Below are 72,089 nucleotides of genomic sequence, written 5' to 3'. Positions count from 1 at the left end.
GCCATGTCTGTTTGCAGTCTATGGTCTGTTTAACAGATTGGAGTCAGCACTAGAACACTGTCTATCATGATCACAACACACACACACACACACACACACACACACACACACACACACACACACACACCCGCACACGCACACACACACACACTGTCCTTGCATACTCTTAAATCAGAGGCACGCCTAGACTACTTTGTCATGCTAGGAGTTCAGGCCTTGACTTAAGGACCTTGCGGCCAGAGATCCTCAGAGTCTGTTGGAAATGAGGCTGAAAACGTGATTTGGGAGCATTGCACAAACATGTAAACTCATGGTGAGGTCAGAGAGAGTTACAACCCCTTGGAGCCTTCTCATATGCCCTCTGTCCCTCTGGGGAGTTAACCCTACACATTGGGTTACACACACACACACACACACACACACACACACACACACACACACACACACACACACACACACACACACACACACACACATACAGGCACGCTCTGCATATCCAGACGTGCACACAACGTACACACATACCTCAGTTGGGTTTCCAGAATGTTCTGTTTACCTTCACAGCAATCAAACCCTAACTCTCTTCAGTGGAACATACCTGTATATGTGGCGGTAGTGGCCTCAGCTGCAACCTTAACTCTCTGTAGGCGAATAGATCTGTGTATACAGAGTTATGGTGATGTTATGGACTCATATACAACTGTGTCCTCTGTCCTCTTTCTGTGACTAGGGCTGCAGCACGACTCTGCAGCACGACAGGATGCAGTGTCTGACTGCTTCCACAGATGGTACATAACACAATCAATACCACAGACTTTCTGTCGTCAATATTTTATAACCGCAATGAGCTCATAGTGAGTGTGTGTGATAGAGAGAAAGAGAGGGGAAATATGAAACAGAGCAATAGAAAGAGAGAGGGTGAAGAACAAGACATTGGCACAGAGCGAATGAGAAACAGATATGGAGGTTGTGTCGGAGAAAGAGAGAGAAAGAGAGGTACATTAATAGACAGGAAGAAATAGAGAAAGAGAGGTACATTAACACACAGGAAGAAATAGAGAAAGAGAGAGAAAGAGAGGTACATTAACACACAGGAAGAAATAGAGAAAGAGAGGTACATTAATACACAGGAAGAAATAGAGAAAGAGAGGTACATTAATACACAGGAAGAAATAGAGAAAGAGAGGTACATTAACACACAGGAAGAAATAGAGAAAGAGAGGTACATTAATAGACAGGAAGAAATAGAGAAAGAGAGAGAAAGAGAGGTACATTAACACACAGGAAGAAATAGAGAAAGAGAGGTACATTAATACACAGGAAGAAATAGAGAAAGAGAGGTACATTAACACACAGGAAGAAATAGAGAAAGAGAGGTACATTAACACACAGGAAGAAATAGAGAAAGAGAGAGAAAGAGAGGTACATTAATACACAGGAAGAAATAGAGAAAGAGAGAGAAAGAGAGGTACATTAACACACAGGAAGAAATAGAGAAAGAGAGGTACATTAATACACAGGAAGAAATAGAGAAAGAGAGGTACATTAACACACAGGAAGAAATAGAGAAAGAGAGGTACATTAACAAACAGGAAGAAATAGAGAACGAGAGAGAAAGAGAGGTACATTAATACACAGGAAGAAATAGAGAAAGAGAGAGAAAGAGAGGTACATTAACACACAGGAAGAAATAGAGAAAGAGAGAGAAAGAGAGGTACATTAAAACCTCTTACTTCTACCCCCTCCTTTTTCGAACATTCTGTTAAAAATCGTGCAACTTTTCAGCGTCCTGCTACTCATGCCAGGAATATAGTATATGCATATGATTAGTATGTGTGGATAGAAAACACTCTGAAGTTTCTAAAACTGGTTAAATCACGGCTGTGACTATAACAGATCGTGTGTTTCATTGAAAAACGCAAGAAAAACTGCTCTCTGAAAGCTAAAAATAATTTCCATAAGTCACTTCCACGAGTTGTTAAAAGAGGACAAAATTTAATATCGACCTGCATGCAATTCATACAAATTCCACACGATGTCGCCATTGTCGTCATTTTCAATTGAATTAATTGTTGGAAAATCCATCTATCTGGCATCCGTTTCTTCCAGTCTTCACCCGGATGTTGTTAATGAAGACATTGGCAGCCATTGATTTGCAAACGAGGAGCTATTGAATATACATCGCCCTGTAATCATTTTGATAGATTATAAACGTTTACTAATACCTAAAGTTGGATTACAAAAGGATTTCGAAGTGTTTTGTGAAAGTTTATCGTCGACTTTTTTAATTTAAAAAAATTACGCAGCGTTTAAAAACGATGTTTTTTTCTGAATGACACAGCTTCCATACAAAGCTATTTTGGGTATATATGGACCGATTTAAACGAAAAAAAGACCCAATAGTGATGTTTATGGGGCATATAGGAGTGCCAAGAAAGAAGCTCGTCAAAGGTAATGAATGTTTTATATTTTATTTCTGCGTTTTGGGTAGCGCCGGCTACCGCAAAATCTGTTGTTTACGTGTCGTGCTGGTATTTTGGGGGTGCATGCTATCAGATAATAGCTTCTCATGCTTTCGCCGAAAAGCATTTTTAAAATCTGACTTGCTGGCTAGGTTCACAACGAGTGTAGCTTTAATTCAATACCCTGCTTGTGAATTTTGATCAAGGTTTGAGTTGTAATGAGTACATTTAGCATTTAGCGTAGCGCATTTGCATTTCCAGGTGCCTACTTGAGACGTCTGCGTCTCAAGTAGGATCAAGAAGTTAATACACAGGAAGAAATAGAGAAAGAGAGAGAAAGAGAGGTACATTAACACACAGAAAGAAATTGAGAAAGAGAGAGAAAGAGAGGTACATTAACACACAGGAAGAAATAGAGAAAGAGAGAGAAAGAGAGGTACATTAACACACAGGAAGAAATAGAGAAAGAGGTACATTAATACACAGGAAGAAATAGAGAAAGAGAGGTACATTAATAGACAGGAAGAAATAGAGAAAGAGAGAGAAAGAGAGGTACATTAACACACAGGAAGAAATAGAGAAAGAGAGGTACATTAATACACAGGAAGAAATAGAGAAAGAGAGGTACATTAACACACAGGAAGAAATAGAGAAAGAGAGGTACATTAACACACAGGAAGAAATAGAGAAAGAGAGGTACATTAATACACAGGAAGAAATAGAGAAAGAGAGAAAGAGAGGTACATTAACACACAGGAAGAAATAGAGAAAGAGAGGTACATTAACACACAGGAAGAAATAGAGAAAGAGAGGTACATTAACACACAGGAAGAAATAGAGAAATTGAGAGAAAAAAAGAAAGAGGGATAGAGTGAACTCCATAGGATAACAGGAATGAGGATAAGGAGTAGAAATTAATCCAATGACGCAAGTCTCAATACTCAATCATTCAATCACCAGCTACCAAAACCACACTCATGAATAAATCAATTGATGCTCTTAATGTGTCAATTTGCATGCACTTAGACGCAGGCATCTGTTGGTTGTTTTTGCTGTGTTGTGTGGGAGGGGAGAACCTCGCACAATGATCTGAGAGTTCTAAAAGTAGCTTGTATTTTTTCTCTGTTGTTTTTCTACTGCCTTTGAGCTAATGTCTTTGAGCACTAGAAAATGATATGTGATATAGCGTTCTGGGTGGAGAGAGACATAGAGGCAGAGGGAGAGAGGAAAAGTGGAAGGGAAGCATGTTTGTAGGAGAGCGATAGAGAGAGAGGCAGAGGGTGCAGGGATGGAGAAATGAAATCCTAGGCTTTTTCCCTGGGTTTTCCTCTGAAGTGAGTGAGTGATGTGGAGAGAGAGAGAGAGAGACAGAGAGAGAGAGTGAGTGATAGAGAGAGAGACAGAGAGACAGAGAGACAGAGAGAGAGAGTGAGTGATGTGGAGAGAGACAGAGAGACAGAGAGAGAGAGTGCGTGATGTGGAGAGAGACAGAGAGACAGAGAGAGTGATAGAGAGAGAGACAGAGAGAGAGAGTGCTAAAGTATGGAGAAAGATGGAGAAGTAGGAAAGAGCAGGGGAGAGAGGGAGGAAGGGGAGGGTGAAAGCCTCTAGCAGTAAGAACATAAAACAACAGGATACTGTATTGTTTTATTGTAGTAATTCTTCATATTCATGGTCATCGTTATAGTCCTCATTCATTTTGGCAATGGACATATAATTGAATTGAACTGAGACGGATAGACAAAGATAGAGAGAGAGAGAGAGAGAGAGAGAGAGAGAGAGAGAGAGAGAGAGAGAGAGAGAGAGAGAGAGAGAGAGAGAGAGAGAGAGAGAGAGGCAGAGAGAGAGAGAGAGAGAGAGAGAGACAGAGAGAGAGAGAGAGAGAGAGAGAGAGAGAAATATAGATATAGAGTGTGTTTGGAAGTCAAGTGGACGAGCCAGTCATGAACATGCTACGATGCGTGCCTGGCCTGCTACACCAGTGGGCCAGCAGCTAGTACACCTCAATCCAGAGAAAGTGTTGCTGACTGGGGCCTGGTAGTATCTGGCTGGGGGAACAGGCAGCAGATGGCCAGAGCGTGTGATAGAATGGCTGTCGGGGATGACGATTTGAGCTGGGAAGAGAAAAGAGGGAGGAAGGGATGGAGAGAGCGAGAGGGAGGACAGTGAGACGAGACAGGAGAGACTGCCAGGTTGAGTGAGGGATTCACCGAATTGGAAAACTGAGAGAGAGGGAGAGGGAGAGGGAGAGGGAGAGGGAGAGGAAGAGGGAGAGGGAGAGGGAGAGAATGGAAAGACTGAAAGATAGAGACAAGGGACAGTTTAGAGAGATAGATATGAGAGAGGAAGATCATGCCCAGAAAGGAGAGAGAGAATAGCCTGAAGAGGAGAGAGAGAGGGAGAGAGTGAAATGCATGAGCGGAAGAGAGGAGAAGAGTGTAAGGGGAGAGAGGAGTGGTGCTTGGAGCATGAAAAAGAGGAAACAAAGGGTATTAGAGATGAAGAGACAGAGGTGAAATGCATGAGTGTTACATAGATGGGAATTAATTTGATGTGTCAAACAACATCCAGAGGCTTTGACCTGGGGCGAAACCACAAAAAAATACACCTAACAAAACACATGCATCTTACACAGGCATAAGTATACCGGCTATCTGTCCAGGCTAAATTACACTACATTCAACATGTCCTGCAGTCACCACCAGCACCCTGGGGGTAACACTGTCAATACAACAAACAACCATACGTGGCAGTAGATCATTCTGACAAGTTCAACTGCAGGGGACCAGAGAATGCAGTAGAAGCTTCTACCTGGGTAAGACTACAGTATGGACTCTGATACAAGCAAACTACATTCTGAGACAACAGCATAGTGCTCTTATCTGTTCTGTCCCTGTCCTGACCTTCTGGGTGTCAAATTAAATGTTTTAGGGGTAATTGGGCCTGGAAGAAAGCATGTCATTCTCTAATAGTGGGCCGTTGTTGGTTAGCTGTTGAGAAACAAGTGTTTAAAATAAACTTTCTTCATCTAGGCCCACTCCATCTTGTTTCCCTCTTTCTCCTTTAGAACCCATCTCAGGTACAGTTCCTCGCCTCGCGACTTGGCGGTTTCCCTCTTTCTCCTTTAGAACCCATCTCAGGTACAGTTCCTCACTTCAGGACTTGGCGGTTTCCCTCTTTCTCCTTTAGAACCCATCTCAGGTACAGTTCCTCACTTCAGGACTTGGCGGTTTCCCTCTTTCTCCTTTAGAACCCATCTCAGGTACAGTTCCTCGCCTCGCGACTTGGCGGTTTCCCTCTTTCTCCTTTAGAACCCATCTCAGGTACAGTTCCTCACTTCAGGACTTCGCAGTTTCCCTCTTTCTCCTTTAGAACCCATCTCAGGTACAGTTCCTCGCCTCGCGACTTGGCGGTTTCCCTCTTTCTCCTTTAGAACCCATCTCAGGTACAGTTCCTCACTTCGGGACTTGGCAGTTTCCCTCTTTCTCCTTTAGAACCCATCTCAGGTACAGTTCCTCACCTCGCGACTTGGCGGTTTCCCTCTTTCTCCTTTAGAACCCATCTCAGGTACAGTTCCTCGCCTCGCGACTTGGCGGTTTCCCTCCTTCTCCTTTAGAACCCATCTCAGGTACAGTTCCTCGCCTCGCGACTTGGCGGTTTCCCTCCTTCTCCTTTAGAACCCATCTCAGGTACAGTTCCTCGCTTCGCGACTTGGCGGTTTCCCTCTTTCTCCTTTAGAACCCATCTCAGGTACAGTTCCTCACTTCAGGACTTGGCGGTTTCCCTCTTTCTCCTTTAGAACCCATCTCAGGTACAGTTCCTCGCCTCGCGACTTGGCGGTTTCCCTCTTTCTCCTTTAGAACCCATCTCAGGTACAGTTCCTCGCCTCGCGACTTGGCGGTTTCCCTCTTTCTCCTTTAGAACCCATCTCAGGTACAGTTCCTCGCCTCGCGACTTGGCGGTTTCCCTCTTTCTCCTTTAGAACCCATCTCAGGTACAGTTCCTCGCCTCGCGACTTGGCGGTTTCCCTCCTTCTCCTTTAGAACCCATCTCAGGTACAGTTCCTCGCTTCGCGACTTGGCGGTTTCCCTCCTTCTCCTTTAGAACCCATCTCAGGTACAGTTCCTCGCCTCGTGACTTGGCGGTTTCCCTCCTTCTCCTTTAGAACCCATCTCAGGTACAGTTCCTCGCCTCGCGACTTGGCGGTTTCCCTCCTTCTCCTTTAGAACCCATCTCAGGTACAGTTCCTCACCTCGCGACTTGGCGGTTTCTCTCTTATTTCTTATTCAATAAATCTGAAGGCATTATAATTTTCCATTTCTGGAGCATTAGCTCTCTGAACACAGGGGAACAGACGAGGCAATCCCGCTCCACTATGCGCTGATGGCAGCCATGGTTACACTGGAATAGTATCAATCACAGTGAATGAGAGCAGGGCCTGATTCTCAGCACCGTGCATTTTCACAGTTTCTTTGTGCGTTTGCTTTGTCCTCATTGTTGTTGTTGGTGTGTTTGTTGGCAGTTTTGGGTTTATAAAAATGCTAGTTTTTGAGGACACTGGCAAAAAACGGGTTCTTCATTAACAGTTTGTGGGGTGTATTGAATATTATTTATTTCAATTTTATTTCACCTTTATTTAACCAGGTAGGCTAGTAGAGAACACCTTTATTTAACCAGGTAGGCAAGTTGAGAACACCTTTATTTAACCAGGTAGGCTAGTAGAGAACACCTTTATTTAACCAGGTAGGCAAGTTGAGAACACCTTTATTTAACCAGGTAGGCAAGTTGAGAACACCTTTATTTAACCAGGTAGGCAAGTTGAGAACAAGTTCTCATTTACAACTGCGACCTGGCCAAGATAAAGCAAAGCAGTTCGACACAAACAACAACACAGAGTTACACATGGAGTAAACAAACATACTGTCAATAATACAGTTGAAGAATGACATCGCTGTACTGCCATCCAATTTCAGACAAATGCAGAAGTTCCTGATTCGATATGGAATCAAATGCTTGGGGACAAGCTCTGTGACTCTCCTAGTTCCCAAGGTAACGGCTGCTACTGGAGTTTCAGTTGGTGTTCATTATATAATTCACTGCAGTTCAGAATGTCTCCCCAGCAATGGAGTCTATTGTCTCTTCATTCTGGGGACAATATGAGGCCAACCCCACGGTGTCACAATGACAATAAACACATCTGAATGCCACAATTTCATTTCTATCCCACTGTGGTTAACAGTAATATCCATTCTATCTTGTTTGTCTTTTTTTTCCACCGAGGGGGGGGAGCTGGCCCTTGCTTCCGCCACGCTATCGCAAAGTAATCACGTTTCGGTAACAACAACCGACGACCACACAATCTCCTCACAACACCCCCAGAGCTAACCTCCCATAGAGGGGTGTTGGCTCTTTTCCTGCTCCTCTAAATGATTCAGGGGCCGGTTGGGTCCAGTCAGTGCTAGGAGTTAGCGCTGCGGCGCATGGAGAAAATCAATCACCTTGATGGGGAAGCGTGTCGGCCACGCTAAAAGGGACTGGCCAGGCCGGGGAGGAGTGTTGCTCGACTGAGAGCTTTACTCAGACCCTGTCCACCGGCCTCACCAAGCGTTCACCACCAGCCCATCCAATTAATAAACAGATAAAGAGAGGGATGATAGAGCGAGGGATGATAGAGAGTGGGATGGAGGGATAGAGGGATGATAGAAAGAGGGATGGAGGGATAGAGGGATGATATAAAGAGGGATGGAGGGATAGAGGGATGATAGAGAGAGGGATGGAGGGATAGAGGGATGATAGAAAGAGGGATGAGGGATAGAGGGATTATAGAGAGAGGGATGGAGGGATAGATGGATGATAGAGAGAGGGATGGAGGGATAGAGGGATGATAGAGAGAGAGAGGGTTGGAGGGATAGAGGGATGATAGAGAGAGGGATGATAAAGATAGGGTTGGAGGGATAGAGGGATGATAGAGAGAGGAATGATAGAGAGAGGGATGGTAGAGAGAGGGTTAGAGGGATGATAGAGAGAGGAATGATAGAGAGAGGGATGGAAGAGAGAGGGATAGAGGGATGATAGAGAGAGAGGAATGATAGGGAGAGGGATGGAGGGATAGAGGGATGATAGAGAGAGGAATGATAAAGAGAGGAATGATAGAGAGAGGGTTAGAGGGATGATAGAGAGAGGGATGATAGGGAGAGGGATGGAGGGATAGAGGGAATGATGGATGGCTCTCCCAGGCAACCTTGGGAAGGGTTGTCACCCCAGCCAAAAGCAGCTCTCTCCATCATTGTATAGACAAGACACTGCGGGAGGCTGGGAGGCTGAGAACGGTGCTCTGCTTTACTGCTATAAACACAAAGTGGGGTTGACATGGAACAAGAGGGCCAGACACCACAGCAAGAAACACACAGCACACGTTATTAAGTCATCAATGGTGATTGATGGGGAGATTTAATTTGGTTTCCCCAACGGGCAAAGATGGAAACCTCAGTGGTGAGGCAATGTGTGTGGGCTGTGTGTGTGAAGGGAGTGTGTGTGTTTGTGTGAAGGGAGTGTGTGTGTGTTTACAGTAGATAGAAAGGGAGAGGCTCAGATTGGAAATGAATTAAGACATGACAACACAGAGCAGCGTTGATATAATTGTCTGAATTGTGATCCAGTCCTATCTTCCAGACAGCATCCTATGTATGGAATTACTGCTGCTACATCAATTCAATTCATTTAAAATGGCTGACAATTTTCATAAAGGCTATACATTAATCAACAATGCAATGTATACGCTCTCTCCATTCACCCCACCACACACACACACAGACACACACACACACACACACACACACACACACACACACACACACACACACACACACACACACACACACACACACACACACACACACACACACACACACAGAGAGAGAGACCACTCTGGGGCTGCTTGGTGCTGCCAAGAGGGGAGGAGGAGGGGAGGAGCAGAAGAGGGGAGGAGGAAGGGAGGAGGGGAGGAGCAGAAGAGGGGAGGAGGAAGGGAGGAGCAGAAGAGGGGAGGAGGAGGGGAGGAGCAGAGGAGGGGTGGAGGAGGAGGGGAGGGGAGGAGGAGGAGGAGGGGAGGAGCAGAAGAGGGGAGGAGGAGGGGAGGAGCAGAAGAGGGGAGGAGGAGGAGGGGAGGAGCAGAAGAGGGGAGGAGGAGGGGAGGAGCAGAGGAGGGGGGGAGGGAGGAGGGGAGGAGCAGAGGAGGGGAGGAGGGGATGAGCAGCGGAGGGGAGGGGAGGAGCAGAGGAGGGGAGGAGGGGATGAGCAGAGGAGGGGAGGAGGGGATGAGCAGTGGAGGGGAGGGGAGGGGAGGAGCAGAGGAGGGAATGAGGGGATGAGCAGAGGAGGGGAGGAGGGGATGAGCAGAGGAGGGGAGGGGAGGGGAGGAGCAGAGGAGGGGATGAGGGGATGAGCAGAGGAGGGGAGGAGGGGATGAGCAGCAGAGGGGAGGGGATGAGCAGAGGAGGGGATGAGGGGAGGAGCAGAGGAGGGGATGAGGGGATGAGCAGAGGAGGGGAGGAGGGGATGAGCAGCGGAGGGGAGGGGAGGGGAGGAGCAGAGGAGGGGATGAGGGGAGGAGCAGAGGAGGGGAGGAGGGGATGAGCAGAGGAGGGGATGAGGGGAGAAGCAGAGGAGGGGATGAGGGGAGGAGCAGAGGAGGGGAGGAGAGGTGGTGACAGAATTCCTGTCAACGGTGTCAGTTACGTTATGACGGTAAAAGTAAAGCTTCCCTCCTCCTTCCCCCCTCTGCTCCTCCCCTCCTCTGCTCTCCTCTCTCCCTCCTCTGCTCCTCCCCTCTGCTTCTCTCCTCCTCTGCTCTCCTCTCTCCCTCCTCCTCCCCTCCTCTGCTCCTCCCCTCTGCTCCTCTCCTTCTCTGCTCTCCTCTCTCCCTCCTCCTTCCCTCCTCTGCTCCTCACCTCTGCTCCTCTCCTCCTCTGCTCTCCTCTCTCCCTCCTCCTCCCCTCCTCTGCTCCTCCCCTCTGCTCCTCTCCTCCTCTGCTCTCCTCTCTCCCTCCTCCTTCCCTCCTCTGCTCCTCCCCTCTGCTCCTCTCCTCCTCTGCTCTCCTCTCTCCCTCCTCCTCCCCTCCTCTGCTCCTCCCCTCTGCTCCTCTCCTCCTCTGCTCTCCTCTCTCCCTCCTCCTTCCCTCCTCTGCTCCTCCCCTCTGCTCCTCTCCTCCTCTGCTCTCCTCTCTCCCTCCTCCTCCCCTCCTCTGCTCCTCCCCTCCTCTGCTCTCCTCTCTCCCTCCTCCTCCCCTCCTCTGCTCTCCTCTCTCCCTCCTCCTCCCCTCCTCTGCTCCTCCCCTCCTCTGCTCTCCTCTCTCCCTCCTCTGCGCTCCTCTCTCCCTCCTCTGCTCCTCTGCTCGTCCCCTCCTCTGCTCTCCTCTCTCCCTCCTCTGCTCTCCTCTCTCCCTCTGCTCTCCCCTCTCCCTCCTTTGCTCTCCTCTCTCCCTCCTCTGCTCTCCTCTGCTCTCCTCTCTCCCTCCTCTGCTCTCCTCTCTCCCTCTGCTCTCCTCTCTCCCTCCTTTGCTCTCCTCTCTCCCTCCTCTGCTCTCCTCTGCTCTCCTCTCTCCCTCCTCTGCTCTCCTCTCTCCCTCTGCTCTCCTCTCTCCCTCCTTTGCTCTCCTCTCTCCCTCCTTTGCTCTCCTCTCTCCCTCCTCTGCTCCTCTGTTCGTCCCCTCCTCTGCTCTCCTCTCTCCCTCCTCTGCTCTCCTCTCTCCCTCTGCTCTCCCCTCTCCCTCCTTTGCTCTCCTCTCTCCCTCCTCTGCTCTCCTCTGCTCTCCTCTCTCCCTCCTCTGCTCTCCTCTCTCCCTCTGCTCTCCTCTCTCCCTCCTCTGCTCTCCTCTCTCCCTCCTTTGCTCTCCTCTCTCCCTCCTCTGCTCTCCTCTGCTCTCCTCTCTCCCTCCTCTGCTCTCCTCTCTCCCTCCTTTGCTCTCCTCTCTCCCTCCTCTGCTCTCCTCTGCTCTCCTCTGCTCTCCTCTCTCCCTCTGCTCTCCTCTATCCCTCCTCTGCTCTCCTCTCTCCCTCTGCTCTCCTCTCTCCCTCTGCTCTCCTCTCTCCCTCCTCTGCTCTCCTCTCTCCCTCTGCTCTCCTCTCTCCCTCTGCTCTCCTCTCTCCCTCCTCTGCTCTCCTCTCTCCCTCTGCTCTCCTCTCTCCCTCCTCTGCTCTCCTCTCTCCCTCTGCTCTCCTCTCTCCCTCTTTTGCTCTCCTCTCTCCCTCCTCTGCTCTCCTCTGCTCTCCTCTCTTTCCTCACCACAACTCTCTTCCTCTTTTCATCCCTGGTCTATAGCCACACAGAGAGGGAGAGCCAGGGAAGGAGAGAAGAGAAGGAGAGGAAGAGAGGAGGAGGGGAGAGGAGAAAGGAGCTGAGGAGGGTGTGACTCTGAGTAAAGAGTAACAGAGAGACATGGGCTTTTCTACAGACTAAAGCCTTGCTTTTCCTCTCTGTTGTTTACCATCTATCATCAGAGGCTCCTTTCTAAGTCTGCTGGTTTAGATAAATTGTGCTTGGAGTAGATTATTGGACTGTTTGCTATAGTGTCAATGGTTGTTGATACCTTGCTGTGTTTATAATGTAGGGTCAGGGTTCTAATGAGGACCAGCAGGCAGAAAGACAGAAACATTATTTGCCCAATTCGAGCGAGCACAGGTTATTATATTGCTTTCGTCCTGTTATGGTGAAGAGTTTTGTCACTTTGTTATTCTGTTATGGTGATTAGCTTTTGGTCAGTTCTGTTACTCTGTTATGGTTAAGAGTTTGGTCAGATCTGTTACTCTGTTATGGTTAAGAGTTTGGTCAGTTCTGTTACTCTGTTATGGTTAAGAGTTTGGTCAGATCTGTTACTCTGTTATGGTTAAGAGTTTGGTCAGTTCTGTTACTCTGTTATGGTTAAGAGTTTGGTCAGTTCTGTTACTCTGTTATGGTTAAGAGTTTGGTCAGAGTTCTGTTACTCTGTTATGGTTAAGAGTTTGGTCAGTTCTGTTACTCTGTTATGGTTAAGAGTTTGGTCAGATCTGTTACTCTGTTATGGTTAAGAGTTTGGTCAGTTCTGTTACTCTGTTATGGTTAAGAGTTTGGTCAGATCTGTTACTCTGTTATGGTTAAGAGTTTGGTCAGTTCTGTTACTCTGTTATGGTTAAGAGTTTGGTCAGTTCTGTTACTCTGTTATGGTTAAGAGTTTGGTCAGATCTGTTACTCTGTTATGGTTAAGAGTTTGGTCAGATCTGTTACTCTGTTATGGTTAAGAGTTTGGTCAGATCTGTTACTCTGTTATGGTTAAGAGTTTGGTCAGATCTGTTACTCTGTTATGGTTAAGAGTTTGGTCAGATCTGTTACTCTGTTATGGTTAAGAGTTTGGTCAGTTCTGTTACTCTGTTATGGTTAAGAGTTTGGTCAGTTCTGTTACTCTGTTATGGTTAAGAGTTTGGTCAGATCTGTTACTCTGTTATGGTTAAGAGTTTGGTCAGTTCTGTTACTCTGTTATGGTTAAGAGTTTGGTCAGATCTGTTACTCTGTTATGGTTAAGAGTTTGGTCAGTTCTGTTACTCTGTTATGGTTAAGAGTTTGGTCAGATCTGTTACTCTGTTATGGTTAAGAGTTTGGTCAGATCTGTTACTCTGTTATGGTTAAGAGTTTGGTCAGATCTGTTACTCTGTTATGGTTAAGAGTTTGGTCAGTTCTGTTACTCTGTTATGGTTAAGAGTTTGGTCAGATCTGTTACTCTGTTATGGTTTAGAGTTTGGTCAGTTCTGTTACTCTGTTATGGTTAAGAGTTTGGTCAGATCTGTTACTCTGTTATGGTTAAGAGTTTGGTCAGTTCTGTTACTCTGTTATGGTTAAGAGTTTGGTCAGATCTGTTACTCTGTTATGGTTAAGAGTTTGGTCAGATCTGTTACTCTGTTATGGTTAAGAGTTTGGTCAGATCTGTTACTCTGTTGTGGTTAAGAGTTTGGTCAGTTCTGTTACTCTGTTATGGTTAAGAGTTTGGTCAGTTCTGTTACTCTGTTATGGTTAAGAGTTTGGTCAGTTCTGTTACTCTGTTATGGTTAAGAGTTTGGTCAGATCTGCTACTCTGTTATGGTTAAGAGTTTGGTGAGATCTGTTACTCTGTTATGTTCAAGAGTTTGGTCAGATCTGTTACTCTGTTATGTTTAAGAGTTTGGTCAGATCTGTTACTCTGTTATGGTTAAGAGTTTGGTCAGTTCTGTTACTCTGTTATGGTTAAGAGTTTGGTCAGATCTGTTACTCTGTTATGGTTAAGAGTTTGGTCAGTTCTGTTACTCTGTTATGGTTAAGATTTTGGTCAGTTCTGTTAAACTGTTATGGTTAAGAGTTTGGTCACCTCTCTTACGGTGTAGAGATGGCAATTCTGATGGTTTTATATTGACACTGGGCCATGTGAAGGTTAGTCTGGCTGAGTGATCTGTTTAAAATCAGTTCAGTCCAGACAATGATCTGTGCGTGTCTAATAATATTTGTATGAGTCAATGGTGTGTGTGTTACATGTTATGAGCTGAGAGGGTGTGTGTCTCCATGCACGCGTGTGTGGAAGTATAGAAATCTCATCTCTGTGAGGACACAGGCAAGAGAACCCCTTTAAATTTGTGTGTGTCTGTGTGTATAGAGGCCTTGTGTGGACTCTCCCCATCCTTGACCTAGAGAAATAATATACGTTTCTCTATTCTTCTGCCGCTGGGGCGACTCATAAATCACAGCACGCCTCAGTCTCGGCTCCAGTTCAGAAGACTGAAGGCTGCTTCACGAAGTCCAAGTGGAGAAACGATTAATATTTAATAGGGGGTTATTTTTCACCCGGGGAGAAAACGTAATTCTCAATCAGCACCCAGCCAAGCTGCTTATTAGATTGAGACAGGTCTTTTTTATATCTCAACTGACAAATTGGACAACAAAGGTTACTGCAGTCTGAAGGAGAACACAGGGAAAGAATACAAAGTTACCCCCCCCCCCCGTGAGGCTGTAGATGAGTTTAGGCGGACGACGCCGGTGGGAGTGTGTATGTGAGTGTGGAGGGGGTATAGCGTGTGAGAGTGGGTGTAGGTGTGGTAGTGTGTGTGGGGGGGCGTGTGTGTACATATGAGTAGGAGGGGGATGGGATCATCTTAAAACATATTTTGATGTATGTCAGGGGCACTGATTTCTATCTGGTAATTTCACACTTGGATGGGAACTCAATATGCTATAACAGAAAGAGAATACTCTCCCGCTCCTCCCTTCACCTCTCTCATCCCTTCAATCTCTGCAATGTCCCTCTTCTTCTCTCCCTCCTCTTTCTCTCTATATCTGTATGACCCTTTTCCTCCTGTCTTTATAATTCTTTGTCCTCCCTTTTCTTTCTCCCTCTCCATGACTCCTCCCTTCTCTTCCCTCCCATCTGCCCCTCCCTCTCTCTCTCTCTCTCTCTCTCTCTCTCTCTCTCTCTCTCTCTCTCTCTCTCTCTCTCTCTCTCTCTCTCTCTCTCTCTCTCTCTCCTCCCTCCCTCCCCCTCCCTCCCTCCCTCCCTCCCTCCCTCCCTCCCTCCCTCCCTCCCTCCCTCTCTCCATTACTGTGCCCTTGAGAGTCTAGTCCTTACAAAGTCAGCAGCCTGGAGAGCGCCGAAGAAAGAGAAGAAGAAAGAGGTGAAAAGGAGTGAAAAGGAGGGGAAAAAGGGAGCGAGGGGAAGGAGAAAACCTGTTGCAGTTCCCCCATTGTGTCCAGTCGGTGCCTGGGGCCTGATCTATACGGCAGGTGTCACATAAAGGACTGTGCTAGGGATTTATAGGTCAGGGCTTCAGTCAATCCATGTGCTTTAGTGATCTGTAAAGCACCTTACTGTTCTTCTACCGTTTCACTGTCTATTTTTGATTTACTTTTCCTTTTCTAAAAGTGGAAATATCGCTATACTTCATGTTTGTATTACTACTTACTGCCTGTTGAAGGGGCCAAAGGAGTATTTCAATTAAACTGTTCAATTAGTAACTGCATTGTACCAAATGTCACTTAGTGCTACTTCCCTCTGGGCACAGACGTCAATTTAACGTCTATTCCACGTTGGCTCAGAATAATATAATTGAAATGAAGTGGAATCGACGTTGAATCAACCAGTGTGTGCCCAGTGGGTTGTTTTAATTGCGAAGACAGGTCATTATTATGTGGTTAAAAGGTCATTTAGCTGCCTTCATTTTGATTTTTAAGTGAACATGAAAGCAACGGACTGAAGCATGAAGTGTAATCACAATATTATCACTAGTAATATTACCCAGTGTGCCACAGTGGAAAGACTTGGGATCAAACCATTGAAGAAAGGTGGACGGTAGAACGTTTGATAGAAAGAACTTATTACTCCTGCATGAGGTAGAACTTCTAGTGGACGACGGGGTGAGTTCCATGTTTAAACATTGATCAGATTCACACTCATTATCAAGAGGGTGTGAGAATAAATCAGTGTGTGTGTGTGTGTGTGTGTGTGTGTGTGTGTGTTAAAAGTGACAGAACAATCGGGAAAGCATCCGAGATAGAGAGAGGGAACAGTTTAGAAAAACAGAGGAGATACGTGATAGGAGCCAAAAAGATAGAACCAGACAATCATGAAATGACTGTCTGCTTCAGTTCAAAGCACAGTGGCTGGGTGTGTGTGTGTTTACACTGCACTGGGTTTAGTATCGAGCCAGATGAGCTTTTGATAAAACAGATCTCTGTCATATCGTGGGGAGAGACTGTTGTGCTGAGAGGAGGGATACACACACACACACACACACACACACACACACACACACACACACACACACACACACACACACACACACACACACACACACACACACACACACACACACACACACACACACACACACAAACATTAACACACACATTAACACAGCAGATATGATGTGGACAAACACATTTCCTTCCTGATGAACACACAAACACCACAGAGTTCAGTGCTTGTTCAAGCTTATTACGCTAATAAAATCAAATAAATTAAATTAGGATGGTCACCAAGCCTCTGGCTGTCAAAGTCACAGTAACTTTCATCAGAGAGAGTGGGAGAGACAGGGAGAAAGAGAGAGAGAATGATATGGAGGGAGAGAAAGCAACAGAGAGAGAGAAGGAGAAGGAGAGAGAGAGAGAGAGAGAGAGAGAGAGAAAGAGAGAGAGAGAGAGGGTGGCCACAGCACTCAAGGGAGTGATTGAAAAAGCTACTTCCACTTTCCCTAACACACAAGTGGTCATCTCCACCCTGCTACCATGCCACTATACAGAGGGTGAATGCAAGCATTTCCCGGATTTGGACAGCCTCTACGACCAAGTATGCCTCTACAAGGCAGAGGTGCCTGTAGAATGTTCTAGTTAGTGCTGTTCTAGTGCCCTCACCTAGTACCCTGAGCTAAGGTTTTCTGGGTCTGTGTTTTTTGTTGGATAAGTTTCTCAATTTCTATCTTGGGTTTTTGCATTCTTCATCAAACATTTTATCTTTCTTGTTAGTTGTCTTAGGTTTTCGGGCTGGAATTAGCATTAGGTCAATAGGTCAATATACTGTTCAGGCTTCCAATGCTAAGTTTACACCTTCACTATTGCAGGGAAGCATTTTGTCCGGGAAGTTTTCTAGGATGGATTTTATTTGTTGTTGGCCAATTGTTTCGTGGTAGGTTTCTTCAAAACCTTTGTTCCATCTATAGCATTTCTTAAAAGCATGCAGTTTGTTTGGATTCGAAGCCTCATGGTTGAGTATTGCTCTGTTCAAGTAGATTGTGATTTTGCTGTGCTCTGAGACTCTTGGTTGAGGTCGGTGATAAAGAAGTCTACAGTACTGCTGCCAAGAGATGAGCTATAGGTGTACCTACTGTGGGAGTCTCTTCGAAGCCTTCCATTGACTATGTACATACCCAGGATGTAACAGAGCTATAGGTGTACCTACTGTGGGAGTCTCTTCGAAGCCTTCCATTAACTATGTACATACCCAGGATGTAACAGAGCTATAGGTGTACCTACTGTGGGAGTCTCTTCGAAGCCTACCATTGACTATGTACATACCCAGGATGTAACAGAGCTATAGGTGTACCTACTGTGGGAGTCTCTTCGAAGCCTTCCATTAACTATGTACATACCCAGGATGTAACAGAGCTATAGGTGTACCTACTGTGGGAGTCTCCTCGAAGCCTACCATTGACTATGTACATACCCAGGATGTAACAGAGCTATAGGTGTACCTACTGTGGGAGTCTCTTCGAAGCCTTCCATTAACTATGTACATACCCAGGATGTAACAGAGCTATAGGTGTACCTTCCATTGACTATGTACATACCCAGGATGTAACAGAGCTATAGGTGTACCTACTGTGGGAGTCTCTTCGAAGCCTTCCATTGACTATGTACATACCCAGGATGTAACAGAGCTATAGGTGTACCTACTGTGGGAGTCTCTTCGAAGCCTTCCATTGACTATGTACATACCCAGGATGTAACAGAGCTATAGGTGTACCTACCATTGACTATGTACATACCCAGGATGTAACAGAGCTATAGGTGTACCTACTGTGGGAGTCTCTTCGAAGCCTTCCATTGACTATGTACATACCCAGGATGTAACAGAGCTATAGGTGTACCTACTGTGGGAGTCTCTTCGAAGCCTTCCATTGACTATGTACATACCCAGGATGTAACAGAGCTATAGGTGTACCTACTGTGGGAGTCTCTTCGAAGCCTTCCATTGACTATGTACATACCCAGGATGTAACAGAGCTATAGGTGTACCTACTGTGGGAGTCTCTTCGAAGCCTTCCATTGACTATGTACATACCCAGGATGTAACAGAGCTATAGGTGTACCTACTGTGGGAGTCTCTGTCGAAGCCTTCCATTGACTATGTACATACCCAGGATGTAACAGAGCTATAGGTGTACCTACTGTGGGAGTAGCCTTCCATTAACTATGTACATACCCAGGATGTAACAGAGCTATAGGTGTACCTACTGTGGGAGTCTCTTCGAAGCCTTCCATTGACTATGTACATACCCAGGATGTAACAGAGCTATAGGTGCACCTACTGTGGGAGTCTCAGGATGTAACAGAGAAGCCTTCCATTGACTATGTACATACCCAGGATGTAACAGAGCTATAGGTGTACCTACTGTGGGAGTCTCTTCGAAGCCTTCCATTGACTATGTACATACCCAGGATGTAACAGAGCTATAGGTGTACCTACTGTGGGAGTCCTAGCCTTCCATTAACTATGTACATACCCAGGATGTAACAGAGCTATAGGTGTACCTACTGTGGGAGTCTACCTTCCATTGACTATGTACATACCCAGGATGTAACAGAGCTATAGGTGTACCTACTGTGGGAGTCTCTTCGAAGCCTTCCATTGACTATGTACATACCCAGGATGTAACAGAGCTATAGGTGTACCTACTGTGGGAGTCTCTTCGAAGCCTTCCATTGACTATGTACATACCCAGGATGTAACAGAGCTATAGGTGTACCTACTGTGGGAGTCTCTTCGAAGCCTTCCATTGACTATGTACATACCCAGGATGTAACAGAGCTATAGGTGTACCTACTGTGGGAGTCTCTTCGAAGCCTTCCATTGACTATGTACATACCCAGGATGTAACAGAGCTATAGGTGTACCTACTGTGGGAGTCCCAGGATGTAACAGAGCTAAGCCTTCCATTGACTATGTACATACCCAGGATGTAACAGAGCTATAGGTGTACCTACTGTGGGAGTCTCTTCGAAGCCTTCCATTGACTATGTACATACCCAGGATGTAACAGAGCTATAGGTGTACCTACTGTGGGAGTCTCAGGATGTAACAGAGAAGCCTTCCTTTGACTATGTACATACCCAGGATGTAACAGAGCTATAGGTGTACCTTCCATTGACTATGTACATACCCAGGATGTAACAGAGCTATAGGTGTACCTACTGTGGGAGTCTCTTCGAAGCCTACCATTGACTATGTACATACCCAGGATGTAACAGAGCTATAGGTGTACCTACTGTGGGAGTCCCAGGATGTAACAGAGCTATAGCCTTCCATTGACTATGTACATACCCAGGATGTAACAGAGCTATAGGTGTACCTACTGTGGGAGTCTCAGGATGTAACAGAGCTAAGCCTTCCATTGACTATGTACATACCCAGGATGTAACAGAGCTATAGGTGTACCTACTGTGGGAGTCTCTTAACAGAGCTAAGCCTTCCATTGACTATGTACATACCCAGGATGTAACAGAGCTATAGGTGTACCTACTGTGGGAGTCTCTTAACAGAGAAGCCTTCCATTGACTATGTACATACCCAGGATGTAACAGAGCTATAGGTGTACCTACTGTGGGAGTCTCTTAACAGAGAAGCCTTCCATTGACTATGTACATACCCAGGATGTAACAGAGCTATAGGTGTACCTACTGTGGGAGTCTCTTCAGAGAAGCCTTCCATTGACTATGTACATACCCAGGATGTAACAGAGCTATAGGTGTACCTACTGTGGGAGTCTCTTAACAGAGCTAAGCCTTCCATTGACTATGTACATACCCAGGATGTAACAGAGCTATAGGTGTACCTACTGTGGGAGTCTCTTCGAAGCCTTCCATTAACTATGTACATACCCAGGATGTAACAGAGCTATAGGTGTACCTACTGTGGGAGTCTCTTCGAAGCCTTCCATTGACTATGTACATACCCAGGATGTAACAGAGCTATAGGTGTACCTACTGTGGGAGTCTCTTAGAAGCCTTCCATTAACTATGTACATACCCAGGATGTAACAGAGCTATAGGTGTACCTACTGTGGGAGTCTCTTCGAAGCCTTCCATTGACTATGTACATACCCAGGATGTAACAGAGCTATAGGTGCACCTACTGTGGGAGTCTCTTAGAAGCCTTCCATTGACTATGTACATACCCAGGATGTAACAGAGCTATAGGTGTACCTACTGTGGGAGTCTCTTCGAAGCCTTCCATTGACTATGTACATACCCAGGATGTAACAGAGCTATAGGTGTACCTACTGTGGGAGTCTCTTCGAAGCCTTCCATTAACTATGTACATACCCAGGATGTAACAGAGCTATAGGTGTACCTACTGTGGGAGTCTCTTCGAAGCCTTCCATTGACTATGTACATACCCAGGATGTAACAGAGCTATAGGTGTACCTACTGTGGGAGTCTCTTAACAGAGAAGCCTTCCATTGACTATGTACATACCCAGGATGTAACAGAGCTATAGGTGTACCTACTGTGGGAGTCTCTTCGAAGCCTTCCATTGACTATGTACATACCCAGGATGTAACAGAGCTATAGGTGTACCTACCATTGACTATGTACATACCCAGGATGTAACAGAGCTATAGGTGTACCTACCATTGACTATGTACATACCCAGGATGTAACAGAGCTATAGGTGTACCTACCATTGACTATGTACATACCCAGGATGTAACAGAGCTATAGGTGTACCTACCATTGACTATGTACATACCCAGGATGTAACAGAGCTATAGGTGTACCTTCCATTGACTATGTACATACCCAGGATGTAACAGAGCTATAGGTGTACCTTCCATTGACTATGTACATACCCAGGATGTAACAGAGCTATAGGTGTACCTTCCATTGACTATGTACATACCCAGGATGTAACAGAGCTATAGGTCTACCTTCCATTGACTATGTACATACCCAGCATCTGATAGAGCTGCAGGAGTTGTGACCGTTTTTTGTTGATTGTGTTGTCGTAGTTGTGTCTAGGGGGGCCTATTGGGGAGGGGATTCTGTCACCTCCAGGTATGTGTTTGTCTCCCTCTGTGCTGAGGGTGTCGGGTTATTGTCCAGTTCTGGCATTTAGGTCATCACAGACTAGTGCATGTCCCTGGGCCTGGAAATGTTTGCTCTCCCCCTCTAGGATGGAGAAGGTGTCATCATTAAAGTGATACTTCTAGATTTTGGCAGATGAACTTGTGGATACCATTTTTATGTCTGTATGTCCAGTATGAAAGAAGTTAGAAGTAAGCCAATGCTAACTAGTGTTAGCACAGTGACTGGAAGTCTATGAGAATCTGCTAGCATGCTTTGGAATGTTAGGTTTGAGCAGAGCATGCTGAGCATCTGGTGAATGCCTCTTAGGTCTCAAGAAGGGGCTTGGTTTGATGTAGGAGTGGGGGTTGGGCCTGTTTGCCTGCTCATGGCCTGGCTGTAATGTTGAGGTCCTTTCTGCAAGGGTAGGGGCCATGGGGGAGGCAGGAGGGGAATAGGCGTGATCTGGGAGAGGGCTGCACATGGTTTGGCCAGGGTTGGTTAGGGGGGGGGGGGGGGGGGGGGTCAACTGGTTGGGCTGGGGTTGGAGGGATAGCTGGTGGTGCTGTGGTCTGGGTATAGGTCCTCTGGGTGCAGGTCTTCTGGGTACAGGTTTGGGGGGAAGTCTCGCAGGTCTGGGAGAGTGTCTCACTGGTCTGGGAGAGTGTCTCTCAGGTCTGGGAGAGTGTCTCTCAGGTCTGGGAGAGTGTCTCACTGGTCTGGGAGAGTGTCTCGCTGGTCTGGGAGAGTGTCTCACTGGTCTGGGAGAGTGTCTGCTGGTCTGGGAGAGTGTCGCACTGGTCTGGGAGAGTGTCTCACTGGTCTGGGAGTGTGTCTTGCTGGTCTGGGAAAGTGTCTCTCTGGTCTGGGAGAGTGTCTCACTGGTCTGGGAGAGTGTCTCACTGGTCTGGGAGAGTGTCTCGCTGGTCTGGGAGAGTGTCTGCTGGTCTGGGAGAGTGTCGCACTGGTCTGGGAGAGTGTCGCACTGGTCTGGGAGAGTGTCTCACTGGTCTGGGAGTGTGTCTTGCTGGTCTGGGAAAGTGTCTCTCTGGTCTGGGAGAGTGTCTCACTGGTCTGGGAGAGTGTCTCATTGGTCTGGGAGAGTGTCTCGCAGGTCTGGGAGAGTGTCTCACTGGTCTGGGAGAGTGTCTCACTGGTCTGGGAGAGTGTCTCACTGGTCTGAGAGAGTGTCTCGCTGGTCTGGGAGAGTGTCTCGCTGGTCTGGGAGAGTCTCTCGGGTCTGGGAGAGTGTCTCTCAGGTCTGGGAGAGTGTCTCACTGGTCTGGGAGAGTGTCTCTCAGGTCTGGGAGAGTGTCTCACTGGTCTGGGAGAGTGTCTTGCTGGTCTGGGAGAGTGTCTCGCTGGTCTGGGAGAGTGTCTCTCAGGTCTGGGAGAGTGTCTCACTGGTCTGGGAGAGTGTCTCGCTAGTCTGGGAGAGCGTCTCACTGGTCTGGGAGAGTGTCTGCTGGTCTGGGAGAGTGTCGCACTGGTCTGGGAGAGTGTCTCTCAGGTCTGGGAGAGTGTCTCACTGGTCTGGGAGTGTGTCTTGCTGGTCTGGGAAAGTGTCTCTCTGGTCTGGGAGAGTTTCTCACTGGTCTGGGAGAGTGTCTCACTGGTCTGGGAGAGTGTCTCGCTGGTCTGGGAGAGTGTCTCACTGGTCTGGGAGAGTGTCTCACTGGTCTGGGAGAGTGTCTCACTGGTCTGGGAGAGTGTCTCGCAGGTCTGGGATGTCTTTCAATGTTTTCAAGATCCTGGGAACGGTGGTGACCGCTGGCCTCTCCCTACTCGGAAATCAAATGCCTACTGTTTTTAGATGATCTGGTGCTTCTCTCCCCAACCAAGGAGGGTCTATAGCAGCACCTAGATATTTTGCACAGATTCTGTCAGACTTGCACTCTCAGTAAATCTCAGTAAAATCAAATTAATAGTGTTCCAAAAAAGTCAAGTAGCCAGGACAACAAACACAAATTCTATCTAGACACCGTTGCCCTAGAGCACACAAAGAATGAAACCTACCTCAGCCTAAACATCAGCACCACAGGTAACTTCCACAAGGCTAAGAACTATCTGAGAGACAAGGCAGGAAGAGCCTTCTATTCCAGCAAAAGGATCATAAAACTCCACATCCCCATTTAGAATCTGCCTCAAAATACTTCAATCGGTTTAGCACACATTGCCCTCTATGGTTGTGAGATCTTGGGTCCACTTAACAGCCAAGAATTCACAAAATGGGACAAACACCCCAATTAAGACTCTACATGTAGGAATTCTGCAAAAATATATGTTGTGTGCAACGCCAAACCAAAAACAATACATGCAGAGTAGAATCAGGACTATACCTGCTAGTTATCAACATCCAGATAAGAGCTGTTCAATTCTACAACCACCTAAAAGGAAGAGATGCCAACACATTCCTCCACAGAAAGAGATTATCCTAGAGAAGGTTGCTCTCAGCCAGCTGGTACTGGGACTCTGTTCACAAACACAAACAGACCCCACAGATCCCCAGGAGAGCAATACAATTAGCCCAAACCAAATCATGAGAAAACAAAAAGATAATTACTTATTTGGCCCTAAACAGAGAGTACACAGTGGCAGAATACCTGACCACTGTGACTGACTCAAAATTAAGGAAATATTTGACTATGTACAGATTCAGTGAGCATAGCCTTGCTATTGAGAAAGGCCACCAAAGGCAGACCTGGCTCTCAAGAGAAGACAGGCTATGTCCACACTGCCGACAAAATGAGGTGGAAACTAAGCTGCACTTCCTAACCTCCTGCCAAATGTATGACCATATTAGAGACACATATTTCCCTCAGATTACACAGAGCCACAAAGAATTCGAGAACCTAAACTCCCATATCTATTGGGTGAAATACCAGTGTGCAATCACAGCAGCAGGATTTGTGACCTGTTGCCACAAGAAAAGGGCAAACAGTGAAGAACAAACACTATTGTAAATAAAAACCAAAATGTACGTTTAAATATTTTCTCTTTTGTACTTTAACTATTTGCACATCGTTATAACACTGCATATAGACATAATATGACATTTGAAAAGTCTTTAATCTTTTGTAATTTTTCTGAGTGAAATGTTTACTATTCATTTTGTATTATTTAAATCACTTTTGTTTATTATCTACAGTTGAAGTCAGAAGTTTACATACACCTTAGCCAAATACAATTAAACTCAGTTTTTCACAATTCCCGACATTTAATCCCAGTAAAAATCCCCTGTTTTAGGTCGGTTAAGATCACCACTTTATTTTAAGAATGTGAGATGTCAGAATAATAGTAGAGAGAATGATTTATTTCAGCATTTCTTTCTTTCATCACATTCCCAGTGGGTCAGAAGTTCAAATACACTCAATTAGTATTTGGCAACATTGCCTTTAAATTGTTTAACTTGGGTCAAACATTTCGGGTATCCTTCCACAAGCTTCCCACAATAAGTTGGGTGAATTTTGGTCCATTCCTCCTGAAAGAGCTGGTGTAACTGAGTTAGGTTTGTAGGCCTCCTTGCTCACACACGCTTTTTCAGTTCTTCCCACAAATGTTCTATAGGATTGAGGTCAGGGCTTTGTGATGGCCACTCCAATACCTTGACTTTGTTGTCCTTAAGCCATTTTGCCACCACTTTGGAAGTATGCTTTGGGCCATTGTCCATTTGGAAGACCGATTTGCTTCAATATATCCACATACTTTTCCTTCCAGATGATGCCATTGACATGACGTTGGCCTCTTTGGGTATAGCAAGCCCCATCCCCCTCTCCCTGCCTCCCCCTTTCCTCCTTCAACTAGGTTGCTGCGGTCAGAGAGACGTCATAAATTCCTGAGGATCTCCTCATGGACACACAGTATAGAGAGAGTACATTTTCATAGAGGACAAAGGAAATCCTTCCACCTCACAGAACTTGAGGCACAAACAAATTTCATGTTCCGGAGAAAGTATAAAAGATCGGTGAAAAATCCAGCTACGAACATTTGTCATAATAGAGAGAGAGAGTAAATTTTCATAGAGGACAAAGGAAATCCTTCCACCTCACATAACTCGAGGCACGAACAAATTTCATGTTCTGGAGAACGTTTAACAGATCAGTGAAGAATCCAGCTACGAACTGGTCCATTTATTACAATTTGGTGAAGCTCATGGGAGACGGTGTGGCCACATTACCATAACGCTGTTTATATAATAGCCTCAGATATGAGGTTTACATCTAATTGTTGTATAAGATGAATGAGTGAGTATGATACTGTTTGTATAATTGTGTAATATTATTTTGGACTGTTTAATGGAGAAAAATACAATTCCCTTTTGATTTGAACTAAACCAGAGGACCGCCCCTGAGCCCAGTTAGGGTCAGGCCTCCTGGGACAGCCCTTTTTAGTCCCTTCCGAATAAAACCCTCACTCGGGTTCTCGATCAGCAGACCAAGCTTACCTCAATTACGAGATGGCTAAAGGTTGCAGACCATGTTTTTCTCCATTAGGGGAGACAAAGGTTGTAGACCATTGCTGAATCTTTTAACCATACCACGTGGTTAAACTCTTAGATTATCGATACCGACAGAATAAGAACAAGTCTTTGATATTAATTACTAGTCTGCAGCTAGGAATTCGGTATCATTGAACGCGAAGAACGACAACCGCCGAAACATCCATTCTATAACGAAATGAATGAATGTCACTCTGAACTATCCCCTCTAACCACAACCAAGAGAGAGAGGGCGAGAGACGGACAATTCTACAAAATAAACAAACTTTTCACCAGCGATCAAGACGACACACTGAGCGTAAATATATATATATTGATTGCAATTGTTCCCGAATGAGTGAGCGTTCATGTGTAAAGGATTAGCATTTCAATTGTTATAATTATCACTCTGTAGTGACTTCTTAGTCGACCCCTTTTGTCTAACAATCCGCCATGCCGGTTTAGCCCACTAGGGCACATTCTCATTTCATATAACCACATTTACCTTGTTTGTTTGTTTGTTTATGCATTTCTGTGAATTACTTAGTTAGTAATAAATAAATTATTTAAGACAATTGATGTATGGATGACATAGTGAAGACTGGGTTCGTGCAGATAACCAACCATTTACGACGTTTGGAATGAGACTAACGTGAGGTAATGTAAATAATTCATTAATTCAAAGACTAATTGATCAGATAAAATATCTGAGAAGTTATTTTAGGAAATGATAACTTTGTAATCTGAATATTTTTCCTTGGTGCCCCGACTTCCTAGTAATTACGGTTACATGATTAATCAGTATAATCGCGTAAAACTAATTACAGAGAATCTTTGATAAAAACTATAAGTCTTCAGTTAATGATAGTAAAGACACAACACCATCTATTTTGTGAAGTGCACCGGTCCCTCCTGCAGAAAAGCACCCCCAAAACATGATGCTGCCACCCCTGTGCTTCACGGTTGGGATGGTGTTCTTCGGCTTGCAATCCTCCCACTTTTTCCTCCAAACAGTTATTTTTTTGTTTCATCAGACCAGAGGATTTTTCTCCAAAAAGTACGATCTTTGTCCCCATGTGCAGAGTCACACCGTAGTCTGGCTTTTTTATGGCGGTTTTGTAGCGTTGGCTTCTTCCTTGCTGAGCGACCGTTTTATTTATGTCGATATAGGACTCGTTTTATTGTGGATATGAATACTTTTGTACCTGTTTCCTCCAACATCTACACAAGGTCCTTTGCTGTTGTTCTGGGATTGATTTGCACTTTTTGCACCAAATTACGTTCATCTCTAGGAGACAGAACGTTTCTGTTTCCTGAGCGGTATGACGGCTGCATTGTCCCATGGTGTTTATACTTGGGTACGAGTTTTAATGACTCCAACCTAAGTATATGTAAAGATCCGAATTCAACTGTATTTAACTTACTTTGGCAACGTAAACATATGTTTCCCATGTCAATAAAACCTGTTAAATTGAATTGAAATTGAGAGAGAGAGACAGTGAGTCAGAGAGAGAGAGAGAGATACTGAAGGAGTAAGAGAGATAGAAAGTGAGAGCGTGATAGAGAGGAAGTTGGTGAGAAAGAGAGAGAAAAAGAGAGAGAGGGATAGAGAGATACATTTAGAGATAAAAGAAACAGAGAGAAAGTTAGCGAGAAAGAGAGATATTAAAAGAAACAGAGGGATAAAGAATGAAATTTAGCGAAGAAAGAGAGATAGAAAAAGAGAGAGGGATAGAGAGAGAAAGTAGAAAGATAGACAGGCTGCATTAGAGGAGGAATATGAGAAGGGCCGTGTGGACAGCTCAGCGGGAGTCGAATGGATTTGTCAGTTACTTTAACATCTCTAATATCTTCCTCCTCTCTTCTCCCTGCCATGTCCTTCCCGCTGTCTTCCTCCTCTTTGAAACCTAACACTTGGGCTTGTCATTAGCAACAACAGGTACCAACCATAAAGGCCCCTGTTATTCCTTATCCATGCGTGTCTTCTTTTAACACAGAAAATGAAAAGGATGCCCATCTGCGTGGGCCTTCCTACATTATTTCTACACTGCTAATCCGGGCCACTAGCTGTCTGTTTTACAAGCTGTAAAACAGATAACATCCCGCACATGTTACAGGCGGTAGTTAAGACATTAGAAAAGCCATGTTTTAACCAGATTTAAGACTTACCAACACGTCACAGAGCGTGTTTCAGACCATGTTTCAGACATCTTACGGATGTCTGGGGTCTCGTTGTTGTCGGGAAGCTGTTAGGTCTCTCAGGGTGGTCCGTGTGGAGGAGCCTGGAAGTAAAACCCCAACACAGCTATAGTGAGCCCGTTCAAAGACAACTAAGAATAGTTCTTTACTGCAGTGAGTCAGTGTGGGGTTTAATTGGATTGTGTAATTAAGTGTGTAACACGACTGTCATCAGTGATGTAATAGTCATATCACTGTAGCATAAACAATGCAGCTGTGTTTGTACCAATATCAAATCCTTTCTAAGCTACCTCCTGGGGAAGGGATGTTATTTATTAAATAGTCATACTGTAACATAGTCATAACATAGTGTATGTAGACAAATCAGTGCATCTGCGTTGCATACATGTACTGAAGTACTGAGTTTTATATCTCAAGATAGAATTTAGCCCTCAGTGAACGCTGATTATTTCTGTAGGATCGTCTGTGGAGTCATTCATTCCATCACTACTTGCTCTATCTACAGGTGTGAAGAAAACCGTTGGACAGAAGACCCCCACCAACACACTACCATACACCCCTCTCGCTGCCCTAATGTGTGTGTCTCCCACCTACATCCCCCACTGTGTGTATGTATGTCCCCCTCATCTCCCTCTTGGGGAGTTAGCAGTCATGTAGTTGGCCATCTGTGTGACTGATTATAAATGACAGATTATCACTGCCTCTGACGCATAAAGAATTCAGCCTGGGTTTCTGCCGAGAAAGAGAGAGAGAGAGAGAGAGAGAGAGAGAGAGAGAGAGAGAGAGAGAGAGAGAGAGAGAGAGAGAGAGAGAGAGAGAGAGAGAGAGGGAGAGAGAGAGAGAGAGATGGGGTAATGAGACCGTCACAGCAAGAGTTAGAGGGAGGGAATGTGTGAGGGCCCCAGAAGGAGACAGAGAAGAAAGAGGGGAGGTGGGGGGTGGGTCAGCAAATATTCAACATATTCAGCAGGCTTTGACTTACATTGTGCTGGGGGCTAAATGGGAAATGTATCTGTTTCACTGTACTGCATACCAATGTGGCTGGAGCAGAGAGATGCAGAGAGGGGAAGAGAGGGAGGGGAGAGAAAGATAAAATGAGGGGGAGAGGAAGCAAGAGAGAGAGGAAGAGAGAGAGAGAGAGAGAGAGGTAATTTGGGAAATGTTTTACAGTCGGCCAGGCCACCATAGATTCTCAACACAGAGAAAAACACTCATTTACATTTTGGTCCAGGACTAAACCTTTTTACCTAAACCCCACTGTGCATTTAGCCTCGGGTTATGGATTTGTATACATGCATATATGAATTGGTTGAGAGGTGTTTTAAATTAGCTGCCACTACTACTACTGTTTTGCTTCCTAAAAAACACCTTTCCCCAAAACAACTGGTGGCTTAGAGTGTCACGTCTGCTCCCCCCCCCCCCCCCCCCCCGGCGCCAGGCTGCCCTGCTTCACACACTCCTATCATCCATTACGCACACCTGCCTTCCCTCGTCACGCACATCAGCAGTATTGGACTCACCTGGACTCACTCAACCACCTGTTATTACCTCCCCTATATCTGTCAGTTCCCCAGCTCTGTTCCCCACTTTTGCATTGATGTTGTTTTTGTCTTTGTTTTTTGTTTGCTGAAGCTGTTCCTGTCTCGTTCCATGTCCGTTATTTATTAAATGCTTGACTCCCCGTACCTGCTTCGTCTCTCCAGCGTCAATTCATGTGACATAGAGATCCATATGAGGGAGGATAGATGTTTCTGTAAAGATATTGGTAATGACCACATCCTCTTACGCTTTGCGTGTAGATTTGTACTCAAAGTGGTGTGAGGGAGGGTCTCAGATGTGTCTGTCTGTCTTCACGTGTGTGTGTGTGTGCACGTGCATGCCTATGTGTTTGCCCAGTTGTGTAAAGTACTTAAGTAAAAATACTTTTAAGTACTACTTAAGTTTTTTTTTTTGGTATCTGTACTTGACTATTTTTTATTATTGACAACTTTTACTTCACCACACTCCTAAAGAAAATAATGTACTTTTTACTCCATACATTTTCCCTGACACCCAAAAGTACTTGTTCAATTTTGAATGCTTAGCAGGACAGGAAAATGGTCCAATTCACACACCTATCAAGAGAACAACCCTGGCCATCCCTACTACCTGATCTGGCAGACTCACTAAACACACATGCTTCGTCTGTAAATTATATCTGAGTGTTGGAGGGTTCCCCTGGCTATCAGTAAATAAAACAAAAACAAGAACATCGTGCCATCTGGTTTGCTTAATATAAGGAATTTGAAATGATTTAAACTTGTACTTTTTTGATACTTAAGTATATTTTTAACCAAATACTTTTAGACTTTTACTCAAGTAATATTATACTGGGTGACTTTCACTTTTACTTGAGTCATTTTCTGTAAACGTTTACTTTTACTCAATATGATAATAGGTACTTTTTCCACCACGGTGTATGTTTCACCCTACTGGGATTGTTTTCCTGGTCTTGTCATGTGGGGTGATGAGGGTTGCACGCCTGGTGGTAGGTAGCTTATTCTCGGTGCTTCATTTGTATATCAGGAGGTGCATAAACAAAAAGTGAAAGGGGAGGAAGGGGAGTTCTGAGGTATTGGAACACAAAATAAAATCCCCTTAACAATAAATCATTGCAGTTGCGTAGTGACATAGAGTAGAGGCACTTACAGAAGTTTCACACATTGGGAACATTTTTAGTAGCAGAGGGTCTGGGAAAATGTTGACCTTTTATAAACACATTTTATGCAATTCTATGTTGTTTTAGATGACTGGAGACTTTGGAAGAATCTATTTTAATACCTCACAAATGCAGGAAATGGCAGGCTACTTAGACACTGACAAACTGAGAATCTGAGATCAATAAAAAACAACCTTGTCTTGAATCCATCAATAGCCTAGTCCTAGATGTGTGGAGACACATATTATAGCCTACAATGTGAGGAAGAAATTATAGTCCCAAAAATGCTTTACAGCTTCACTCAATGATGCGCAGCTCGCTCACTGGTGATGATGGCTGATGCGCTCATGCCAAAAGCCTCTCTCTCTCTCTCTCTCTCTCTCTCTCTCTCTCTCTCTCTCTCTCTATCTATCTCTCTCTCTCTCTCTCTCTCTCTCTCTCCCTCTCTCTCTCTCTCTCTCCCTCTCTCTCTCTCTCTCTCTCTCTCTCCCTCTCTCTCTCTCTCTCTCTCCCTCTCTCTCTCTCTCTCTCTCTCTCTCTCTCTCTCTCTCTCTCTCCATCTCTCTTGTAAAACAATATTTGGAAGTTAATCAAATATTTTGGTAGCCTACAGCATAGAGCCATTTGCTTTCCATCCCATTTCCCCTCAATTTTATATGAAATATTGCGAAAGATCTGTTTGTCTGCATGCTGTTTTTTCACAGAGATTTGCCACACTTTCTGGAAGGCTATTCCTTGTTATTGGGCTACAATCCACAGCTAGGCTATTTATTTTAACAAGCTATTGGTCCTCTGGCTAGATGATAGGCCTACACATGGTGTACGAGGCTATTCTGAATGATTTCCTTCATTTCCAAACAGACTGCAGTAATTCTATAACTTTGGCAAATGTATTTCAATTTATCAGGTGTGCTGCAGTTCATTCAGAACCCTTTGCACTGCTATGATTCTTTAAGGAAATAAAAGGTGAAGTGCAGAGATTGGAGAGGGGTCATAGAAAGTGAATCTCATTCTAGTTAGGTGAGAGATACTGGCATGCTTCTCACACAGCCCCAGCCCCAGCCCCAGACCCCAGACCCCAGCCCCCAGCCTCAGCCCCCAGCCCCAGCCTCAGCCCCCAGCCTCAGCCCCCAGCCCCAGCCCCAGCCCAAGCCCCAGCCCAAGCCCCAGCCCCCAGCCTCAGCCCCCAGCCTCAGCCCCCAGCCCCAGCCCCAGCCCAAGCCCCAGCCCAAGCCCCAGCCCCCAGCCTCAGCCCCCAGCCTCAGCCCCCAGCCCCAGCCTCAGCCTCAGCCCCAGCCTCAGCCTCAGCCCCTGGCCCCAGCACCAGCCACAGCCCCATACTCAGCCTCAGCCTCAGCCACAGCTCCAGCCACAACCCCAGTCACAGCTCCAGCCCCAGCAACAAACCCCAGCCCAAGCCACAACCCCAGCCCCAGCCCCAGCCCCAGCCACAACCCCAGCCACAGCCCCAGCCCTATCCGCATTCTCAACCCCAGGCCTTGCCACAGCCCCCTCCTCAGCCCTAGCCACAGCCTCAGCTCCAGCCCCAGCAACAAACCCAAGCCCCAGCCACATCCTCAGCCCCATCCTCAGCCACAGCTCCAGCCCAAGCCCCAGCCCCCAGCCTCAGCCCCCAGCCCCCAGCCTCAGCCCCCAGCCCCAGCCCCAGCCTCAGCCCCAGCCTCAGCCCCAGCCTCAGCTTCAGCCTCAGCCCCAGCCTCAGCCTCAGCCCCAGCCTCAGCCCCTGGCCCCAGCCCCAGCCACAGCCCCATACTCAGCCTCAGCCTCAGCCACAGCTCCAGCCACAACGCCAGTCACAGCTCCAGCCCCAGCAACAAACCCCAGCCCAAGCCACAACCCCAGCCCCAGCTCCAGCCACAACCCCAGCCACAGCCACAGCCCCAGCCCCATCCACATTCTCAACCCCAGGCCCTGCCACAGCCCCCTCCTCAGCCCTAGCCACAGCCTCAGCTCCAGCCCCAGCAACAAACCCAAGCCCCAGCCCCAACCCCAGCCTCAGCCCCAGCCACAACCCCAGCCACAGCCCCAGCCCCATCCACACTCTCAACCCCAGGCCCTGCCACAGCCCCCTCCTCAGCCCTAGCCACAGCCTCAGCTCCAGCCCCAGCAACAAACCCAAGCCCCAGCCACATCCTCATCCCCATCCTCAGCCACAGCCCCAGCCCAAGCCCCAAGCCTCAGCCCGCAGCCCCCAGCCTCAGCCCCCAGCCCCAGCCCCAGCCTCAGCCCCAGCCTCAGCCTCAGCCTCAGCCACAGCCTCAGCCCCAGCCTAAGCCTCAGCCCCAGCCTCAGCTCCTGGCCCCAGCCCCAGCCACAGCCCCATACTCAGCCTCAGCCTCAGCCACAGCTCCAGCCACAACGCCAGTCACAGCTCCAGCCCCAGCAACAAACCCCAGCCCAAGCCACAACCCCAGCCCCAGCCCCAGCCACAACCCCAGCCACAGCCACAGCCCCAGCCCCATCCACATTCTCAACCACAGACCCTGCCACAGCCCCCTCCTCAGCCCTAGCCACAGCCTCAGCTCCAGCCCCAGCAACAAACCCAAGCCCCAGCCCCAACCCCAGCCACAGCCCCAGCCACAACCCCAGCCACAGCCCCAGCCCCATCCACATTCTCAACTACAGCCCCTGCCACAGCCAACTCCACAGCCCCAGCCACATCCTCAGCCCCATCCTCAGCCACAGCCCCAGACCCAGCCCCAGCCACAGCCTCAGCCTCAGCCACAGCTCCAGCCACAACCCCAGTCACAGCTCCAGCCCCAGCAACAAACCCCAGCCACAACCCCAGCCCCAGCCCCAGCCACAACCCCAGCCACAGCCCCAGCCCCAGCCCCATCCGCATTCTCAACCCCAGCCCTGCCACAGCCCCCTCTTCAGCCCCAGCCACAGCCTCAGCTCCAGCCCCAGCAACAAACCCCAGCCCCAGCCACAACCCCAGCCTCAGCCCCAGCCACATCCTCAGCCCCATCCTCAGCCACAGCCCCAGCCCCAGCCACAGTCCCAGCCCCAGCCCCAGCCACAATCCCAGCCACATCCTCAGCCCCATCCTCAGCCTCAGCCCCAGCCCCAGCCCCAGCCCCAACCACAGCACCAGCCACAACCCCAGCCCCAACTACAGCCCCAGCCACAGCCCCAGCCCCAACCACAGTCCCAACCACAGCCCCAACCACAGCCCCAGCCACAGTCCCAGCCACATCCTCAGCCCCAGCCACAGTCCCAGCCACAGTCCCAGCCCCAGCCCCAGCCCCAACCACAGTCCCAGCCCCAGCCACAGCCACAGCCCCAACCACAGCCCCAGCCACAGTCCCAGCCATATCCTCAGCCCCAGCCCCAGTCCCAGCCACAGTCCCAGTCCCAGCCCCAGCCCCAGCCACAGTCCCAGCCACATCCTCAGCCCCAGCCCCAGCCCCAGCCCCAGCCCCAGTCCCATCCACAGCCCCAGCCTCAGCCCCAGCCACAGCCACAGCCCCAGCCCCAGTCCCATCCACAGCCCCAGCCCCAGTCCCATCCACAGCCCCAGCCACAGCCCCAGCCATAGCCCCAGCCATAGCCCCAGCCACAGCCCCAGCCCCAGCCCAAGCCCCAGCCACAGCCCCAGCCACATCCCCAGCCACATCCTCAGCCCCATCCCCAGCCCCAGCCTCAGCCCCAGTCCCAGCCCCAGCCCCAGCCCCAGCCACAGTCCCAGCCCCAGCCCCAGCCACAGCCACAGCCACAGTCCCATCCACAGCCACAGCTACAGCCACAGCCACAGTCCCATCCACAGGCACAGCCCCAGCCACAGTACAATCCACAGCCCCATCCTCAGCCACAGCCCCATCCCCATCCTCAGCCCCATCCTCAGCCCCAGCCACAGCCACAGTACAATCCACAGCCCCATCCTCAGCCACAGCCCCATCCCCATCCTCAGCCCCATCCACAGCCACAGCCCCAGCCACAGTACAATCCACAGTCCCATCCACAGCCACCGCCCTAGCCACAGTACAATCCACAGCCCCAGCCACAGCCTCAGCCCCATCCTCAGCCCCATCCTCAGCCACGGCCCCAGCCACAGCCACAGTACAATCCACAGCCACAGCCACAGCCTCAGCCCCAGCCCCAGCCAGCCCCAGCCACAGTCCCATCCACAGCCACAGCCTCAGCCCCAGCCAGCCCCAGCCACAGTCCCAGCCCCAGACACATCCTCAGCCCCAGTCCCAGTCCCATCCACAGCCACAGCCACACATTGGTCTGAAACAGGTTACCATGTTGCAAACCATAAACTATACATCTGCTTTTTCACATGACGTTTTTTGTGGTGGCAGGAGAATTAACGAAGAGGCAACTCAAATGAACTACGATCGCTTTTATTCACATTTTTACATAGCAAAAAGTGAAAATAATGTTTCATACCATGAGAGGTTCCGGATCCGGCCAAATAGATTCCGGAACAAAATAGTCCAAAATGAAGGGGTGCCGGATCCGGCTCAAATTAAGCACTGCTTATTCTGCCTGTGACTGCTCTCTGCGGTTTCCCTTTGTTTTCATAAGCGGTTATTGATTCCTCAGCCTCCTACACTGTGAACCGTATCCCTCTGGGCCCTGTGCTCTGTGCTCTGGCCTCATCACAGCCACGTGTCCACTGTCTGTGTGTGCGTGTATGTAATAATCATTTGGTGGGTGTTGTGTGTGTCTGGTGGAAGTCAGCAAAGTGCAGCCTAAGTGTTAGTGAGGGGGAGTGCAAGACAAGACTGAGGAGTTAATGTGTTGCTCTGTGAAGTCAGACTGACCTTAGTAAAAAGTTCCCTTTAAAAAGTCATTCATTCTGCTAACTACACCTTTTTGTGGAAACCCGCTTTCTAGAACCATTCGTTAGATTGACTTTAACATGATAAATACTCCTAACTTGTAAAAACTAAATAACTTCAGATTAGCAGAACAAGGATAAATAAAGTTGTATTTACTCATTAAGCTAATATTTGTTAATAAGAATACTCAAAAACATGAATTTCTCAGAACATCTGACATCTGAGTGAGTTATACGATTTGACTTCTACAAGCAGTTGGAGATGTTTGAATAACCATTTCTCAATTGCTTTAATGAGTCAGGCAATTGCTTTAATGAGTCAGGCAATTGCTTTAATGAGTCAGGCAATTGCTTTAATGAGTCAGGCAATTGCTTTAATGAGTCAGGCAATTGCTTTAATGAGTCAGGCAATTGCTTTAATGAGTCAGGCAATTGCTTTAATGAGTCAGGCAATTGCTTTAATGAGTCAGGCAATTGCTTTAATGAGTCAGGCAATTGCTTTAATGAGTCAGGCAATTGCTTTAATGAGTCAGGCAATTGCTTTAATGAGTCAGGCAATTGCTTTAATGAGTCAGGCAATTGCTTTAATGAGTCAGGCAATTGCTTTAATGAGTCAGGCAATTGCTTTCTACACTGTATAGAGGGAGAATGTTACTGATCGTAATTGTGGGATTTGTGTAATATTTCTGTGATGAAGAAGGAGGGCCGCAGACAAACAAACACAGTTATAAAATATTACCTTCAGGGTGATGCTGACATTAGAGGTCAACACACTAAAATGACTCCACTGGAAGAAGTATGCACATCCGCCTCCTACTTTGTCTCATTCCACTCCGAAAACTTTGGACATTTATTGCAATCCATAAGGCAATGCAGCAATATAGCAATACATATATAGAATATACCAAACTACAGGATGATAGCCAAATAAAAAAAACATTATCGTTTTCAATCTGCCACTACCTTCCGGCAGTATTTAGAGTCTGGAGCCCATATTTCACTATAACCTTGCATACTGGCGTTTACTGCAAAAAGCTACTTCTTCAGGTCATGTACCTTCTTCAGTCAAATAGTGTCTGCTTCCACTAGTCTTAGATAACCTCTTAGGTATCTTTATACCACAGAAGGCATCATACTTACACTGGGCACAGTGGGCACCATCCAGGCGATCGTGATTGACAAGTCGATCTCTAAGGTATTCCTAGTCAATCGCCAAGCATTTCTGTAAAAACCCTTGCATTCCTATTCTTTTTTATTCGCCTCAGTGCACCCGATTCAGCTGCCCTGTGTGCTGGGTAGGTGGGTGTTCCCATTTTGAACCATTTCATATGTCTGAAGACATAGCCGCAGGAAGCTGCAACACCACCTGAAAAATCTGGATTTACATTTAATAAAAAAGATTAAATAAGAAAATAAATGATTAAATAAAATATAATTTAAAATAAAATGCAAATGATTGACAAAAGTAGTGCACTGTGCCTTTACTCGTGCCTGTATTAACAGACCAATAAAGCCCTGTGTAGCACGGGGAAAGTTAATTTATTTACTTTATCACGGCTTGTGTTTTGACTCAGAAAGTGATCTTGACTCAAAAAAGGTTGGTGACTGGTGCTGTAAACAAAACAAATCTATATCATTTGTGTACAGGAATCAAATCAAACTATTTTAGTCCTCTCTATTATCCATATGCTATTATCTATTGGACATATTTTATTTATAACATGCTTTCTAACCCAACGTGTTTTTATATCATGTCTGTTGATCTGCCATATCTCCAGCTAGAATAGTGTCTTTCTCAAGGACAGACAGCGCAGTAACACTCATGAAGAATCGGACCAAAACAAGCCTCTGTTATTTCAGTACATCTGCCAGACCGTTTACATGGCTTCCGGGGGTTGAAAATATTTTAGCTCACACCACACTCTCCAGACAGGCATGGGTTAAAGAGACAAGCATGACGAGAGATGGAAAATATGAGTGGAATGGAAAGATTGCCAGGGAAATAGGGTAAATAGGCTAAATAGGAAGATATACAGTACCTCTCCATAGACCAAACTGAAAAATAGGAGAGTTTCAACATCTAAACTTGCAGAGTCAGGGGGAAAGCAACTCAGAGATATGTATATGCTAATGTGAGCAGCAATATAGAATAATTAAATCTTTTTCGACAGCCTACACACACACACACGCACACACGCACACACACACACACACACACACACACACACACACACACACACACACACACACACACACACACACACACACACACACACACACACACACACACACACACACACACACACACACACACACAGTGTAGAAATACCAGACTAGCAGGCTGGTTGGTGGCTCTCCTGAGAGAACATATGAGAAAGACAGAAATACAGGCTTGAGCCAGGACGCTTAGAGGTCACTGTGCCTTTGACAGAGATGGAGATAGAGAGAGAGAGAGAGAGAGAGAGAGAGAGAGAGAGAGAGAGAGAGACAGACAGACAGACAGACAGACAGACAGACAGACAGACAGACAGACAGACAGACAGAGAGATGGGTGGGTAGTGAGGAAAAAGAAAAAGAGAGACGGATAAAGAGAGAGGAGAGGGAGAGAGAAAGAGATAGTATGAAGGAACTTTAAGGAGAGAGGGAAAGCAGGAGAGTATAGAGAGTTAAGGAGAGAGAGTAGTTTTCACTTCATCTCATGGCCTGTAATTATCTCCTACATTTGGAGATGAGATTATGCTAATTTAAAATCTCATCAAACTGAATCAGAGAGTAGGGGCCTGAAACGCTTTGAAAATAGACCCCAGGAGCAGTGGAGAAGTGGTCAGGCATTAGAATTAGGCCTATGCTGAATGTTAATGACTCACCACTAGACTAGTTTGATATGGCGCAACAAAGGTGGCGCTGCAGAGATGTATAGCTGCCGGCTTACAGGCTCCTGACCAATTCTGCTATTTTGTGTGTGTTTTTTTACGCTGATCACAACTTGTTTTTCACATAATATTTCCGCCATCATTTCCTATGACCGTAAACCATAAGTTTCACCAAAATTTCCCCAATGGGGTACAGGCAATGCCCAGGGTGAAAAACTCAGACTGGCGCGATACAATAAACACAAAACAAAACAATTCCACACAAAGATATGGGGGGGAACAGATGAATATATATATGCAGTGTGATCAGAGAATGTAAACCAGGTGTGCGGGGAACAAGACAAAACAAATGGAACAAATGAAAAATGGAGCGGCGATGGCTAGAAGACCAGTGACATCGACCGCTGAACGCCGCCCGAACAAGGAGAGGAGCCGACTTCGGCGGAAGTCGTGACAACACCCCTCTACCTTAAGGAGGTCTTGTGGTTTTGCTCGCCTGAATTAGGATACCTCATGAATAACTGCAGACCATACTATTTACCAAGACAGACCAGATGCTGGCACTGAGACCGCAATCAATGAGCTGTATAGGGTCGTAAGCAAAAAAGAAATGCACATATAGGAGGCGGTGCTCCTAGTGATTTTAATGCAGAAAAACGGACATTTGTCTGACCTCATTTTCACCTGTACAATTTGAGGCGATACAACTCTAGATCACCTTTACTCCACACACAGAGATGTATATAAAACTCTATATCACCTTTACTCCACACACAGAGATGTATATAAAACTCTAGATCACCTTTACTCCACACACAGAGATGCATATAAAACTCTAGATCACCTTTACTCCACACACAGAGATGTATATAACACTCTAGATCACCTTTACTCCACACACAGAGATGTATATAAAACTCTATATCACCTTTACTCCACACACAGAGATGTATATAAAACTCTAGATCACCTTTACTCCACACACAGAGATGCATATAAAACTCTAGATCACCTTTACTCCACACACAGAGATGTATATAACACTCTAGATCACCTTTACTCCACACACAGAGATGTATATAAAACTCTAGATCACCTTTACTCCACACACAGAGATGTATATAACATTCTAGACCACCTTTACTCCACACATAGAGATGTATACAAAGCTCTCCCTCACCCTCCATTTGGCAAATCTGACCATAACGCTATCCTGATTCCTGCTTACAAGCAAAAACTCAAACAGGCAGTACCAGCGACGTACTCAATATGGAAGTGGCCTAATGAAGCGGATGCTAAGCTAAAGGACTGTTTCGCTAGCACAGACTGGAATATGTTCGTGATTCAACCAATAACATTGAGGAGTTTACCACATCAGTCACCTGCTTCATTAATAAGTGCATCGACGACATCGTCCCCAGACATACATATGCTAACCAGAAGCAATGGATTACAGGAAACATCTGCACTGAGCTAAAGGCTAGAGGCTAGAGCTGCTGCTTTCAAGGAGCTAATCCGGGCGTTTATAAGAAATCCCGCTACGACATCCAACGAGCCATCAAACAGTCAAAACATCAAGACAGGACTAAGATCAAATCTTACTATATCGGCTCTGTTGCTCGTCGGATATGGCAGGGCTTGTAAACTACTACGGATTACAAAGGGAAACTCAGCCGCGAGCTGCCCAGTGACTCGAGCTAACCAGACAAGCTAAATTCATTCTATGCTCACTTCGAGGCAAGCAACACTGAATTGTGAATGAGAGCACCAGCTGTTCCAGACAATTGTGTAATCTTGCAATCTGTAGCCGATGTGAGTAAGACCTTTAAACAGATTAACATTCACAAGTCCACGGGGCCAGACGGATTAGGATCGGTACTCAGAGCATGCACTGACCAGCTGGCAAGTGTCTTCACTGACATTTTCAACCTGACCCATGACCCAGTGTGTAATACCTACATGTTTCAAGCAGACCACCATAGTCCCTGTGCACAAGAACGCCAAGGTAGCCTGTCTAAATGACTATTGCTCCATAGCACTCACATCTGTAGACATGAAATGTTTTGAAATGCAGGCCAATCATGGCTCACATCATCACCATCATCCCAGAAACCCATGACCCACTCCAATTCGCAAACTGCCCCAACAGATCCACAGATGATGCAATCTTTATTGCATTCCACACTGCCTTCTCCCACCTGGACAAGAGGAACACCATAGTGCCCTCCAATCTCATCACTAAGCTCAGGACCCTGGGACTGAACACCTCCCTCTGTAACTGGATCCTGGACTTCCTGACAGGCCGCCCCCAGGTGGTGAGGGTAGGCAACAACACATCCGCCACGCTGACCCTTTACATGGGGGGCCCTCAGGGTTGTGTGCTTAGTCCCCTCCTGTACTCCCTGTTCACTGACAACTGCGTGGCCACGCATGACTCGAACACCATCATTAAGTTTGCTGACGACACAACGGTGGTTGGCCTGATCACCAACGACAATGAAACAGCCTATAGGGAGGAGTTCAGAAACCTCTCCCTCAACGTCAGCAAGACAAAGGAGCTGATCGCGGTTAGGCCGAGCACGCCCCCATCCACATTGACAGGGCTGTAGTGGAGTGGGTCGAAAGCTTCAAGTTCCTCGGTGTCTACATCACGAAGGAATTATCATCGTCCACACACACCAACACAGTCGTGAAGAAGGCACGACAATGTCTCTTCCCCCTCATGATGCTGAAAAGATTTGGCATGGGCACTCAGATCCTCAAAAAGTTCTACAGCTGCACCATTGAGAAAGCATCTTGACTGGCTGCATCACCTCTTGGAATGGTAACTGCTTGGCATCTGCAAGGCATTACAGATAGTAGTGTGTACAGCCCAGTACATCACTGGGGCAAAGCTGCCTGCCATCCAGGACCTCTGTACCAGGTGGTATCAGTGAAAGGCCCTAAAATTTGTTAAAGACTCCAGCCACCCAAGTCATAGACTGTTCTCTCTGTTATTGCATGGCAAGTGGCACCAATGCACCGAGTCTGGAAACAACATCCTGTTGCCTAGTCACTTTATACCTACCTATATTTACAGTGGGGCAAAAAAGTATTTAGTCAGTCATCAATTGTGCAAGTTCTCCCACTTAAAAACATGAGAGAGGCCTGTAATTTTCATCATAGGTACACTTCAACTATGACAGACAAAATGAGAAAAAAAATCCAGAAAATCACATTGTAGGATTTTTAATGAATTTATTTGCAAATTATGGTGGAAAATAAGTATTTGGTCACCTACAAACAAGCAAGATTTCTGGCTCTCACAGACCTGTAACTTCTTATTTAAGAGGCTCCCCTGTCCTCCAATCGTTACCTGTATTAATGGCACCTGTTTGAACTTGTTATCAGTATAAAAGACACCTGTCCACAACCTCAAACAGTCACACTCCAAACTCCACTATGGCCAAGACCAAAGAGCTGTCAAAGGACACCAGAAACAAAATTATAGACCTGCACCAGGCTGGGAAGACTGAATCTGCAATAGGTAAGCAGCTTGGTTTGAATAAATCAACTGTGGGAGCAATTATTAGGAAATGGAAGACATACAAGGCCACTGATGATCTCCCTCGATCTGGGGCTCCACGCAAGATCTCACCCCGTGGGGTCAAAATGATCACAAGAACGGTGAGCAAAAATCCCAGAACCACACGGGGGGACCTAGTGAATGACCTGCAGAGAGCTGGGACCAAAGTAACAAAGCCTACCATCAGTAAGACACTACGCCGCCAGGGACTCAAATCCTTCAGTGCCAGACGTGTCCTCCTGCTTAAGCCAGTACATGTCCAAGCCCGTCTGAAGTTTGCTAGAGAGCATTTGGATGATCCAGAAGAAGATTGGGAGAATGTCATATGGTCAGATGAAACCAAAATATAACTTTTTGGTAAAAACTCAACTCATCGTGTTTGGAGGACAAAGACTGCTGAGTTGCATCCAAAGAACACCATACCTACGATGAAGCATGGGGTGGAAACATCATGCTTTGGGGCTGTTTTTCGGCAAAGGGACCAGGACGACTGATCCGTGTAAAGGAAAGAATTAATGGGGCCATGTATTGTGAGATTTTGAGTGAAAACCTCCTTCCATCAGCAAGGGCATTGAAGATGAAACGTGACTGAGTCTTTCAGCATGACAATGATCCCAAACACACCATCCGGGCAACGAAGGAGTGGCTTCGTAAGAAGCAATTCAAGGTCCTGGAGTGGCCTAGCCAGTCTCCAGATCTCAACCCCATAGAAAATCTTTGGAGGGAGATGCAAGTCCGTGTTGCCCAGCAACAGCCCCAAAACATCACTGCTCTAGAGGAGATCTGCATGGAGGAATGGGCCAAAATACCAGCAACAGTGTGTGAAAACCTTGTGAAGACTTACAGAAAACGTTTGACCTCTGTCATTGCCAACAAAGGGTATATAACAAAGTATTGAGATAAACTTTTGTTTTTGACCAAATACTTATTTTCAACCATAATTTGCAAATAAATTCATAAAAAATCCTACAATGTGATTTTCTGGATTTTTTTTCTAATTTTGTCTGTCATAGTTGAAGTGTACCTATGATGAAAATTACTGGCCTCTTTTTAAGTGGGAGAACTTGCACAATTGGTGGCTGACTAAATACTTTTTTGCCCCACTGTATATCGACATAATCTGAAAGGCCGCTCAGCAAGGAAGAAGCCACTGCTCCAAAACCGCCATACAAAAGCCAGATTACGGTTTGCAACTGCATATGGGGACAAAGGTCAAACTTTTTGGAGAAATGTCCTCTGGCCTGATGAAACAAAAATAGAACTGTTTGGCCATAATGACCATTGTTATGTTTGGAGGAAAAAGGGGGAGGCTTGCAAGCCGAAGAACACCATCCCAACCGTGAAGCAAGGGGGTGTCAGCATCATGTTGTGGGGGTGCTTTGCTGCAGGAGGGACTGGTGCACTTCACAAAATAGATGGCATCATGAGAGGGAAATTACGTGGATATGTTGAAACAACATCTCAAGACATCAGTCAGGAAGTTAAAGCTTGGTCGCAAATGGGTCTTCCAAATGGACAATGACCCCAAGCATACTTCCAAAGTTGTGGCAAAATCAAGGTATTGGAGTGGCCAAAACAAAGCCCTGACCTCAATCCTATAGAACATTTGTTGGCAGAACTGAAAAAGTGTGTGTGAGCAAGGAGGCCTATAAACCTGACCAGTTACACCAGCTCTGTCAGGAGGAGTGGGCCAAAATTCACCCAACTTATTGTTGGAAGCTTGTGGAAGGCTACCCAAAACGTTTGACCCAAGTTAAACCATTTAAAGGCAATGCTACCAAATACTAATTGGGTGTATGTAAACTTCTGACCCACTGGGAATGTGATGAAAGAAATAAAAGATTAAATAAATAAATCATTCTCTCTACCATTATTCTGAGATTTCACATTCTTAAAATAAAGTGGTGATCCTTACTGACCTAAGACAGTGAATGTTTACTAGGATTAAATGTCAGAAATTGTGAAAAACTGAGTTTAAATGTATTTGGTCACGTTGTATGTAAACTTCCAACTTCAACTGTATATACTGTAGAAATGTATAGTGTAATTCATGTTTATTGATGTGTTTGTCAAGACGTCATTGGAATTCAGAATTTGTCTTACCTGTATATATAAAGGTGAAATAAATGTCTATCCAACCAACTGGTCTCCACCTGGGTTTATTTTGTGTGGAAGAGAGCGTTTGTGTGGAAAATCAATATGGAGCTGATATGAGCCTCATCTCCTGCTGCTTGGGGCAAAGCGGTCAGAACGAGAGCTCAGTGATGGACGAGATGAGAGGAGGGGAAGATGAGTGTTCGGGAGGGTTGAGAGAGGAAATGAGAGGTCAGAAGAGGAGATGGGGGAGAGAGGAGGGGAGGGGTGAGAGGGAGAAATGGAATGAGGCAGGAGAGTAGAGGTGAGAGGGGAGAAAGAGAGGGGTGAGGAGGTGAAGAGAGGAGGGGTGAGTTGGAAGAGAGAGTAGAGAGGAGGGGAAATTGGGGATAATGAAGATGGAGTGAGAGATCAGAGGTCACGTGCGGAGCGGATATGGAGAGTGAGAGTGAGAGATGTGAAGAGAGGTGAGGAGGGGTGAAGGAGGACGAGATGGAAGGGGAGGCCAGAGACAGACAGAGTGGCGAGTGGGGTCTCAGGCTGCAGAAACACCAGAGAGCAACAGACAGAGGAAAGGGGAAGTGATGTAACAGTGGGAGACTTGATGACTCTGGTGGGGTGTTGTAGACTATCTGGCGATACAGGGTAACTTGAGGCTCCACGACACAGTTTGTTTAATGGTTGATTCTCTTTCTCTGTGACATTCTGTGGTCCTGTGACAGTATTTTTAAACAAGAGGGATGGACACTGAAACCAAGAAACACCAAAAAATTGTAACACAAGGAGAGAGACAATTTTCTGAATTTAGAAAATAAAGGCACATTATAATAATGTAATCCCTCTACTGTCCAACTTGAAAGACCAAGAAACCTTAGCAGACATGGACACATGAAACATAACAGTCAAATATATGGCAGCATGCCACAGCCTGACAAACAGTGAGAGACCACAGATCATTCATACTAGTACACACCCAACGCAGCTAACACATTTGGTTCCTTGGAAGTTATGGGAACGTATGTTTTTGGTTTCACATTGGTTGTGGGAATGAAGCCATACGTTTCCTGACTGGTAGAACTGAAGGTTTTTTAAATGTTCTGAGAACAGAAGTAAAACATTTTATTTGTTCATGGAACGTTTATTTTTAAGTTGGAGGGAGGTTCTAATAACGTTTTTCTCTGGTTCCTTGAAAGTTTTCCTGGGATGATTTATTAATGCTCTGAAAACAGAAATTATAGGTTATTTGTTTTTTTTTACTCACTTTGAATAAGCACAGATAGCACACATGGTAATTAATATCCTTAGGCATTAATCATGCAAACATATATTTTTTATTGCGACATAACATCAGTGGGATTCGAACCAATAATCCTCCATTCTCTATCTATGGTATTAATCCAGTTTATTTTATTTCACCTTTATTTAACCAGGTAGGCCAGTTGAGAACAAGCTCTCATTTAAAACTGCGACCTGGCCAAGATAAAGCAAAGCAGCGCGACAAAAACAACAACACTGTGTTACACATGGGATAAACAAACATACAGTCAATAACACAATAGAAGCCACCAGGATGGAGCTAGCATGCCATAATATTTTACTTACACAAAACTGTTCATTTTAGTCTATTCAAACAGAATAGACTAAATTGCAGGCCACACTACTTGCCGAGAGAGTTCTCAGCTATACTTTTCGTGGCTGTTTATTTACCACCACAAACAGATGCTGGCACAAATACCGCACTCAGTCAGCTGTATAAGGAAATAAGCGAACAGGAAACAACTCACCCAGAGGGGGTGCTCCTAGTGGCCGGAGACTTCAATGTAGTGAAACATAAATCAGGTCCACCAAATCTCTATCAACATGTTAAATGTGCAACCAGAGGGAAAAAATTCTAGATCACCTGTATTCCACACACAGAGACACGTACAAAGCTCTCCCTCGCCCTCCATTTGGTAAATCCGACCACAACTTTATCCTCCTGATTCCTGCTTACAATCAAAAATTAAAGCAGGAAGCACCAGTGACTCGGTCTATAAAAAAATGGTCAGATGAAGCAGATGCTAAACTACAGGACTGTTTTGCTATCACAGACTGGAACATGTTCTGGGATTCTTCCGATGACATTGAGGAATACACCACATCAGTCACTGGCTTTATCAATAAGTGCATTGAGGACGTCGTCCCCACAGTGACTGTACGTACATACCCCAAACAGAAGCCATGGACTACAGGCAACATTTGCACTGAGCTAAAGGGTAGAGCTGCCGCATTCAAGGTGTGGGACTCTAACCCGGAAGCTTACAAGAAATCCTGCTATGCCCTGCGACAAACCATCAAACAGGCAAAGCGTCAATACAGGGCTAAGATTGAATCATACTACACCGGCTCCGATGCTCGTCGGATGTGGCAAAGCTTGCAAACTATTACAGACTACAAAGGGAAGCACAGCCGCGAGCTGCCCTGAGACACGAGCCTACCAGACAAGCTAAATCACTTCTATTCTCGCTTCGAGGCAATCAACACTGAGGCATGCATGAGAGCATCAGCTGTTCCGGACGACTGTGTGATCACGCTCTCCGTAGCCGACGTGAGTAAGAACTTTAAACAGGACAACATACACAAGGCTGCGGGGCCAGACGGATTACCAGGACGTGTGCTCCGAGCATATGCTGACCAACTGGCAGGTGTCTTCACTGACATTTTCAACATGTCCCTGATTGAGTCTGTAATACCAACATGCTTCAAGCAGACAACCATAGTCCCTGTGCCCAAGAACACAAAGGCAACCTGCCTTAATGACTACAGACCCGTAGCACTCACGTCCGTAGCCATGAAGTGCTTTGAAAGGCTGGTAATAGCTCACATCAACAACATTATCCCAGAAACCATAGACACACTCCAATTTGAATACCGCCCAAACAGATCAACAGATGATGCAATCTCTATTGCACTCCACACTGCCCTTTCCCACCTGGATAAATAGAACACCTATGTGAGAATGCTATTCATTGACTATAGCTCAGCGTTCAACACCATAGTGCCCTCAAAGCTCATCACTAAGCTAAGGAACCGGGGACTAAACACCTCCCTCTGCAACTGGATCCTGGACTTCCTGACGGGCCACCCCCAGGTGGTGAGAGTTGGTAGCAACACATCTGCCACGCTGATCCTCAACACTGGAGCTCCCCAGGGGTGCGTGCTCAGTCCCCTCCTGTACTCTCAGTTCACTCACGACTGCATGTCCAGGCACGACTCCAACACCATCATTAAGTTTGCAGATGACACAACAGTGGTAGGCCTGATCACCGACAACGATGAGACAGCCTATAGGGAGGAGGTCAGAGACCTGGCACACACACCTTTTTCTCATTATTGGTTAGAGCCTGTAAGTAAGCATTTCACTGTAAGGTCTACTACACCTGTTGTATTCGGCGCACATGACAAATACATTTAGATTTGATTTGATTTGATTCAAGAACCCATTTCAAAGGAAACAATCACTCATTAAGGGTAAATGTCACGCCCTGACCTTAGTTATCTCTGTTTTCTTTATATTTTGGTTAGGTCAGGGTGTGACTAGGGTGGATACGCTAGTTTTTGTATCGTCTAGGTTTTTTGTATGTCCAGGGTTGTTGTAGGTCTAGGGGGTTTTGTATTTCTTTGTTGGCCTGATATGGTTCTCAATCAGAGACAGCTGTTTATCATTGTCTCTGATTAGGGATCATATTTAGGTATTCATTTCCCTTTTGTGTTTCGTGGGATCTTGTTTTATGTTTAGTTGCCTGTCTGCACTATTCATATTAGCTTCACGGTTTGTTTTGTTAGTTGGTTCAGTGTTCAGTGTTCATTCTTTTAATAAATTAGAATGTATGTATACCACGCTGCACCTTGGTCCCATTCATACGACGAACGTGACAGTAAACTTCAGGATTTTTGAAACGAAGCCCTTTATCTACTTTCCCAGAGTCAGATTATCTTGTGGATACCATTTTTATGTCTCTGCTTGCAGTTTGAAGGAAGATGCTAACTAGTGTTAGCACAACTACTAACTAAGCATTAAAACAATGGCTGGAAGTCTATGGTATAGAAGAAAAAGAAACGCACACCTATTAAGATGAGGTGCTGGCTAGCGGAGTAGAAACTTGAAAATAAAATAAAAGAGAGCCGCACACTCTTGGAGCTCAGATGCAAAAATGTAATACCTATTACATTTTTGCATCTGAGCTCCAAGAGTGTGCGGCTCTCTTTTATTTTATCTGGAAGTCTATGGTAACCACTAGCATGCTATTAGATACCACAGACTTCCAGTCATTGTGCTAACGCTAGTTAGCATTGGCTCACGAAACTACCTCTGCCAAAGTCCCGAAGTATTATTTTAAGATCAAATGTAACAAGATAGAGGATAGAGCGAGTTTTGTTGATGCTTAGAACAGAATGTATACAGCGCCTTCGGAATGTTTTAAGAACCATGGACTTCCTCCAGATTTTGTTAGGCTACAGCCTTATTCTGACATTGATTATATTTTTTGTTTTTCCTCATTTATCTACACACAACACCCTATAATGACAAAGCATTAACAGGTTTTTATACATTTTTGCTAATTTATAAGAAAATGAAGGAAATATCAGACCCTTTACTCAGTACTTTGTTGATGTCCCTTTGTCAGTGACTACAGCCTTGAGTATTCTTGGGTATGGCGCTCAAGCTTGGCACACCTGTATTTTGGGAGTTTCTCTCATTCTTCTCTGCAGATCTTCTCAAACTCTGTCAGGTTGGATGGGGAGCATTCCTGTACAATATTTTCAGGTGTCTCCAGAGATGTTTGATCAGGTTTAGGTCCGGACTCTGGATGGGCCCCTCAAGGACATTCAGAGACTTGTACCGAAGCTACTCCTGCGTTATCTTGGCTGTGGGCTTAGAGTTGTTGTCTTATTGGAAGGTGAACCTTCACCCAAGTCTGAAGTCCTCAGAGCATTGGAGCAGGTTTTCATCAATGATCTCTATGTAATTTGGTCCGTTCACCTTTGTCTCAATCCTGATTAGTCTCCCAGTCCCTGCCGCTGAAAAACATCCCCACAGCATGATTCTGCCACTACCATGCTTCACCGTAGGGATGGTGCCAGGTTTCCTCCAGACATGACAATTGGCATTTAGGCCAAAGAGTTCAATCGTGGTTTCATCAGACCAGAGAATATTGTTTCTCATGGTTTGAGAGTCTTTAGGTGCCTTTTGGCAAACTCCAAGAGGGCTGTAACGTGCCTTTTACTAAGGAATGGCTTCCGTTTGGCCACTCTACCATAAAGGCCTGATTGGTGGAGTGCTGTAGAAGGTTGTCCTTCTGGAAGGTTCTCCCATCTCCACAGAGGAACTCTAGAGCTCTGTCAGAATGACATCTCAAGGATGATCAATGGAAACAAGATGCACCTGAGCTCAATTTTGATTCTCATAGCGAAGGGTCTGAATACTTCTGTTTTCATTTTTGGGATATGTTTCTTAACCTGTTTTCGCTTTGTTATTATGGGGTATTGTGTGTAGATTGCTGAGGATTTTTTTGTATTTAATCCATTTTAGAATAAGGCTATAACGTAACAATATGTGGAACAAGTCAAGGGGTCTGAATACTATTGGAAGGCACTGTATGATTTTAAATAACATTCTTAGAACGTTCTCTGAACATTACTAACGCTTTCTTGTGGTTTTTATGGAAAGTTTTCTCAAAGTTCTCAGAACAATTTGAGAACATAACTATAAATAGAACCATGAGGAAACCTGTAGGAAACGTAATGCTGAAGTACTGAAATTCCCACAGAAGAATGTTGTTTCTTAACGTTCTTGGAACAATTTGAGAACATTCCCAATGTCAAAGCAGTTGGAGAACGTTCCTAGAACATTAACACATTTTAATTAAATGTATCCATGTTTGAACTTTCAGGAAACGTTCTGATAAGTCATGAAATACCAATACCGTTTTTTTGCAAAGTTCCTTAAATATGCAGAAAATTCTACCAAGCCAAGCAACTATACTGCAGCATTCCCAGACAGTTGTGAGAGGTATGCAAAATAACCATTCATTACGTTTTAAATGGTTGTAGATGAAGTAGTAATTCACTTGTTGAATCTAATTAACTATCTCACCAATAACTGCTTTGGCAAAATTGTTATCTTTATGAGCCGTACATTTCAGATTAAAATGAGACAGTGAAAGAGAACAGAAGAATCTGAAGGACATTGACCATGACTTTCAGAAGTAATCTTTCAAAAATGACCTGGAAAGCTACAGGACTGCACCAGTTCTATTGACCATGACTTGTTGTCATCTCTACATACAAGTATCTTAATACATGGCTCTGACTGCTACCAGCTCTATCCTTATCCATCAGATACACCTCAGATAATCTAGGTATAGATACACTTTCCACTCCAAATAAACTAAGAGGCCGGGCTGGCAGCAGTGTTAGGACAGGTATCCAGAGAGAGCAATAACAAGGGAGAGGACTCTGAAGGAGGGAGTATCTAGAATGTTTACTAAAAAGTGATCACTCCAGTGTCAATTCCAAAACAAGCTGCTCTGTAACTATGTTCAAAACAAATTGGGACAAGGGTAAAACTGAAATCACCGTTCAAATACTGTTTTCTAATAGTTCAGTTAAAAGCAAACTATGGTATAAAAGATACAAGATATAAAAAAATAATCTGACTTCGGAATTCACCTTTTGGCACTGGCATTGTCCCTCTGAATTCTCCCAGAAACAGTCCTCTTCTTCTTCTTCTTCTTCTTCTTCTTCTTCTTCCTTGGGGTTTAAGAACAGTTGCCATCCAATATTTATGGTGCATTGCCACCACCAACTGTACAGGGGTGAATAAAATAAACTCTATACAGTTAGGGGCTTAATCCACACTAAAACAAAACAAAAATAACTTAACAAAAACGGACTCCCACTCCTTCAGTTCTTCAAACTTCCATAACTCCCTCCCTTGGCTCTTGGTACTTTCCCTCCACATTAGCCATGGCATTGATCACCATTGCCCTAAAAAACACAAAAGCCCACCTTCTGGACATGCAGTATATCTGTATCCTGCGGGTAGGAGGCCTACCCAACAACAGAACTTCAACTCTTTTTACCCATTTTGCCGACACTGCATAGGAGACAGACTGAACTGCCCTGATTCTGGCCACCTCTGTATCTTTCACCTTATTTGGGCATTCCAATGATGTTGCCTAATGTTCTCAACCACAGATAAAACACTTTATTCTTTTGCAATTCTCTTTTACTACACAGTCTCCATCAAAGTGGTTTTCCCCACACGTCCCACATCTCGGCTCCTTCCGTCTGCAGACACTTTCTACGTGTCCAAACATTTGACATTGCTTGTACTGCAAAGGCCTGGATATACAGGCTCTGACAGGAAAATACACATATCCCAGCAGCACTCGGATCGGGAGGAACTCCACATAAAAGAACACAAGGACCGGCAAACTCTTCTCCTTCTTGCCATAAACTTCAGGATCCATCCAGCGTACATCAAACACTCCAGGAATGTCTCTTAGTATATCAATATCAACTTCTTCTGAAACTCTTGAAATGACTCCTTTAATACTGTAGGTGCCCTGCTCTGTAGCTCAAAGCATGACATACAGTGCCTTGCGAAAGTATTTGGCCCCCTTGAACTTTGCGACCTTTGGTGGAACGACATTTATTGGATATTTCAAACTTTTTTAACAAATCAAAAACTGAAAAATTGGGCGTGCAAAATGATTCAGCCCCTTTACTTTCAGTGCAGCAAACTCTCTCCAGAAGTTCAGTGAGGATCTCTGAATGATCCAATGTTGAACTAAATGACTAATGATGATAAATACAATCCACCTGTGTGTAATCAAGTCTCCGTATAAATGCACCTGCACTGTGATAGTCTCAGAGGTCCGTTAAAAGCGCAGAGAGCATCATGAAGAACAAGGAACACACCAGGCAGGTCCGAGATACTGTTGTGAAGAAGTTTAAAGCCGGATTTGGATACAAAAAGATTTCCCAAGCTTTAAACATCCCAAGGAGCACTGTGCAAGCGATAATATTGAAATGGAAGGAGTATCAGACCACTGCAAATCTACCAAGACCTGGCCGTCCCTCTAAACTTTCAGCTCATACAAGGAGAAGACTGATCAGAGATGCAGCCAAGAGGCCCATGATCACTCTGGATGAACTGCAGAGATCTACAGCTGAGGTGGGAGACTCTGTCCATAGGACAACAATCAGTCGTATATTGCACAAATCTGGCCTTATGGAAGAGTGGCAAGAAGAAAGCCATTTCTTAAAGATATCCATAAAAAGTGTTGTTTAAAGTTTGCCACAAGCCACCTGGGAGACACACCAAACATGTGGAAGAAGATGCTCTGGTCAGATGAAACCAAAATCGAACTTTTTGGCAACAATGCAAAACGTTATGTTTGGCGTAAAAGCAACACAGCTCATCACCCTGAACACACCATCCCCACTGTCAAACATGGTGGTGGCAGCATCATGGTTTGGGCTGCTTTTCTTCAGCAGGGACAGGGAAGATGGTTAAAATTGATGGGAAGATGGATGGAGCCAAATACAGGACCATTCTGGAAGAAAACCTGATGGAGTCTGCAAAAGACCTGAGACTGGGACGGAGATTTGTCTTCCAACAAGACAATGATCCAAAACATAAAGCAAAATCTACAATGGAATGGTTCAAAAATAAACATATCCAGGTGTTAGAATGGCCAAGTCAAAGTCCAGACCTGAATCCAATTGAGAATCTGTGGAAAGAACTGAAAACTGCTGTTCACAAATGCTCTCCATCCAACCTCACTGAGCTCGAGCTGTTTTGCAAGGAGGAATGGGAAAAAATGTCAGTCTCTCGATGTGCAAAACTGATAGAGACATACCCCAAGCGACTTACAGCTGTAATCGCAGCAAAAGGTGGCGCTACAAAGTATTAACTTAAGGGGGCTGAATAATTTTGCACGCCCAATTTTTCAGTTTTTGATTTGTTAAAAAAGTTTGAAATATCCAATAAATGTCGTTCCACTTCATGATTGTGTCCCACTTGTTGTTGATTCTTCACAAAAAAATACAGTTTTATATCTTCATGTTTGAAGCCTGAAATGTGGCAAAAGGTCGCAAAGTTCAAGGGGGCAGAATACTTTCGCAAGGCACTGTATTAGGAAATGGAAGACATACAAGACCACTGACAATCTCCCTCGAACTGCGGCTCCATGCAAGATCTCACCCCGTGGGGTCAAAATGATCACAAGAACGGTGAGCAAAAATCCCCGAACCACACGGGGGGAACTAGTGAATGACCTGCAGAGAGCTGGGACCAAAGTAACAAAGCCTACCATCAGTAACACACTACGCCGCCAGGGACTCAAATCCTACAGTGCCAGACGTGTCCCACTACTTAAGCCAGTACATGTTCAGGCCCGTCTGAAGTTTGCTAGAGAGCATTTGGATGATCCAGAAGAAGATTGGGAGAATGTCATATAGTCAGATGAAACCAAAATATAACTTTTTGGTAAAAACTCAACTCGTTGTGTTTGGAGGACAAAGACTGCTGAGTTGCATCCAAAGAACACCATACCTACGGTGAAGCATGGGGGTGGAAACATCATGCTTTGGGGCTGTTTTTCTGCAAGGGACCAGGACGACTGATCCGTGTAAAGGAAAGAATGAATGGGGCCATGTATCGTGAGATTTTGAGTGAAAACCTCCTTCCATCAGCAAGGGCATTGAAGATGAAACGTGGCTGGGTCTTTCAGCATGACAATGATCCCAAACACACCATCCGGGGAACGAAGGAGTGGCTTTGTAAGAAGCATTTCAAGGTCCTGGAGTGGCCTAGCCAGTCTCCAGATCTCAACCCCATAAAAAATCTTTGGAGGGAGTTGCAAGTCCGTGTTGCCCAGCAACAACCCCAAAACATCACTGCTCTAGAGGAGATCTGCATGGAGGAAAGGGACAAAATACCAGCAACAGTGTGTGAAAACCTTGTGAAGACTTACAGAAAACGTTTGACCTCTGTCATTGCCAACAAAGGGTATATAACAAAGTATTGAGATAAACTTTTGTTATTGACCAAATACTTATTTTCCACCATCATTTGCAAATAAATTCATGAAAAATCCTACAATGTGATTTTCTGGGTTTTTTTCTTCTCATTTTGTCTGTCATAGTTGAAGTGTACCTATGATGAAAATTACAGGCCTCTCTCATCTTTTTAAATGGGAGAACTTGCACAATTGGTGGCTGACTAAATACTTTTTTGCCCCACTGTATATATACAGTTGAAGGCGGACGTTTACATACACTTAGGTAGGAGTCATTAAAACTAGTTTTTTCAACCACTCCACAAATCTCTTGCTAACAAACTATAGTTTTGGTAAGTCGGTTAGGACATCTACTTTGTGCATGACACAAGTAATTTTTCCAACAATTGTTTACAGACAGATTATTTCACTTACAATTAACTGTATCACAGTTCCAGTGGGTCAGAAATGTACATGTACTAAGTTGACTGAGCCTTTAAACAGCTTGGAAAACCCGAAACGTTGGACCCAAGTTAAACAGATTAAAGGCAGTGCTACCAAATACTAATTGAGTGTATGTAAACTTCTGACCCACTTGGAATGTGATGAAAGAAGTGAAAGCTGAAATAAATCATTCTCTCTTCTATTATTCTGACAATTCACATTGTTAAAATAAAGTGGTGATCCTACTAGAATTAAATGTCAGGAATTGTGAACAACTGATTTTAAATGTATTTGGCTAAGGTGTATGTAATCTTCCGAATTCTAATGTATATTAAATTATTCACTTTTTTTTTAACCCTTTTTCTCTCAATTTCGTGATGTCCAATTGTGATCTTGTCTCATTACTGCAACTCCCCAACGAGCTCAGGAGAGGCGAAGGTCGGGTCATGCGTCCTCCGAAACATGACCCGCCAAACTGCGCTCCTTAACACCGGCCGCTTAACCCGGAATCCAGCTGCACCAATGTGTTGGAGGAAACACCGCTCAACTGTCGACAAAAGTCAGTCTGCAGGCACCTGGCCTGCCACAAGGAGCTGCTAGAGCACGATGCTGGTCAGACCAGCTTGGCCAGTACTCAGACCAGCATGGAACAGCAGGAAGAGAGGGACAGAGGGCAGGTGGCAGCTTTGAAATCTTCCAGGATGCTCTCTACCACCGTATAGTTCTGGACAGAGATGTACCTGCAAATGACAAAGACATCACAGAGCAGTCATTGTCAATCACAACTCGGGCAGCAAAATAACTCAACAAGGTATTTCTGAAGAGTCTGTGCCAAGAAGAGAGATTATTATCTTTCTTCACTCTCTCTCTCTCTCTCTCTCTCTCTCTCTCTCTCTCTCTCTCTCTCTCTCTTTCTCTGTGAGTTATTCCAGGCCGTCACCCCAGCGATTGAAGCATAACAGTGTTTCCCATGTGTCTTTGGATGGGTTGGAAATGAGATTGAGGAAAAGGAATGTCTCAATGTCCTAACAACAGCTAACAGGTACAGTAATTCCCACAGGCACAAGGGGGGCCTCCTATCCTTTCCTCTCCGTGTCTCCTTTCCTTCATCTGCACTGATGTGAAAGCACTCATGCAAATATGGAAATGTATTTATGTAATGATTTAAATCATTAACGTATTGCAGCAAAATGTGCTTGATCAGGCATTTCCAGTAACCAACAAGTCAATATTAAGATGTAAGGTCATCGCACTATAATCTTCCAACCAATAACAGTTAATCCATTGACCTTCACATGACACTTCCAGGTCTCTAAATCTGCTCTCTCCTGACTCTGTTTAGACTAGTTTATGTGCTCGGCTCTGTCTCAATACCGCACAGCTAACATCAGCACATTTCGGCCCAGGGATCTATAAAAGCGGTAAAGAAGCGATAGGGAGAGTGAGACTGTAAAGGGTTAAAAACAGCATGCTTAAACAGTAGCTGTGAGGGATGCCTAATCAATAATATTGACTGCATTGTCTTGTTTTTCACTTTGAGGCTGACAAAACCCACACGGCACATCTCACCATAATGCAGTAATGAGTTGAGGGGACAGAGTGTGTTGGTGGGTGCTTAAATTAGTATTAATGTATTAATGTGCATGTCTCTCCCTGAGACATGCAAGGAGAGTGGGGTCTTGGCCAGGGTCTGCAACCCTAGAGCAACTACGGTCAAGTAGTTTACTTTATGTTATTGCACTGTGTTTGCGTGTGTGTGTGTGTGTGTGTGTGTGTGTGTGTGTGTGTGTGTGTGTGTGTGTGTGTGTGTGTGTGTGTGTGTGTATGTATATATACAGTGCCTTGCGAAAGTATTCGGCCCCCTTGAACTTTGCGACCTTTTGCCACATTTCAGGCTTCAAACATGAAGATATATTTTTTTGTGAAGAATCAACAACAAGTGGGACACAATCATGAAGTGGAACGACATTTATTGGATATTTCAAACTTTTTTAACAAATCAAAAACTGAAAAATTGGGCGTGCAAAATTATTCAGCCCCCTTAAGTTAATACTTTGTAGCGCCACCTTTTGCTGCGATTACAGCTGTAAGTCGCTTGGGGTATGTCTCTATCAGTTTTGCACATCGAGAGGCTGACATTTTTTCCCATTCCTCCTTGCAAAACAGCTCGAGCTCAGTGAGGTTGGATGGAGAGCATTTGTGAACAGCAGTTTTCAGTTCTTTCCACAGATTCTCGATTGGATTCAGGTCTGGACTTTGACTTGGCCATTCTAACACCTGGATATGTTTATTTTTGAACCATTCCATTGTAGATTTTGCTTTATGTTTTGGATCATTGTCTTGTTGGAAGACAAATCTCCGTCCCAGTCTCAGGTCTTTTGCAGACTCCATCAGGTTTTCTTCCAGAATGGTCCTGTATTTGGCTCCATCCATCTTCCCATCAATTTTAACCATCTTCCCTGTCCCTGCTGAAGAAAAGCAGCCCAAACCATGATGCTGCCACCACAATGTTTGACAGTGGGGATGGTGTGTTCAGGGTGATGAGCTGTGTTGCTTTTACGCCAAACATAACGTTTTGCATTGTTGCCAAAAAGTTCAATTTTGGTTTCATCTGACCAGAGCATCTTCTTCCACATGTTTAGTGTGTCTCCCAGGTGGCTTGTGGCAAACTTTAAACAACACTTTTTATGGATATCTTTAAGAAATGGCTTTCTTCTTGCCACTCTTCCATAAAGGCCAGATTTGTGCAATATACGACTGATTGTTGTCCTATGGACAGAGTCTCCCACCTCAGCTGTAGATCTCTGCAGTTCATCCAGAGTGATCATGGGCCTCTTGGCTGCATCTCTGATCAGTCTTCTCCTTGTATGAGCTGAAAGTTTAGAGGGACGGCCAGGTCTTGGTAGATTTGCAGTGGTCTGATACTCCTTCCATTTCAATATTATCACTTGCACAGTGCTCCTTGGGATGTTTAAAGCTTGGGAAATCTTTTTGTATCCAAATCCGGCTTTAAACTTCTTCACAACAGTATCTCGGACCTGCCTGGTGTGTTCCTTGTTCTTCATGATGCTCTCTGCGCTTTTAACGGACCTCTGAGACTATCACAGTGCAGGTGCATTTATACGGAGACTTGATTACACACAGGTGGATTGTATTTATCATCATTAGTCATTTAGTTCAACATTGGATCATTCAGAGATCCTCACTGAACTTCTGGAGAGAGTTTGCTGCACTGAAAGTAAAGGGGCTGAATCATTTTGCACGCCCAATTTTTCAGTTTTTGATTTGTTAAAAAAGTTTGAAATATCCAGTAAATGTCGTTCCACTTCATGATTGTGTCCCACTTGTTGTTGATTCTTCACAAAAAAATACAGTTTTATATCTTTATGTTTGAAGCCTGAGATGTGGCAAAAGGTCGTAAAGTTCAAGGGGGCCGAATACTTTCGCAAGGCACTGTATATATATATATATATATATATATATATATATATATATATATATATATATATATATATATATATATATATATATATTGTATATAGCTGGCCCTGAATGGAGAAGTACCTCTTTAACCTACCAGGGTATTGTCTCTCTTGATGTTGATGTTGAGTTTTAGATACAGATCAACTTTCTAGCACGAGTAATGGCCTCGTCTCATCCATATGGAGTGGACAGAGTATATGGTATTCTAATGGATCGGCTGGAGAAGGGGGTTGTTTATTCCTCGGTGGCAAGGATGGAGCTACTGGTTCTCATGTTGTTAGGTGCATTATGGGTTGGCAGTAAATGGGGTAAGTGCTTTTCTTCACATGTTGGGCGGTAAATGCTTTTCTAAACCACCTGAGAGTTACAGTTCTCTGGGTGTTTTGTGTGAGAACATTAATGGTTTCTGTGAAAGATGATGGTTTTCTCAGGACTGTGTGGCCTGTTGCGTTTTTCATCCCAATCATTCACCCAATTATTCATCCCAATTATTCGCAAAAGGAAGCGACGCAGAGGAAGAAGAGCCTGATGCCTCGTCCGGACCCGGAGAAGACAACTAGGAAAGCTGCAGTTACCGTCAATATTACTCACCAACGTGCAATCATTGGACAATAATCTAGACAAGGTAAGATCACGAATATCCTACCAACAGGACATCAAAAACTGTAATATCCTATGCTTCCTGGAATCGTGGCTGAATGACGATATGGATATTCAGCTAGCGGGATACACGCTGCACCGGCTAGATAGAACAGAACAGTCCGGTAAGATGAGGGGGTGGGGTGGGTGGGGGGGTGGGGGGGGGGGGTCTGTGCATATTTGTAAACAAGAGCTGGTGCACGAAATCTAAGGAAGTCTCTAGATTTTGCTCGCCTGAAGTAGAGTATATTGTGATAAACTGCAGGCCACACCACTTGCCTAGAGAGTTCTCAGCTATACTTTTCGTGGCTGTTTATTTACCACCATAGACAGATGCTGGCACTAAGACCGCACTCAGGCAGCTGTATAAGGAAATATCCAAACTGGAAACCACTCACCCAGAGGCGGCGCTTCTAGTGGCCGGAGTCTTTAATGCAGGACAACTTAAATCAGTTCTACCAAATCTCTGTCAACATGTTAAATGTGCAACCAGAAGGAAAACAATTCTAGATCACCTGTACTCCACACAGATGTGTACAAAGCTCTCCTTCGCCCTCCATTTGGTAAATCTGACCACACCTTTATCCTCCTGATTCCTGCTTACAAGCAAAAATTAAAGCAGGAAGCACCAGTGACTCGGTCTATAAAAAAATGGTCAGATGAAGCAGATGCTAAACTACAGGACTTCTTTGCTATCACAGACTGGAACATGTTCCGGGATTCTTCCGATGACATTGAGGATTACACCACATCAGTCACTGGATTTATCAATAAGTGCATTGAAGACGTCCTCCCCACAGTGACTGTACGTACATACTCCAACCAGAAGCCATGGATTACAGGCAACATTCACACTGAGCTAAAGGGTAGAGCTGCCGCTTTCAAGGTGTGGGACTCTAAACCGGAAGCTTACAAGAAATCCTGCTATGCCCTGCGACGAACCATCAAACAGGCAAAGCGTCAATACAGGGCTAAGATTGAATCATACTACACCGGCTCCGACGCTCGTCAGATGTGGCAGGGCTTGCAAACTATTACAGACTACAAAGGGAAGCACAGCTGCGAGCTGCCCAGTGACACGAGCCTACCAGACGAGCTAAATCACTTCTATGCTCGCTTCGAGGCAAGCAACACTGAGGCATGCATGAGAGCATCAGCTGTTCCGGACGACTGTGTGATCACACTCTCCGTAGCCGACTTGAGTAAGACCTTTAAACAGGTCAACATACACATGGCTGCGGGGCCAGACGGATTACCAGGACGTGTGCTCCGGGCATCTGCTGAACAGCTGGCAGGTGTCTTCACTGACATTTTCAACATGTCCCTGATTGAGTCTGTAATACCAACATGCTTCAAGCAGACAACCATTGTCCCTGTGCCCAAGAGCACAAAGGCAACCTGCCTTAATGACTACAGACCGTTAGCACTCACGTTCGTAGCCATGAAGTGCTTTGAAAGGCTGATAATGGCTCACATCAACACCATTATTCCAGAAACCCTAGACCCACTCCAATTTGCATACCGCCCAAACAGATCGACAGATGTTGCAATCTTTATTGCACTCCACACGGCCCTTTCCCACCTGGACATAAGGAACACCTATGTGAGAATGCTGTTCATTGACTACAGCTCAGCGTTCAACACCATAGTACCCTCAAAGCTCATGACCAAGCTAAGGATCCTGGGACTAAACACCTCCCTCTGCAACTGGATCCTGTACTTGCTGACAGGCCGCCCCCAGGTGGTGAGGGTAGGTAGCAACACATCTGCCACGCTGATCTTCAACACAGGTGCTCCCCAGGGGAGCATGCACAGTCCCCTCCTGTACTCCCTGCTCACCCACGACTGCATGGCCAGGCACTACTCCAACACAATCAATAAGTTTGCTGATGACACAACAGTGGTAGGCCTGATCACCGACAATGACGACACGGCCTATAGGGAGGAGATAAGAGTCCTGGCCGGGTGGTGCCAGAATAACAACCTATCCCTCAACGTAACCAAGACTAAGGAGATGATTGTGGACTACAGGAAAAGGAGCACCGAGCACATCCCCATTCTCATGGATGGGGCTGTAGTGGAGCAGCTTGAGAGCTTCAAATCAAATCAAATGTATAAATTTATATCCCTTCGTATATCAGCTGATATCTCAAAGTGCTGTACAGAAACCCAGCCTAAAACCTCAAACAGCAAGCAATGCGGGTGTAGGAGCACGGTGGCTGGGAAAAACTCCCTAGAAAGGCCAAAACTTAGGAAGAAACATAGAGAGGAACCAGGTTATGTGCCGGCTGGAGATTATAACAGAACATAATAATAATCACAGTAGTTGTCGAGGGTGCAGCAAGTCAGCACGCAGGAGTAAATGTCAGTTGGCTTTTCATAGCCGATCATTAAATGTATCTCTACCACTCCTGCTGTCTCTAGAGAGTTGAAAACAGCAGGTCTGGGACAGGTAGCACGTCCGGTGAACAGGTCAGGATTCCATAGCCGCAGGCAGAACAGTTGAAACTGGAGCAGCAGCACTGCCAGGTGGACTGTGGACAGCAAGGAGTCATTATGCCAGGTAGTCCTGAGGCATGGTCCTAGGACTCAGGTCCTCCAAGAGAGAGAAAGAAAGAGAGAATGAGAGAATTAGAGAGGGCATACTTAAATTTACACAGGACACCGGATAAGACAGGAGAAGTACTCCAGATATAACAAACTGACCCTAGCCCCCCAACACATAAACTACTGCAGCATAAATACTGGAGGCTGAGACAGGAGGGGTCAGGAGACACTGTGGCCCCATCCGATGATACCCCCGGACAGGGCCAAACAGGAAGGATATAACCCCACCCACTTTGCCAAAGCACAGCCCCCACACCACTCGAGGGATATCTTCAACCACCAACTTACCATCCTGAGACAAGGCCGAGTATAGCCCACAAAGATCTCCGCCACGGCACAACCAAAGGGGGGGTGCCAACCCAGACAGGAAGATCACATCAGTGACTCAACCCACTCAAGTGACGCACCCCTCCTAGGGACGCCATGAAAGAGCACCAGTAAGTTAGTGACTCAGCCTCTGTAATAGGGTTAGAGGCAGAGAATCCCAGTGGAAAGAGGGGAACCGGCCAGGCAGAGACAGCAAGGGAGGTTAGTTGCTCCAGAGCCTTTCCGTTCACCTTCATACTCCTGGGCCAGACTACACTCAATCATATGATCCCCTGAAGAGATGAGTCTTCAGTAAAGACTTAAAGGTTGAGACCAAGTCTGCGTCTCTCACATGGGTAGGCAGACCATTCCATAAAAAAATAAGCTCTATAGGAGAAAGCCCTGCCTCCAGCTGTTTGTTTAGAAATTCTATGGACAATTAGGAGGCTTGCATCTTGTGACCGTAGTGTACGTGTAGATATGTACTGCACGACGAAATCAGAGAGATAGGTAGGAGCAAGCCCATGTAATGCGTTGTAGGTTAGCAGTAAAACCTTGAATCAGCCCTTGCCTTGACAGGAAGCCAGTGTAGGGAGGCTGGCACTGGAGTAATATGATCAAATTTTTTGTTCTAGTCAGGATTGTAGCAGCCGTATTTAGCACTAACTGAAGTTTATTTAGTGCTTTATCCGTGTAGCCGGAAAGTAGAGCATTGCAGTAGTCTAACCTAGAAGTAACAAAAGCATGGACTAAGTTTTCTGCATCATTTTTGGACAGAAATTTTCTGATTTTTACAATGTTACGTAGATGGAAAAAAGCTGTCCTTGAAACAGTCTTGATATGTTCTTCAAAAAAGAGATCAGGGTCCAGAGTAACGCCGAGGTCCTTCACAGTTTTATTTGAGACGACTGTACGACCATTAAGATTAATTGTCAGATTCAACAGAAGATCTCTTTGTTTCTTGGGACCTAGAACAAGCATCTCTGTTTTGTCCGAGTTTAAAAGTAGAAAGTTTGCATCCATCCACTTCCTTATGTCTGAAACACAGGCTTCTAGCGAGGGCAATTTTGGGGCTTCACCGTGTTTCATTGAAATGTACAAATGTGTGTCGTCTGCATAGCAGTGAAAGTTAACATTATGTTTTCGAATGACATCCCCAGAGGTAAAATATATAGTGAAAACAGTAGTGGTCCTAAAACGGAACCTTGAGGAATACCGAAATGTACAGTTGATTTGTCAGAGGACAAATCATTCAAAGAGACAAACCGATATCTTTCCGACAGATAAGATCTAAACCAGGCCAGAACTTGTCCGTGTAGACCAATTTGGGTTTCCAATCTCTCCAAAGGAATGTGGTGATCGATGCTATCAAAAGCAGCACTCTGGTCTAGGAGCACGAGGACAGATGCAGAGCCTCGGTCTGATGCCATTAAAAGGTAATTTACCACCTTCACAAGTGCGGTATCAGTGCTATGATGGGGTCTATAACCAGACTGAAGCATTTCGTATACATTGTTTGTCTTCAGGTAGGCAGTGAGTTTTTGCGCAACAGCTTTTTCTAAACATTTTGAGAGGAAAGGAAGGTTCGATATAGGCTGATAGTTTTTTATATTTTCTGGGTCAAGGTTTGGCTTTTTCAAGAGAGGCTTTATTACTGCCACTTTTAGTGAGTTTGGGTACACATCCGGTGGATAGAGAGTCGTTTATTATGTTCAACATATGAGGGCCAAGCACAGGAAGCAGCTCTTTCAGTAGTTTAGTTGGAATAGGGTCCAGTATGCAGCTTGAAGGTTTAGAGGCCATGATTATTTTCATCATTGTGTCAAGAGATATAGTACTAAAACACTTGAGTGTCTCTCTTGATCCTAGGTCCTGGCAGAGTGAGGGCCCTCGGAGTGTGGTGTCAGGAAAATAACCTCACACTCAACGTCAACAAAACTAAGGAGATGATTGTGGACTTCAGGAAACAGCAGAGGAAACACCCCCCTATCCACATCGATGGGACAGTAGTGGAGAGGGTAGTAAGGTTTAAGTTCCTCGGTGTACACATCACAGACAAACTGAATTGGTCCACCCACACAGACAGCATCGTGAAGAAGGCGCAGCAGCGCCTCTTCAACCTCAGGAGGCTGAAGAAATTCGGCTTGTCACCAAAAGCACTCACAAACTTCTACAGATGCACAATCGAGAGCATCCTGTTGGCCTGTATACCGCCTGGTACGGCAACTGCTCCGCCCACAACCGTGAGGCTCTCCAGAGGGTAGTGAGGTCTGCACAATGCATCACCGGGGGCAAACTACCTGCCCTCCAGGACACCTACACCACCCGATGTCACAGGAAGGCCATAAAGATCATCAAGGACAACAACCACCGAGCCACTACCTGTTCACCCCGCTATCATCCAGAAGGCGAGGTCAGTACAGGTGCATGAAAGCAGGGACCGAGAGACTGAAAAACAGCTTCTATCTCAAGGCCATCAGACTAACATTGAGTGGCTGCTGCCAACACACTGACTCAACTCCAGCAACTTTAATAATTGGAATTGATGGAAATTGATGTAAAATATATCACTAGCCACTTAAACAATGCTACCTAATATAATGTTTACATACCCTACATTATTCATCTCATATGTATATGTATATACAGTACTCTATATCATCTACTGCATTTTTATGTAATACATGTATCACTAGCCACTTTAAACTATGTCACTTTGTTTACATACCCTACATTACTCATCTCATATGTGTATACTGTACTCGATACAATCTACTGCATCTTGCCTATGCAGTTCTGTACCATCACTCATTCATGTATCTTTATGTACATATTCTTTATCCCTTTGCACTTGTGTGTATAAGGTAGTAGTTTTGGAATTGTTAGGTTAGATTACTCGTTGGTTATTACTGCATTGTCGGAACTAGAAGCACAAGCATTTCGCTACACTCGCATTAACATCTGCTAACCATGTGTATGTGACAAATACATGTGATTTTATTTAGATTTTTGATTTGATTTGATTTGATTTGATTTTGAGTTGTGCAGACTCAGGACAACTGAGCTTTGAAGGAATATGCAGATTTAAAGAGGAGTCCGTAATATGCTTTCTAATGATCATGATCTTTTCCTCAAAGAAATTAATGAATTTATTACTGCTGAAGTGAAAGCCATCCTCACTTGGGGAATGCTGCTTTTTAGTTAGCTTTGTGACAGTATCAAAAATACATTTTGGATAGTTCTTATTTTCCTCAATTAAGTTGGAAAATAGGATGATCGAGCAGCAGTGAGGGCTCTTCGATACTGCACGGTACTGTCTTTCCAAGCTAGTCGGAAGACTTCCAGTTTGGTGTGGCGCCAATTTTCTGGAATTTTGCTTCAGAGCTTGGGTATTTTCTGTATACCAGAGAGCTAGTTTCTTATGAGAAATGTTTTTAGTTTTTCGGGGTGCAACTACATCTAGGGTATTGTGCAAGGTTAAATTGAGTCCCTCAGTTAGGTGGTTAACTGATTTTTGTCCTCTGACATCCTTGGGTAGGCAGAGGGAGTCTGGAAGGGCATCAAGGAATCTTTGTGTTGTCTGGGAATTTATAGCACGACTTTTGATGCTCCTTGGTTGGGGACTGAGCAGACTATTTGTTGCAATTGCAAACGTAATAAAATGGTGGTCCCATAGTCCAGGATTATGAGGAAAAACATTAGGATCCACAACAGCAAACAGCAGGGCCTCTGTACAGCAGGGGATTAATACAGCAGGGCCTCAGTAAAGCAGGGCCTCAGTACAGCAGGGCCTCAGTACAGCAGCGTATCGGCATTGCAGGGCCTCAGTACAGCAGGGACTCAGTAAAGCAAGGGATCAGTACAGCAGGGCATCATTACAGCAGGGCCTCAGTACAGCAGGGGATCAGTAAATCAGGTCCTCAGTACAGCAGGGCCTTAGTACAGCAGGGGATCAGTACATATGGGCCTCAGTACAGCAGGTCCGCGGAATGCAGGGCCTCAGTACAGCAGAGGATCAATACGGCAGGGCCTCATTACAGCAGGGCCCCAGTACAGCAGGGCCTCAGTACAGCAGGGGATCATTACAGCAGGGCCACAGTACAGCAGGGCCTCAGTAAAGCAGGGCCTCAGTACAGCAGGTCCTCAGTAAGGTAGAGGATCAGTTTAGCAGGGCCTCAGTACAGCAGGTCCTTTGTACAGCAGGGAATCAATACAGTAGGGCCTCAGTACAGCAGGGCCTCAGAACAGCTGGGATTCAGTACAACAGGGCCTCAGTACAGCAGGTGATCAGTACAGCAGGGCCTCAGTACAGCAGTTGATCAGTGGAGCAGGGGATCCGTACAGCAGGGGATCATTACAGCAGGCCCTCAGTACAGTAAGACCTCAGTACAGCAGGTCCTCAGTACAGCAGGGCCTCAATACAGCAGGGCCTCAATACAGCAGGGCCTCAGTACAGCAGGTGATCATTGCAGCATGGGATCAGAAAAGCAGGGCATCTGTACAGTAGGGGATCAGTAAAGCAGGGTCTCAGAACAGTAGGGTCTCAGTACAGCAGGGCCTCGGCGGTATGGCCTCAGTACAGCAGGGATTCAGTACAGCAGGGGATCAATACAGCTCAGTACAGCAGGGCCTCAGTAATCAGTGGATCATTACAGCAGGGCCACAGTACAGCAGGGCCACAGTAGGGCCTCAGCAGCAGGGCCTCAGTACAGCAGGGCCTACAGCAGATCAGTACAACAGGGCCTCAATACAGCATTGGCCTAAGTACAGCAGGGCCTCAGTACGGTAGATTCTCAGAACAACAGGGCCTCAGTACAGTAGAGGATCAGTATAGCAGGGCCTCAGTACAGCAGGTCCTTTGTACAGCAGGGAATCAATACAGTAGGGCCTCAGTACAGCAGGGCCTCAGAATAGCTGGGATTCAGTACAACAGGGCCTCAGTACAGCAGGTGATCAGTACAGCAGGACCTCAGTACAGCAGTTGATCAGTGCAGCAGGGGATCCGTACAGCCCTCAGTACATAGGGGCCTCAGTACAGTAGGGGATCCATACAGCAGGTCCTCAGTACAGCAGGACCTCAGTACAGCAGGGCCTCAGTACAGCAAGGCCTCAATACAGCAGGGCCTAAGTACAGCAGGGCCTCAGTACAGCAGGGGATCATTACAGCAGGGGATCATTACAGCAGGGCCCCAGTACAGCAGGGCCTCAGTACAGCAGGGGATCATTACAGCAGGGCCACAGTACAGCAGGGCCTCAGTAAAGCAGGGCCTCAGTACAGCAGGTCCTCAGTAAGGTAGAGGATCAGTTTAGCAGGGCCTCAGTACAGCAGGTCCTTTGTACAGCAGGGAATCAATACAGTAGGGCCTCAGTACAGCAGGGCCTCAGAACAGCTGGGATTCAGTACAACAGGGCCTCAGTACAGCAGGTGATCAGTACAGCAGGGCCTCAGTACAGCAGGTCCTCCGAATGCAGGGCCTCAGTACAGCAGAGGATCAATACCACAGGGTCTCTGTACAGCAGGGCATCATTACACCAGGGCCTCATTACAGCAGGGCCTCAGTACATCAGGGAATCATTACAGCAGGGCCACAGTACAACAGGGCCACAGTACAGCAGGGGATCAGTACAGCAGGGCCTCAGTACAGCAGGGGATCAGTATATCAGGGCCTCAGTACAGCAGGGCCTCAGTACAGCAGGGGATCAGTATATCAGGGCCTCAGTACAGCAGGTCCTCCGAATGCAGGGCCTCAGTACAGCAGAGGATCAATACCACAGGGCCTCAGTACAGCAGGGCCTCATTACAGCAGGGCCTCATTACAGCAGGGCCTCAGTACATCAGGGAATCATTACAGCAGGGCCACAGTACAGCAGGGCCACAGTACAGCAGGGGATCAGTACAGCAGGGCCTCTGTACAGCAGGGGATTAATACAGCAGGGCCTCAGTAAAGCAGGGCCTCAGTACAGCAGGGCCTCAGTACAGCAGCGTATCGGCATTGCAGGGCCTCAGTACAGCAGGGACTCAGTAAAGCAAGGGATCAGTACAGCAGGGCATCATTACAGCAGGGCCTCAGTACAGCAGGGGATCAGTAAATCAGGTCCTCAGTACAGCAGGGCCTTAGTACAGCAGGGGATCAGTACATATGGGCCTCAGTACAGCAGGTCCGCGGAATGCAGGGCCTCAGTACAGCAGAGGATCAATACGGCAGGGCCTCATTACAGCAGGGCCCCAGTACAGCAGGGCCTCAGTACAGCAGGGGATCATTACAGCAGGGCCACAGTACAGCAGGGCCTCAGTAAAGCAGGGCCTCAGTACAGCAGGTCCTCAGTAAGGTAGAGGATCAGTTTAGCAGGGCCTCAGTACAGCAGGTCCTTTGTACAGCAGGGAATCAATACAGTAGGGCCTCAGTACAGCAGGGCCTCAGAACAGCTGGGATTCAGTACAACAGGGCCTCAGTACAGCAGGTGATCAGTACAGCAGGGCCTCAGTACAGCAGTTGATCAGTGGAGCAGGGGATCCGTACAGCAGGGGATCATTACAGCAGGCCCTCAGTACAGTAAGACCTCAGTACAGCAGGTCCTCAGTACAGCAGGGCCTCAATACAGCAGGGCCTCAATACAGCAGGGCCTCAGTACAGCAGGTGATCATTGCAGCATGGGATCAGAAAAGCAGGGCATCTGTACAGTAGGGGATCAGTAAAGCAGGGTCTCAGAACAGTAGGGTCTCAGTACAGCAGGGCCTCGGTACGGTATGGCCTCAGTACAGCAGGGATTCAGTACAGCAGGGGATCAATACAGCAGGGAATCAGTACAGCAGGGCCTCAGTAAACAGAGGCTCATTACAGCAGGGGACCAGTACAGCAGGGGATCAATACAGCAGGGCCTCAGTACAGCAGGGCCTCAGTACAGCAGGGCCTCAGTACACAGGGCCTCATTACAGCAGTTGATCAGTACAACAGGGCCTCAATACAGCATTGGCCTAAGTACAGCAGGGCCTCAGTACAGAACAACAGGGCCTCAGTACAGTAGAGGATCAGTATAGCAGGGCCTCAGTACAGCAGGTCCTTTGTAGGGCCTCAGTACAGCAGGGCCTCAGAATAGCTGGGATTCAGTACAACAGGGCCTCATACAGCAGGTGATCAGTACAGCAGGACCTCACAGATCAGTGCAGCAGTACAACAGGGATCCGTACAGCCCTCAGTACATAGGGGCCTCAGTACAGTAGGGGATCCATACAGCAGGTCCTCAGTACAGCAGGACCTCAGCAAGGGCCAGTACAGCAATACAGCAGGGCCTAAGTACAGCAGGGCCTCAGTACAGCAGGGGATCATTACAGCAGGGGATCATTACAGCAGGGCCCCAGTACAGCAGGGCCTCAGTACAGCAGGAGATCATTACAGCAGGGCCACAGTACAGCAGGGCCTCAGTAAAGCAGGGCCTCAGTACAGCAGGTCCTCAGTAAGGTAGAGGATCAGTTTAGCAGGGCCTCAGTACAGCAGGTCCTTTGTACAGCAGGGAATCAATACAGTAGGGCCTCAGTACAGCAGGGCCTCAGAACAGCTGGGATTCAGTACAACAGGGCCTCAGTACAGCAGGTGATCAGTACAGCAGGGCCTCAGTACAGCAGTTGATCAGTGGAGCAGGGGATCCGTACAGCAGGGGATCATTACAGCAGGCCCTCAGTACAGTAAGACCTTAGTACAGCAGGTCCTCAGTACAGCAGGGCCTCAATACAGCAGGGCCTCAATACAGCAGGGCCTCAGTACAGCAGGTGATCATTGCAGCATGGGATCAGAAAAGCAGGGCATCTGTACAGTAGGGGATCAGTAAAGCAGGGTCTCAGAACAGCAGGGCCTCAGTACAGCAGGGCCTCAGTACATCAGTGGATCATTACAGCAGGGCCACAGTACAGCAGGGCCACAGTACAGCAGGGGATCAGTACAGCAGGGCCTCAGTACAGTAGGGTCTCAGTACAGCAGGGCCTCGGTACGGTATGGCCTCAGTACAGCAGGGATTCAGTACAGCAGGGGATCAATACAGCAGGGAATCAGTACAGCAGGGCCTCAGTAAACAGAGGCTCATTACAGCAGGGGACCAGTACAGCAGGGGATCAATACAGCAGGGCCTCAGTACAGCAGGGCCTCAGTACAGCAGGGCCTCAGTACACAGGGCCTCATTACAGCAGTTGATCAGTACAACAGGGCCTCAATACAGCATTGGCCTAAGTACAGCAGGGCCTCAGTACGGTAGATTCTCAGAACAACAGGGCCTCAGTACAGTAGAGGATCAGTATAGCAGGGCCTCAGTACAGCAGGGCCTCAGAATAGCTGGGATTCAGTACAACAGGGCCTCAGTACAGCAGGTGATCAGTACAGCAGGACCTCAGTACAGCAGTTGATCAGTGCAGCAGGGGATCCGTACAGCCCTCAGTACATAGGGGCCTCAGTACAGTAGGGGATCCATACAGCAGGTCCTCAGTACATTAGGACCTCAGTACAGCAGGGCCTCAGTACAGCAAGGCCTCAATACAGCAGGGCCTAAGTACAGCAGGGCCTCAGTACAGCAGGGGATCATTACAGCAGGGGATCAGAAAAGCAGGGGATCAGTACAGCAGGGGATCAGTACAGCAGGGCCTCATTACAGAAGGGGATCAGTACATCAGGGCCTTAGTACAACAGGGGATCAGTAAAGAAGGCGATCAGTAATGCAGGGCCTCATTACAGCAGGGCCTCAGAACAGCAGGGGATCAGTACAACAGGACCTCAGAACAGCAGAGCCTCTGTACAGCAGAGCCTCAGTACAGCAGGGGATAAATACAGCAGGGCCTCAGTATGGCAGGATCTCAGTACAGCAAGGCCTCTGAAAAGTAGGTGATCAGTACAGCAGGCCCTCAGTAAAGCAGAGCCCCAGGACAGAAGGAGATAAAAACAGCAGGTTCTCAGAACAGGAGGGCCTCAGTACAGCAGGGCCTCAATACAGTAGGGTATCAGTACTCCAGAGCCTCAGTACAGCAGAGCCTCAGAACAGCAGGTCCTCAGTACAGTATGGATCAATAGAGCTACGCCTCTGTACAGCAGGTGATCAGTACAGCAGGGCCTCATAACAGCAGGTCCTCATTACAGCAGGGGATCAGTACATCAGGGCCCCAGTACAGCAGGGCCTCAGTACAGCAGGGGATAAGTACAGCATGGCTTCAGTACTGCAGGTTCCCAGTAAAGCAGGTTCCCAGTACAGCAGGGCCTCAGTAATGTAGTGGATCAGTACAGCAGGGCCTTACTACAGCAGGGCCTCAATACAGCAGGGTATCAGTACAGAAGGGCCTCAGTACAGCAGGGGATCAGTACAGAGGGGACTCAGTACAGCAGGGGATCAGTACAGCAGGGCCTCAGTACAGCAGGGGATCAATACAGTAGGGCCTCAGTACAGCAGGGGATCAGTACAGAGGGGTCTCAGCACAGCAGGGGATCAGTACACAATGGCCTCAGTACAGCAGGGGATCAGTACAGCAGGGGATCAGGACTGCAGGGTCTCAGTACAGCAGGGCCTCAGTACAGCAGGGCCTCAGTACAGCAGGGGCTCAGGACAGCAGGGGATCAGGACTGCAGGGTCTCAGTACAGCAGGGCCTCAGTACAGCAGGGGATCAGTACAGCAGAGTTTCAGTACTGCAGGGGATCAGTACAGAAGGGCCTCAGTACAGCAGGGTATCAGTAAAGAAGGGCCTCAGTACAGCAGGGGATCAGTACAGAGGGGCCTCAGTACAGCAGGGGATCAGTACAGCAGGGCCTCAGTACAGCAGGGGATCAGTACAGCATGGGATCAGTACAGCAGGGGATCAGGACTGCAGGGTCTCAGTACAGCAGGGCCTCAGTACAGCAGGGCCTCAGTACAGCAGGGGCTCAGGACAGCAGGGGATCAGGACTGCAGGGTCTCAGTACAGCAGGGCCTCAGTACAGCAGGGGATCAGTACAGCAGGGTTTCAGTACTGCAGGGGATCAGTACAGAAGGGCCTCAGTACAGCAGGGTATCAGTAAAGAAGGGCCTCAGTACAGCAGGAGATCAGTACAGAGGGGCCTCAGTACAGCAGGGGATCAGTACAGCAGGGCCTCAGTACAGCAGGGGATCAGTACAGCAGGGGATCAGTACAGCAGGGGATCAGGACTGCAGGGTCTCAGTACAGCAGGGCCTCAGTACAGCAGGGCCTCAGTACAGCAGGGGTTCAGGACAGCAGGGGATCGGGACTACAGGGTCTCAGTACAGCAGGGGCTCAGTACAGCAGGGCCTCAGTACAGCAGGGGATCAGTACAGCAGGGTTTCAGTACCGCAGAGGATCAGTACAGAAGGGCCTCGGTACAGCAGGGGATCAGTACAGCAGGGGATCAGGACAGCAGGGGATCAGGACTGCAGGGTCTCAGTACAGCAGGGCCTCAGTACAGCAGGGCCTCAGTACAGCAGTGTTTCAGTACCGCAGGGGATCAGTACAGCAGGGGATCAGTACAGAAGGGCCTCAGTACAGCAGGGACCCAGTACAGCAGGGGATCAGTACAGCAAGGCCTCAGTAC

At 46.3% G+C, this 72,089-nt stretch overlaps 1 protein-coding gene across 1 annotated transcript; it reads left to right on the top strand.

The window, feature by feature from the left end:
• The first annotated feature begins 31,700 nt into the window (after positions 1-31,700).
• LOC139382630 (uncharacterized) lies at positions 31,701-55,219 on the top strand. The gene is made up of 5 exons (XM_071126728.1): positions 31,701-32,351; positions 32,420-32,947; positions 32,992-34,109; positions 34,201-34,914; positions 55,012-55,219. The coding sequence occupies exons 1-5, from the start codon at positions 31,701-31,703 to the stop codon at positions 55,217-55,219; spliced, it is 3,219 nt and encodes a 1,072-aa protein (XP_070982829.1).
• The last annotated feature ends 16,870 nt before the right edge of the window (positions 55,220-72,089 follow it).

This window comes from Oncorhynchus clarkii, chromosome 24 (assembly GCF_045791955.1).
Source record: "Oncorhynchus clarkii lewisi isolate Uvic-CL-2024 chromosome 24, UVic_Ocla_1.0, whole genome shotgun sequence".
NCBI classification, from domain to species: domain Eukaryota; kingdom Metazoa; phylum Chordata; class Actinopteri; order Salmoniformes; family Salmonidae; genus Oncorhynchus; species Oncorhynchus clarkii.
Note: the sequence above shows the minus strand (reverse complement) of the source record. Positions and strands in the feature narration are given on the sequence as shown.

Bases quoted from the DNA above. Each gene is read 5' to 3' on its own strand.
- LOC139382630 (XM_071126728.1), top strand. From the start codon at position 31,701: ATGCTTCTCACACAGCCCCAGCCCCAGCCCCAGACCCCAGACCCCAGC. The intron at 32,948-32,991 runs GCCCCAGCCTAA...TCCTGGCCCCAG, and splicing joins CAGCCTCAGCCACAGCCTCA to CCCCAGCCACAGCCCCATAC. The intron at 34,915-55,011 runs GTCTGAAACAGG...CCCGGAATCCAG, and splicing joins ACAGCCACAGCCACACATTG to CTGCACCAATGTGTTGGAGG.